At 31.1% G+C, this 72089-nt stretch overlaps 1 protein-coding gene across 3 annotated transcripts; it reads right to left on the bottom strand.

Annotated features, from left to right (window-relative positions):
* Positions 1–28274: 28274 nt before the first annotated feature.
* Positions 28275–64965, bottom strand: LOC134715639 (alpha-1,6-mannosyl-glycoprotein 2-beta-N-acetylglucosaminyltransferase-like). 3 transcript variants are annotated; one of them, XM_063577962.1, is made up of 9 exons: positions 64851–64965; positions 52058–52972; positions 46779–46876; positions 45338–45437; positions 41146–41276; positions 36472–36547; positions 34948–35037; positions 33945–34069; positions 28275–33403 (listed from the first exon to the last, which is right to left on the bottom strand). In XM_063577962.1, the coding sequence occupies exons 2-9, from the start codon at positions 52634–52636 to the stop codon at positions 33190–33192; spliced, it is 1413 nt and encodes a 470-aa protein (XP_063434032.1). In that variant the 5' UTR covers positions 52637–52972; positions 64851–64965; the 3' UTR covers positions 28275–33189. The 3 variants fall into 3 exon arrangements, with proteins under 3 accessions (XP_063434032.1, XP_063434030.1, XP_063434029.1); XM_063577960.1 differs by lacking the exon at positions 64851–64965 and adding an exon at positions 63253–63343; XM_063577959.1 differs by lacking the exon at positions 64851–64965 and adding an exon at positions 54740–54878.
* Between the last annotated feature and the right edge of the window lie 7124 nt (positions 64966–72089).

Raw genomic sequence — 72089 nt, 5'->3', positions numbered from 1 at the left:
TTAGCTTGTTGGTCATGAATGATTGTCTCTAATATTTAATTAACTGTGCATTTGTATTCAGATATCGCAGATCAAATTTATTCGTTCATTGTGTTATCATACGTTTTTTGATTGAGTTAAGTCTGCCAATTGATATTTTATCGTCTGTTTTTCTATGTTGTGATGTTATGCTATTGTTTCAGAAAAAAGGAGAAGGTTTGGATCCATTAAAACGTTTAATCCCGCTGCAAATGTTTGCACCTGTCCTAAGTCAGGAATCTGATGTACAGTAGTTTATGTAATATATACGTGTTTCTCGTTTCTCGTTTTGTTTATATAGATTAGACCGTTGGTTTTCCCGTTTGAATGGTTTCACACTAGTAATTTTGGGGCCCTTTATAGCTTGTTGTTCGGTGTGAGCAAAGGCTCCGTGTTGAAGGCCGTACTTTAACCTATAATGGTTTACTTTTTAAATTGTTACTTGGATGGAGAGTTGTCTCATTGGCACTCACACCACATCTTCCTATATCTACAAACCGAGAAACCAACACTAATACATATGGAAGAAATACAGGAGAAATAATAACCCAAAGAATAACTATTTTGAACAAAATCAAAAGAGATGAAATGAAACAAAATATAGAACAAACGATCGAAACAACAGATCTTACAATGAAAATTATCAACCTTATAATTAGGAGAAAAGAACACATTTTTTAGAGCGGGGCCATTGATATCAAGATACGAGATGGAACCCCCGGTCCAACCAATACCAACATTAACCAATATCAAAATTAATAAACTAAACGACGAATGAACACTCGTCAGATCAGATTTACATATTATCAAAGAGATTGAAATCTACTCCCACACCACAAAAATCGAACAACACAGAAATACAAGATGATATCTCTAATTTTTGTAGAAAACTACGCTAAACTAAAGAATTTTGTGATATAGACAATGAAGATGATGATTATTGTTGATATGAATAATATAAAAAGTTCTGTGAGCCTCATGTTTGATAGAAATTAATTTATAATTAATGGCAATAATTTATTTTGAATTTATTGAACCATAAAATTAATGTTTGACTCTTCACATTGTATGTACGGAATCCGCTTCGCGGGTTCAATTAATTCAAAAATATAATAGCCATTCATCAAATGGTCGACATGCTGAATTAACTTATAGTAACATTAAAATTAGAACACTGGGCGGACTCTGTATACTTGGAAAGTCATTTTGATGTTAAGCATTTGATAAGAGGCTTGACAATATAGCTGGTGTATTGGTATTCCTTAACGGAATAACTTCGGTAGAGGTCCATCGCAATCAATAATAGTTGGCTGTACGGTTCTTCCAAATGCTGTAAGACATAAATGCAAGTCTGGCTTTAACCTACGTGTCAAGCGTAAGGTATGTCATAAGAAAGACTAGTAAGTTCTTGTTTATAAACTTTATGCCAAAACTTAGTACACCTATCTTTTGTTTAGCATCAAGTTATCTCCATTTCCCCATTTAAAATGCCGACTTGATGGTAGTCACGTCGGTCACGTTGTCTGCTTCCTCCTGAGGTTGACCCCTCTTACAGAGCTGATAGCTTCGGGGTCCATATTTGGCTTTTCCATAAATGTTCTACTATTTGAAGAATGGGTACTCACGTCTGGCTATGGCATAATACATGTTTGTTAGTACTATTTTGTGAATGTAGCCTTTTCACAGCCCAAGGGACCATAAATGTCGACAAGGATATTATCTAGGTTATCAAACTAATCTTCTTGTAAATCTTTGTTTTGTTGTGTTCTACCCACTGAACTTACAACCACACAAAGTGGACACATATAAACATAGGGTTTAGCAAAGGTTATGAAGGGCGATTAACACAGCTTAGGATTTAATTCAGGTGCATGCTTTCATTAGAATTTGGGTTACCAATTGAAATATATGTAGATTTATTGAAGAACAATTATTGAAAATCTATTTCTTACGCATTATCTGTGTTACGATTTTCATAATTATATAACATATAAATGCATATAAATGCAAAATGAAAATACTTTATTTGACATATTTGTGAACACACATGCTGTAAGGGAAAGCTTTTGTATTGAACATGCATATTATTTTGCGAATATCAAACCCAGAACGGTTACATGTAATTATCAAAATTGCATTCCGTAATGGAGACAATCTTGTTTTATAAAATATAAATAATAAAATATAAAAATATAATAATATAAAACTCCATTTTTTAGTTTTTGAATCAAAAATCTTATCTCCTCAAGGTTTATCAAGAAACAAGTATCATACGCATAATTTGGTTTTAAACATTTACCCCATAAACATAGATAAACAATGCAAATCAATTCAAATTATTTTTTTTATATTCGACTATATCAATATTGGTTTAACTACTTACCTAGTTGTGTTTGTTGATTTTTCAGGATTTTTTCTTGAGCATTCATCCGCTGGAATAGAAAACGATACAGTATGGTATATATCTATAGTATTCCAATATGCCACGATTAAAAAAAATTTGGTGTTACACTTAAGAGTTTGGTCAGAAACCGAAACCAACCCTGTCATTAGTGTATGAACAAATTTTAAAAGTCAAAAGAAACTATAAAAACACTTATGTTAACATCCCATATGCCGTATAAGTATGTTTGGTTATCGCTATTTTACGAAATTTCCCTATGATCTTACTGTCTGATAATTTTCGTTCTCAGCGGAGTCGAGTGATCTTAATACGGAGACGGATGGTATGAAAATTATCGCTATAAACTAAAGCAGCACGTGCCAATCTTATGAAATTAAAATGAAATTAACAACGTGATCATAAATTGCGATAAACATATTATCATTGGTCATCTCTAGTCGATTGCTATTCCCACTTTCGCCGTACCGGCTCAAACTAGAAAATCAATCTTGTTGAGATCATCAACGATATTCTATAAGTATATAGATTCTAGAGAGGTTAACCAGTTGCCGTATATTGTTCAAAGGGAAATGTGTTCGAATATTACTAACTTGAAATTGTGTGGTTATACAACACTGACACCTTGTTTCTCTTCTGTGACAGTTTGACACCAATATGTTAAATTTGATATGATAGTTTTCTACCATTCCTTACCGACAATATTGCATAGTCCATTTGATTTGAAAATTTTCATGTGAGTTATGGTATTGATGAATATTGTACCACTATTACACTGGATCTCTATTCTACTTCTAAGAAGACCGATCTGCATACAACTCACTTATCTAATAGGAATGTTTGGCCCCGTATTTAATTTACCATTTCCGTGATTTTCTCCGATAACAGTATTTTTGTTATTTCACTTTTTTTAGGGGTTCATTTTTACGGTAATTATTAGTTTATGAATATTCTGAATGATAACAAATCATCAGTAAACACATTACGAACGTCCTGAAAGAGAGGGTTGACAGAGACTATTGACGGAAAAGTTAGGATACCAATGGCACATAAAAGTATATTTGATCCTATTTTGACAATTTTACCTATTATGTCTGTTTTGATCAAACATCATTGTCAACATAAGAAAATGCCAGTACCAAGCTTCAAGTCAGGAATAAGACAGTTGTTCTCCATTCGTTTAATGTGCTGTATCGTTTGAATTTGCCATTTAATTAGGGTCTTTCTGTTTTGAATTTTTCTCAGTATTTGTGGTTTATCTTTTGATTTTGAAAGGGCCGGAAATTAAGCCGCTTTCGAACCTTTCAAATAGTTGTTGTAAGGGCTCGTGAAATGCAGAAAAAGCGCACTGTCTTATCGATGCATCGGAGTTAACGTCCCATTATAACTGCACTTAGCTGTGATTTTATACATCTCGCACAGCAGAACGGACGATTTCCTTTTTCATTGATTTTACTGCCAGTCAGAGAAGAGAAGAGAAAGAGATGGCCATATTTCTTTACCCAAATTACATTTCATGTAATTTGGGTTCGTTTGCGCATTGCTGTCAATATGATGGAATAGTATTCGACTGTTATACAAGTTGAGATTTATTCAATTTGATACAGACTAACATTTGCTCATTTATCATCTAATCTAAAGTTTGGCAAAAGATACAGAAGCGACATTCAATCTCATAAATCTAAAATAAACTGATAACGCAATGGCCAAAAATACAACATTTCACAAAAAAAAAAAAAAACATTAACCTTAGACTAAGTAATACAAAACCCACCAAAGTTGGGGATGATCTCATATCTTTCGGAGTGATAAACAGATCCTGCAAATACATATGACAATTTTTTTGGGGTGATCGGTTAACTCTGGTTTGTATGCATATGTATAAATGCAGAAACTGATAAGTGGTAAGTTCACAATGTAGGAAGCTATAATGGTAAAAATAAAGCTACATTGGTTTGAAATAATTTGACTTTTGCTTAAATACTTAGTATGTGTTTATCTACACATTAATCTAAGCCTTGCACATACATCCAACAAAATTTAACAAATATGTAGCAAGTGAGTTCAAAGAACTTGACATCTCTATATTACACTATAATAGCTTATGGAGTATCATCTACTCCAACAATCACAGGGTAACAACTAAGAAAACATGAAAGTAAAACAAAGATCCCGATGAACATAATGAACAAATCAAAGAGGTTTTTCCGTATATCTTCCAATTTTCTTACATTGTATATTTCTTCTGTGTTTTTCTTTAACTGATCTATTTTATTAATCAGCAGAATTTCAATATTCTCAAGTTCATTAGTGATTGCATGCATCGTATCATCTGTTCTTGTTGCTATCTGTCTTGAATATTCACCTAACACACAGGTTTGTTGATGAATCTCATTGACTAATTCAAGACCAAGAGTTGTTCCGCTTAAAAATTGTTCACCTAAAGAAAAATAGCTTGAAATTTTAGTTAAACAAACATGAATATCTAATATAAGACTAAAGGACTATTTGAAAGTTAAACACGTTGAAACTGTATTGGAATGAAGCCTTATTTTTTGTTAGCAAGCATTTGAAACTATTGAAACCATTTGACTTTTCTAGTGTTTCTTATTGAATATAAACAAAAACATGAACTTCGTCCTTTTTTTTACCATAAACAGAACCTACTGGAGCAAAAAAAGACCACTCTTTGGTGTCACTTGATCGCAATCCAGTTTTTTTTAGAAGAATTTTATCTTGAGGTCAAAAGTCAGGCTTACACGAAGGCCAGTGTGATATGCATCACATAACCTTAAGTTGATTCATGTTCAAATCATAAATATTTCAATATTTTTTGTGAGTTTGCTACAAGTGGAAAATAAACTGGAAAAGAACATCCATGAACATGACGTTTTTTTTAATCTTTGTAAGTTTTGAAAATTTGAGAGACAGTTTCATACTTTTTTCTATCATATTGATATGTTTTGCACAACGTACAGTACAAGAATTTACAATGAATTATACTTAAAAGAGAGCAAACAAACTACAAAGAGAATGATCATTCAGTACCTAAATTCTCAAGTAAATGTCTTCAAATAAAATTAAACTAAGGGTTTCCCCTTTGCATTCGTATTTTAATCAACAACAAATCCCGAATACACGATATCTTTGAGTGTACGAACAAAAAAACTCTGCTCTATCTGTCATGTTTGTATCTGAAATATTCACATGGCGTTCATTTAATATACATAATATACGTTGCTTTGGTATGTAGCGATTAAAGCCCAGAATCAACTATACCGCGGTTATTCCCTGGGTATTGAACCTTTCAAAATGATTAATTAAAAAGCTATATTCAATGTATCCTTCCATTCTTACAATTACGTATTTGCTTATGTGTACTAACGTTTTATAAGATATTCAATCATAAGGTGACTCGATTGAAACTTGAACTTTATTTAGTGTTTGAATTATATACACATGGCAATCACTCAATAAGCGCAATAGTGAAATGAAGATCGTTTTTGCTTTTTGTTATCTAAAATACATCCATTAGTGATATTTCCCTAATGTTTGTTGTTTAAATATTTGTTTGATTTGTTTGTATAGATATTTGAATAGATATTTGATCAACTTTATTACATGAATGGGACCTACCGAATTAGACTATTTACCGGGTTTGTAATAACATGAGCAACTCTACGGATGCCACATGTAGAGCAGGGTCTGCTTACCCTTCTGGAACACCTGGGATCAACCCCAAATTTGTTGGTGGGGTTTGTGTTGCTAAGTCTTAGTTTCTATGTTTTGTCATGTATACTTTTAATTGTCTGTTTGTCCTTTTCATTTTTAGCCATGGCCTTAGCTTGTCAGTTTATTTTTGATATACGAGTTTGACTGTTCCTCTGGTATCTTTCGCCCCTCTGTTATCTCAATAAAATGTAGGATTGATAACCTATAACTATCAAGTTCAAAACAATATTTTTAGACCTATTTTCGTAAACAACCGTATGTGACGAACTATGACTTGATGGTATTCAACAGTGGTCTCGTTAACCCAAAGTAGAAGGGCGCCGCGCCGTGTTTGCCCTTAGCCGCGCCCTTCGGTCCTGACGATTTTGTCCCAAAAACCCGTGTGTCGATTTAGTAAAATTGCCTTTTTTTCATGATCTTTCATCGATTTCTTATCACGAAATTAAATTAAATATAATTAAATGCCCCCAGGTTAAACATGTCACCTGTAGATTTAGGTTTAGACCGAAACTGAGAATTTAGTGTTGTCGATGACGTGGATTGGCTTAACTGCTAATGATATTAATATTAGATTAAGGCTTGTCATTGGAAAGGATGAATGCTATCCTACATGAAGATCTAGATCTTTAAAAACTATTTGAGAAAATTGAATTATTGACAATATTAGCAATAGTTGGTATTTTTACGGAAATTATAGATATACTTCCTCACAAAGATGTAAGACTTAATATGATGAAAGTTGATTAATTTCTCCGAAAATACATCGCATGTACAATAATAAAAATGAATCTTCCATACAGTGAAAATAGAAATATATCATCATTATTTGACAGTGAAAATGATTCGAATAACAACGACAGCTTTGAGTGTAATTTGACTCAAATCAACATTAATAGTTTTGTTAAAATGCAATTTTTCTGCGAATGAGACTATACTGCAGCTTTTTTAACTCTTGCACGCTCTGATCGAAAACTAGTCTTAAAATGTATCAATTGTATATCAATTTTACACCAGAATGGCTCTAGTCGCGATGAAATTCTGTCTGCATGTCATACCTTAATCTCGAATTTGTAAAAACAGTACACATTATGTATTATTTCTTATTTTATTCAAAAATCATCATGTTTGTTGTCAATTCATTTATCATTCTGCATTAGAAATTGAGAACGGATACAGAAAACAAAGTATGTTAGGATTCGCATATTATATACACTGACTCGTGTATATAAAGTACATGATTAGAATAAAGTGCTGCTAAAAGCGAACTTTCATTTCATTTTTTTTCATTAATAATTGAACAAAAGTAATCCAATTTCAATTTTTTTACATCTCGAAGCTAATGCTCCTCCAATCATTCAACCTAATCATTTTCAAAATATAATGCAGCTCCCTTTTTTTTTTATCTATAAATTTTTGTTGCCATTCGTATTTATAAAATTATAAAGATTAATTTTCCTTTTTATAGCACTGGGTAGATACCGCTGTTGATACATAAGTCCTCGAGTAAAGTCAACAGAAGCCAAATTGCTTCGGAAATGACATTATTTGTGACATAACTTTCATAAATCTAAATACTTTATTTAGAATATAACCTACTAACGCATGTATCATTGTCATTAGATGGATTTGGCTGTTTTGTGTATGTCTTTTATCACTGTGTTTTGTACTCGTACATTATTTGCTTAACATATTTATCTTTCCAAATTTGTTATGCAAATAAAGAAAAACTCTTCGAACTGATACTATTAATGAATTGTTTGTTGATTTTTATGTGAGTTTACAAAAATTGTATCTTCCTAGTGCATAAAAGAGGGACGAAAGATACCAAAGGGATAGTCAAACTCATAAATCTGAAACAAACTGACAACGCCATGGCTAAAAATTAAAAAGACAAACAGAAAAACAATAGTACACAATGACACAACATAGAAAACTAAAGAATAAACAACACGAACCCCACCAAAAACTAGGGGTGATTTTAGGTGCTCCGGAACGGTAAGCAGATCCTGCTCCACATGCGGCACCCGTCGTGTTGCGTATGTGATTACAAATCCGGTAAATAGTCTAATTCGGTAGGTCAAATTCATGAAAGAGAAGTGGATTGTAGTTACGACGTAAGGAGCATAACCGATATCATTTGTGAAACGGTTATTCCATAACGGTCAACCAACTCGTGATGGCGTCCGTAAAATTAACGAAGAGATGATTTCAACTTCACCATTTGTAACTCTTGGTTTAATAGCTTCCTTGTGAGCAGTAACCCTCCATCAAGAAAATCATGATAGGAAATGCAAGCACGGGAATATCGTATCAATTGGGAGATACATACCCCGTATGCAGGTGCTGCTGGAATGTTGCTACTTAGAAATGAAAAGTTCACAATTGGAAAGCTGAAATCATCTCTTTTGTCGCAAAGTTTTGTATTCAACCGACCCTCATTGTCAATTTCTAGATGTAAGTCAAGATATGAAGCCGACTTAACTGTATCTGTAGTATCCTTATCTCCAATTCGATGGGATATATGCGTTCCAAATAGTCACCAAATTTTGAATTGTTTAGTGAAAGAACGTCATCTATATAGCGGAAAGTAAAGTTATATATATAATGTATAATAGTTTATTTTAGTGCAAACTTGTACATTACCATTTATTTCCCATATTTCCAGTTTCCCTGTGATTTGATTTTTATCTTTGGAACTCAGACTAAGATCTAGTATGAGTTTCTTCATCAGCTTGAATGCATTGGAATACTTTACATCATCCCATTTTGTAAAATCACAGTGAGCCCAAGGATTTCTCAAATCTCGTCGTACCTAACATAGAAAAAAAATATTACATGTAACGCTTGATAACAATTAGGAAGTTGTTGGAACATTTATAAGCAAGCTACAAAATTCTTTTTCCTGCCTGTCACTACATTTTGTGTACGGGATTCTTAAACAAATGGGTACATAAATAAAAACGTGATATATACCCAATCCGACGACATAGATTGCTTTACTAAGTAATATATTGATATATTTAAATTATTTCTTAACGTACAAGACATTGATTTGTCTTATGTTGACAATCTATCGCGATTATATATACTCAAATATGTTTTCCCGTAATGGGAATTCAGCTTCATCTCAAATAATTATAATAACCTCGACTAGATCATAAGTTCATATCATACATAAATCATTAAGCGCAGTTTGCATACTACTTAAATTATTTTACCATATCAACGAAAAGTGTTCATCTTTTGTCTATTTAATTTTCTCACATGAAATATACAATGATTTCGTGATTAAGACAGATGGTTTTACAAATAAAGATTATAACTATAAAAAATAACAATATCGATATATTTTTAACAATTAGTAAGATATCAGCGTACATAATTACTTTACGTACTTCAAGTGCATCAGACCTTACAGATGGGGCGAATTTGTCAATACTGATAACCAATTCCAGCAAAGCACTCGTATCACATGTTTCGTCTAGCCCTGTAAACTGTGCCATATGTGTCAGTAGAAAAAGCTTGGATAACTCAATAGCATTATTGATAGTGTAGTCGTACTTTTCCTTCTTGGAACGATACAGTGCTTTATTGTTATTGACAGCTTCATAGTTCAGGAAAAAATTTGTTGATGGATATTTTTCTAGATGTGTTGGATATATTTGCGTGTCAATCTTATGATAACTATTTAGCTCATTATAAAGGTCTGATAGAATTGGAACAATGTAGTTTCTTAATGCTGGTGCTATGATACTATGAAGACATATTCCAACAACCAACCATCTTTTTTTGTTATCATCTAAATCAGCTGGTATTGCTGTAAATAAGATAACAAAGAATGTTTTTTTTTATAATTGTTAGATCAGTTTCACTAGGGATTTTATTACATTGGTTGAAATTCACTTCTGGTGCAAGAAAATTGGTACCGTAAATTAATTTCATTAATCTTACTCTTTACAGACAGGATATGCTGTTGATTCAAACAAGAAATTTGACATGAATAAAGTTTGAATGGTTTTATAAGTGTTCTTTTTTGCCCTTTATAGCTTGCGGTTCAGTGTGAGCTAAGGCTCTGTGTCGAAGACTGTACTTTGAACTATAAGGATTTACTTTTAAAAATTGTTACTTAATTTGTCTCATTGGCAGTCATACCACACCTTCTTATATCTATCTCTGGGTTTTTTTTTGTAGCTGAAACTCTGTAGTATTTAAGAGCGCTATTAAGCATTATTAACCAAAACATGTTCCGTACTACAAACACGTCTTGATCTTTTAAATTTTATCTTATTTTTTAATATAGGTTAGGGTTTCGTACAAAGGTTCAACCACTTAAAATATGGACGTGCCCCTATAACGTGTGAACGTATGTAAAAATATCTTCCTGCTCAACCGATCATGGGTTGTGTTCTCGTAACAAATGTGTCGATCCATATATATACACATGGTACATATAACATGTAATGACTACCATCGCTGAAGGCTTAATTGGATAAGGAATACATACCTGTTACTGATGGAGAGTTTGATGCTATCTCATCAACTGCATCCCGTAACGGTTGTGGTATTGGAAATTTAAAGCGATCTGAATTCGAAGATTTTTTAGCCATGATCCTTTTGTGACAATGCTGTATGGTTTGAAACAGTATGTGAACTGTACTTCTTCTATTTCTGTAGCTGTGTTTTGTTGCTACTTCATTTGTAACTTTCTATTTATTGTTAAATCATTCTGCATAAAAATATTTAAAAGCATACAGTCGTTGGTAAGCAAAAGTTTTCAACACATTGTAACCCAGTATGACTTTTTACAATTATTGGCAGGATGACGTATACGATAGTATATACAATTAAGTTAACTTCAGCGTTTTGTTTTTCACACTTTTTTAAAGAAGTTTGGTATTGACAATGTTCTCTCTTATAACATTTTGCCAAAATAAAACAAATACTTAGTAATGAACTTAATTTTTCAATAGGCAACAACAAATGCAATTCAACTCAGTATTTTTTATCAATGTCAATTCAAAAAGTGAAAACACCCTTAAAAGGATGAAAACAATTAAAATGGCTTCAAGGAAAAGAAATCAATATACAAATTACTTCTTTTGTCTGTCTCAATTACGGAACTTCGCCGGTGTTTGTTAAAGCCATGACTTCTCTTTGTTTATTCTTCTTTTTTTTTCTTTTTTCAGTTGTGGTGAAAGTGTTAATGTCATTTGTTTCGTTTTAATGCCTTGATAAAATGAAAACACTATTGTGAATATACCTGACAAAGACTCTTTCTTATATTTTTGTTGTAGCATTACTGTTTTCTTTATAGATAGTCTCCATCTTCTTTATAATAAAAAAGAAACATATCATTACTTGATATTATATGTAAATATGTATATAATTTAATGATATGATATATTGAAAGATTATATATTAGTTATCAAAGATACCAGGATAACAGATGATGACTGGACAAAACGTATGACGAAAGACGATATTCCTTAATAGATATCACACAAGGACGCGGTGTGTCAGTGTAAGATCACCCTTATGGCCGGAGTGGGGTAACTATTTTACATCGCAGCTGTTTTAGATTAGACGAAAAACCATTTACAATTCATTACATCAAGTTTGGAACGCAGCAACCGTAATAATACATTTTAGATATTAATATAGAGGTCGATCATTTAAAACGTATCAACCGTATAGTAAACGTTGACGTATCCACACCTGCAGATATATGAAAAAATATTATGTGATCCCGAGCTTATCAATAAGACCATTTCAAATTTTGCTTTATTTAAAAAACTAATTGGAATCTTCGAGACAATCAAACATACACTTTCAATATTTGCGATAGTGGTATTTTGTATTAAAAAAAAAGGAGTTTCTATCAACTTCTTTTTCACGCCCTTAAAAAAGAGCCGATGAAGGGCAGGTTCACGAATATCGTACACAATCCTTTTATAATCTAGTTAAAAAATATTTCAAGATCTTACATAAATAAACACAACAACAACAAAATCAAATGTACTATTTATATACATGTAAGGAACTTTGAATATTGTTCATTTGCGATTTTGTCATAAAAGGTAATTGAAAAACAGGTTGTCTTAATTTTTCATATAAATGTAGTGAGTCAAATTATCAAATAACAATTTAGTTCTACGTGAGTACAAGTAACACACAAACAAACGATTTTACCATTTTCACTCCTATCATGTCTGTAAGATGTTCCAACTATCCGGAATATCTTAAAAGGTCGGGTTTCAGGTTCCACAACAATTCGATATTTCGTAATTGTTTCGGAAATTTCTGCTTTAGAAATTAATCAGTTGCCCATTTGCATTATTGAAAGTACATAGAATTAAAGCTCGGGATCACATGCAGGTTTTTTGGTATATCTGCAGATGCGGATACGTCAACGTATATGATACGATTGATATGTCTTTAAATGACCGACCTCTAATATGATATATACCCTTTATTACCCCCGAACACGATGAGTAGATATCACACAATGTAAACTCGCCCACTTGCCAATCGGCACATACTATATCGCCACTTTATAAAAAAAAAGAAATTCGCCCCACTCTTGTTGACTCGCCCCACTTTTGAAAAAGTGTAAAATCAAATTGAACAATCAGTCTGGCATCTCACTTATTAACGAAAAAGGTTTAAACCCACAGAATAAAGTTCTGCCAACTTGCCCAAACAATAAAGTATGTTAAATTACTGTACGTTCGTATCCAGTCGTCATGGTGTAGAAGTATGTGTCGTCGCCTGATTTGATAAATGTCTTGAGTTCGAACCCCAGCATATACACTGGATTTTTTCTACGGAAATTCTGATAGATAGTCTTTTCTGTATAATTAATTATAAGTGTTAATATGGATTTGACATTCCCGCCAAAATGTTACAGAACAAAGGAAAGTATGTATAACAAAGAAACTCAAAGTTGGGTGATCTAGTAGGGCTGATCCGGCTCAGATCACCCCTGTTAGAATAAAAGAGCTGGGATGTAAATTTTCAGGTACCCTGGTTTTTTAAATGGTTAACTTTTGTGATCTAACGAATTATACTGATTCTCGGGTTTGTCTATAGACATATTGATATTCTTTGAAACGTTCGGTACTTGGCGCAGAGCCGATCGATAGAATAAAGAGAAATCGTTGAAACATTGCTTCGTTCCTTTAAACTACATGTAGCGTCATATGGACCAGACACTTGTTATTTGACGTTTTTAATAGCAAGCGCTAAATTCAAGACATCTATTGTTGACGTGTTTTAATCACTATGTGTTTCTTACAAAACGCAAATTTAACCCTTTATTTTTATATAAGTCGGTTTAAAGCAACTAAGGTTTGTACAACTTTACATCATTCGAAAGATGTGTCATTGTTAAAATCATTTATACATTATCTATAGTCAAGATATTCCAAACATTGACGTTTGGTATAAAAAAAATCCCCATTGTTGACTAAGCTTCGAAAAGAGAAACAAAGGTACCAGAGGGACATTTAAACTGATGAGTCGTAGTATACATATGAAAAAAACCCACTAAATTGAAATTGAAATTTAAAAAAACCTCTTGATCTTTTTTTTATATAATTTGGTAAAATAGAACTAGTTAAACATTATTTAAGTATCACCTGAGTTTAATCAATAAATATCGAATCGATAAGTTCGTATCTGCACATGCAGCTACTGTACCCGTAAACAGCAAAACATATTATTTTTACCTTCATTGTTTTCATCACTTTAAATAACCAGGTTTTTAAAGTTATGTGATTGACACCTTCTAATTGGTCCTTGAAAACTCTAAACTGCAGCGAGATGGCAAATTATCAGCATAAAAGAAGCAGGGATGTCGCTGTAACAACTTCACGTATTGTTGGTCATTACCATTCCAATATAAGTCGTTTTGAGAATAAAAATCAGGCAATAAACGATGTTAAAGACCTTCTGAGATAAAGAAGACCCCCCTATACCAATGCAACATGAGGATTGGTCAGAAAAATACAATCCTAAAAAGAGAGTGGTGGGTATACAGGAGCCTTTAAACAAGAACTGTTTGAGATCGACTCATCGCTACTGCTGAAAGTGTGATAAGACCATTTCGGAGACCTTTGCCTACGAACAGAAACACAGTTTTCCTTATCGAATGTAGTGCAGAGCTCGCCAAAGTTGGAAATTCGCATTGTGGAGGAAGATCCAATGTTCAAATAGAATTCGGTTCAGCTTCGCTGGCCCGATCGTAGCCTGAATTTGAACCATATCGAGCATATATGATACACTATTGGGCGGAAAGTGCGCGATAAGACACCCCAGTTCAAACACATAATGAAATAAATAATGTCAGATATGGTTGTTTCTGCGCATAAAGTACTAATTATTTTGCATATAACGATCACCCATGATGTGAACAGTCATCTGAAGATAAATTTACAGTAAAAATTGTGAAATGCATTTTTTTTGTACAAAAAACACTTCACTTTGTTATTTAAATTGTGGTTATATAAATTTATTTTTTTCTAACATTGTTTGTTCATTTAAATGCCAATGTTAACATAAACTATGTTTCAAAAATATTCTACAAATATTTTATTAAATTTCATCCAAAAAAAAAGAGGCTGGTATATCAATTTTTTAAAAATCAAGGTCTTGCAATACTGTTTTCCATGTGTATATATTTAGACAAACAGATCAATAGACAATAATAGATAAAAGCACACAAAACACAACATATAAAACTAAGGACTAGTCAACACCAATCCACTTAAACCTTGGGTAAAACTTTATTTTTCAACTCACAAATTCTCTGTGTGCAAACTTACCTGCGCAGTTTGGAAAGTTTCAAGGTTTAGCATCAACTAAATATATTAAAATTAAATGTATTTTGCCTATTAAAAGGATAAAATCTTTTGGATTTTATTGTGCATTTTTTTCCCTTTCTATAGAAGGTGTAAAAATAATTTAAGTTGGGATATAACTTTGAGATGTTCCTTCTCAGGTAAGAACTGGTTGGTCTTGAATTGATTGTCATTGATTGGCATTGACAATAGATATCTACACATTTGTGGGTGATTTAAGAGTTTATATGAGTGGACAGTATCAAAGTAATTCATGGTGCTTGTTTATTTTTACATCTTCTGCAGGAAGGAAAAAACATGCCCATTAAAATCCAAAAACGATTTTCTCTTTTTGGAGCACAAAAAGCATTTAACTTTCATATATCTAGTGGATGCAAGGCCTTAGTCGTTCCAAACTTCACAGGTAAGTCTGTACACTGAGTAGTTTTAGAGATGAAAATACGGCCCCATTTGTTATGATGAACCTTAATAACAATTTTTTGTAAGGAGTGGTTAGATGATTTTAATTTAAAAACAAATGGATAGTATTGCATGTAAATATAAGCATTTAGAAAAAAAAACTTCCTTGACATTATTTTCTATCTACAGCGGTTTTCGAGAAATCACTTACTTTAAAACGTGCTCTTACTTCTATTCTGTAATGAGCAATTACGGCCATGTAAGTAACAGAAAGACATTATTGGGCGCATTTTCTTACTATACCTCAATTATGATATTGGTCATTTTTTATCCAATAGGTTCATTCGTGTCGGAGCAAAATAATTTATGTTTGCGAAAGTGAACGGACGATAGACAACGAATCCACAATAGTATCTCACTTCACAACTAGCAATCTGAGATCAATATTGAAAATTGGTATTAGAATTAGAGATTTTAATTGTAAATGAACGAAATCTTGAGTTTTCGTTTATGACACGGTTTCAAACGAAATAAATTGTCTGTAACATATTAGACTTTATACTTAAGACTAGATGAGAAAAAATAAAAAACATACTTACAAAACATTGGTCGGTAGTGAAAATATTAATTTTCTTCCATTGCAGCAACATCGTAATTTTAAGATATGATTAAGGATACCGGTAACCTTTATTTTGTCTTCCATTGTTGTTATATATTATGTATAACAAAAGCTTTTGTATATGAAAACAATTGGCAGAGGTTATATATACACATTGATGTTGCATAGTATAGTTGTTCTCACGGTGCGATGTTCACTATTGTCAGATCAAATTAAAATTAGATTGTATCGATTTACAATTGTAATGTTACATATGTTCAGTGGCCATATAAACACACATGCAATTTAATGATTATAAGATGAACAGATATGCCAAATAGAAAAAAAAACAATAACTTAAGTAATTAGTGTCCGAAACGTAATTGTACTTCGTCGAAGATTTTTACAATACAATAAATATGACACTAATGCTGTGATTTGTTTATGGTTTTATTTAATTTGTTATGTTTAGGCATGACGTACAACTTGTTTTTCTCAGTATCGACGCCCATCAATATGTACAAGTCGTGTGATGTGTTCACGTTTTTTCAACATCTGATTTATTTGTCTCCAAGTTATTAAAACATTCTTTTCAAATTGAAAATCGGTATTTTACCTTCTATTTTTCATAGTACATGTATATTCATATGACTTTTTATGCACTATCAAATGCTATATACGAATGACGTTTCATTGTAGATTGAATATGAAAGTGAACTTTTAAAATTGAAACCAACGAATTGAACAAACAACCCCCAAGGAAAGGTTCAACGGAAAAAGAAAAGCGAAAAAACCCTGAGTACTATTGTTTATCTAATTACCAGATATCAAAAACGAAATCAGATTAATAGAACTACAAAAGGCATTTGAAGTTGCGATTTCAACCCTGTAATTGTTAACTTATGATACATACATGCCCCCTAAAAAAAAAAGAGCGATTAAAAAAGTAGGTAAATTTCATGAAATATTAATCAAATGTTTATACCAGACCTCAAACATAATGTTTAAAGAAACAATGACTGTTGATAAAAAAGTCAAAGGGAAGATTTTGAGAAAAAAAAAACACGTCCATACATTCGTCTACAAAAGCAAGCATCTGATGCTGAGACGATTGTAGATTTGAAGATATTGATGATCAATTTAATGTTTCCTTATTTAAAAATTATATTCTGTAATGATCAATTACGGCCATGTTAGTAACAGGGCGGAATCATTCAACGCATTTTCGTACCATACCTCAATTATAATATTGGTCACTTTTTATCCAATAGGTTCATTCGTGTCGAAGGGGAAGTTTTGTTTTTGCGAAAGTGAACGAACGACAGACAACGAATCCAAAAGATGAAATTATCTCACTTCACACCTAGCAGTCTGAGATAAATATTGCATGTTGGTATTAGAATTAGAGATTTTAGTTGTAAATGAACAAAATCTTATTATATGATAATTTATTAATATATAACATATTAGACTATATACTTAAGACTAGATGAAATCGTTGAGAAAAAATAAAGAACGTACTTACAAAACATTGGTCGATAGTGTGTCATATCATGAAAATATTTCTTCCATTACTGCAATATCGTAATTTAAAGATATGATTAAGGATACCAGTAACCTTTATTTGGTCTTCCATTGCTGTTAGATATTATGTATAACAAAAGCTTTTGTATATGAAAACAATTGGCAGAGGTTATATATACACATTGATGTTGCATAGTATAGTTGTTCTCACGGTGCGATGTTCACTATTGTCAGATCAAATTAAAATTAGATTATATCGATTTACAATTGTAATGTTACATATGTTCAGTGGCCATATAAACACACATGCAATTTAATGATTATAAGATGAACAGATATGCCAAATAGAAAAAAAAACAATAACTTAAGTAATTAGTGTCCGAAACGTAAGATTTTTACAATACAATAAATATGACAATTATGCTGTAATTTGTTTATAGTTTTATTTAATTTGTTATGTGTATAAATGACGTACACATGAAAATCGGTATTTTACCTTCTATTTTTATTAAAATTGAAACCAACGATTTGAACAACCACCCAAGGAAAGGTTCAAGGTACTATAGTTTGTCTAATAACAAGGTATCACAAACGAAATCAGATTAATAGAACTACAAAAGGCATTTGAAGTTTTCAACCTTGTAATTGTTATTTAATCGAAGGCGAAGGGAATATAAGCCCTAAGCCGGGAATGTCACAGTATATGAGTTTTGTGGTTCAAATTGAGGATAAAACGTCGTATATACCCCGGCAGTTTCTTGAATATATACTGACATATCTGTGTTGTTATCCAATCACAAACCTCGACACATTTGTAATCCGTAATATTATATGATATCCAGGTCTCAGACAGGGTATATACTGTGACATTCCCGGCTTAGAGTTAATATCCCCTGAGCCGGTTGTCTAATCAGTGACAACTATACAACAGTTTTATCCATCGGATCACCATCAATGATGGTGATGCATTGCTGTGTACATTATGTTTATACAACTCGTCTAAACATCAACCCAACAATATAAGATCTGTAAATTTGCTTTCGCAAATTTTTTCCCCCTCGCCGGGATTCGAACCCATTCTACTGAGATATCGTGACACCAAATCGCCTGCACTGCAGCCGTCCCGTCAGACCGCACGACCACATGGGCTTCACAAAAATAAAGCTTTCGGTGCCCGTGTGTTACCTTTCTTCGTCAGTTTTAATCTAGCGGCGTACTACAGTACATGATATATAAGCCATGGAGATGTTATTTTTACAGATCAGCTCAATTATCTATAGTGAAGAATCCTACAAATTAATACAAGATACAGTCACAAAAAATAATTATATTTATAAGTACGTCTGAGTCAGTGACAACTCTACAAAAGCTGTATCAATCGGATCACCAGCAATGATGGTGATGCATGGCTAAGTACATCATGTATATACAACTCGTCTTAACATCAACCCAACAATGTTAGATCTGTAAATTTGCTTTCGCAATTTGTTTTTATTTTCCTCGCCGGAATTCGAACCCATGCTACTAAGATATCGTGACACCAAATTGTCTGCACTGCAGCTGGACCGCTGGACCGCACGACCACCGGAACTTCACAAAAATAAAGCTTCTGGTGGCCGTGTGTTACCTTTCCTCGTCAGTTTTAATCTAGCGGCGCACTACAGTACATGATAGAGATAGAGATGTTATTTTTACAGATCAGCTCAATTACCTAGAGTAAAGGATTCTACAAATTATTGCAAGATACAGTCACAGAAAATAATTATATTTATAAGTACGCTTGAGTCAGTGACAACTCAACAACAGATGTAGTGATCGGATCAAAGATGGTGATGCATGGCTGTGTACATTATGTATATAGATCATTGCTGGTGATCCGATGGATACATCTGTTGTAGAGTTGTCACTGACTCAGACGTAGTTATAAATTATTATTATTTTCTGTGCAGGGTTTCCCCTGGGCCAATTTTTTTTTCGCCACCTCTTTTGACAAAACAATATATTTTTCGCCATTTTATAATTTTTTTCGCCAAGTCACATAACTATATTTTTCGTTTAAAATTAACTTTTTTTTCTAACCCCCAACCCCTTTTCCCTTAAATAAGGTGATTTTGCACCATTGTGTCTATAATTATTCTCTCAAACTTATTTCAGAGTCTACATTTATTGAATATAAACTTAACATTAACTTAAAAGGGAAAAATATTCATTGTATTTTAAAAAACTTTTCTAAATGAGGGAGCCACTATACTTTAGTAATAAAGAAGATATAAGTCCTGGAATATTAATGGCCATGTTTTGATTATATAATTCCAGTATAGTTCGTAAGGAAAGTTTCTTTAAAAGACAAATACTGATGTGCCCTTATGTACTAAGACGTGGTTTTTACAACAAAAGAAAAGCTTTTATCGCATGAAATTGATCCCTCATTTCATGTGTAGTCATAACATTAAAGGCTACTCTCATTCGAGTGGTTGTTCCAAACTTTTTGGATAGATTTCTTCATAACGACAGTTTCTTTTCTTGACAATCGTTATGCCCGCGTCTCACTGTCCCGATTTTTATATACGATGGACATCCAAATGCGAAAATTGTAAGTTCGTACGAAGTTGGTCCCGATCTCGTTAAAATACCAAAAAGTGACCGAAGCAAGAACGATGAATAACGAAGTCTATACGATAGTGCCGAAATCATATACGATAGCAAAAGATGTACATACGAAGGTTAACCGAAGACGGGTATTTAAGCTTCATATCTCAGCCGAAGCCTACACGATGGATGACGAAGGCTACACAATGGATTACGAAGGCTACACGATGGATTACGATGATGACGCGATGCATTTAAATGGTATGGTGTTATTCGTTCAAAATATCTTAAGCACTATTGAATTTAAAGGTCAAAGGTCAAGGTCACAGTGGCAGTTGTAATACAAGACAATATCATCCTTGTGGACACTCTAAAACTTATATGCTTCAAAAGATTTTAACCACATTTGGTATATTGTTTTTCCTTGTAATGATCTGACATTTTTACGTTCAAGGCTAAAGGACAAGGTCATGCAGATGGACTTGTTTTTCTCCTTAAAATAGGGTCCGAGTACACTGTTGTCGTCCTTTGATTTCCATCGTCCTTTGATTTTCGTTGTTCACGAATATAGTCCTTACTGTGGACAGTGTGTTACCTGCCAATTTTTTGTTATACCCCTTCCAATTTTATTTCTCCATGTTTATGCCTCATATAGCAAGTTGGGGGTGAAATGACCCTGTTAAATAATTGGGTCATAAATATTAATGTAAAGTAGTGAATAGGTCCAGCTGAAAAAGGTCAAAAATTAGTACTTCGGAAGCTGTCAAAAGATTTCAAGACCCCCTAAACATAAAATTGTCCATATTTTGAGTTAGAGCTGATGAAGTTTTCTATAATTTTGAAATAATTTTTCCCAAAAAGTAGTATAACAGACTATAAAAATATTATTGAGAAAGCGCAGGTGGGATTTTTTTAAATTTTTATTTATTTTAAAAGAAATGCACTACGAAATAACTGTGTACTCGGACCATAGCATGATACACAGGAAATTGGTTGCTCAATTTTTTTTACCTGCTGGTTCTAAAGACAATATTAAAGGTATTTTCATTTACTGAATGTTTTGGTTGATTTCTAAAAAAATAGTTTATATATCAAATATGCATATTCAACTGACCATTTTCTACATGTGTCATATACAAATATAGTGTCCATATTTGTCCCCAATATGTCACATACGAGGGGATGCCACGCTCGGCATTGCCTTGTTTGAACTGTAACATGTGTGCACTAGTCTGAATAATCACCCGTAAGTATGCCATGTTTACTGATCTATCTTAAAGGTAAGGTAATGAGTTCGTTGATCACGTTTATTCAAAAAGAGCTCTTTCCAGGAGAATATCATAATAATATAGACAAAAGGAAGGATGTGAGGAAGGCAACAAATGCGGCAAAATATGACATATAGAAAACAAAATGGTTATGGAGTAAACATTCGTGTGACAACAACTCAGACGATACATAAAAAATCAGAATATTGAAGAAAAAGTTGGTTTCCCTATATACGTGTACATGTAGTGTTGGTGGCGAGGCGCGTTTATGATTTTCATTATGTTACTTGATATGAAAAATTGACAAAAATTAATATTTTACTTGTAAGAGTAAATCCTGATCCTGTAATAGCTGCTCTTCTTGTTCCATTTGAATTAATAGAAACAACGCTGTCGCCTTTCTTGCTCTCATAGAATCATATATGATATGAGCTCGGTATTTTGTGAACGTCTTTCTTAACTGTCGTATTAGACTGACCAATGCATATCGCGCATGGCACTTTAAATGTATTTTAGTGCGAAAATTAACTTACATTTAGCTGGATTTATTGCCGTCATAGTTCCATCTTTGTCGCCTTCGTACTTTTATTCGATGGCAACACGACGGGATTACGAAGTCGTGTTGCCATCGTGATACCTTCGGGTAGCTTCGTGATTCATTCGTGTAGACATCGTCATGTCAAAACTGCCCGATGGAAACACGATTGCAATACGATGTTGACATTACGATGGTGAGGATGGTGATACGAACTCAATACGAACCCTCAACATCGGACGCACCTTCGGGGATTTTTTAACATGTTAGAACCCTTCCCGAAGTTGTCCCCGAAGGCTAGAAAAAGCGGCCGATGGTTCTACGATGGTTAAAGATGGGACTACGAATAGCCCGATCTGGATACGATCAGTCCCGATTTTGAAAATTTCCATAATCGTGTTGCCATCGGCGAAAAATCGGGACATTGTGACGCGTGCATTATTGAAATATTTTAGACGTAAAACTATGCTTGAAACACGCGTGTCACTCAAACGACTTTAAAGAAGTCTCCCTGATGAATTACCTATATTAATGTCAAAGGATAATTAAAGTTTTAAATCGGAGATTTTTCTTGCTTTTGAACATTTTTCGTCACAACAACAGCTTTCTTGTCTAAACTATCTTTACAAGGAGAGGAGACGTCAAAAGAGTCCTTCAAACACGTGCCTAGCAAAGAGGTAAATAAATTATGTATGTGACTTTTAGCGGAAGCCATTTAACCATATCATTTTGTCAAACAATTCAATCAACACCTTAATTAATTAGTCCTTTGTTGTCGATAGCTATATAATGCAATCAGCTGATTATTGATTTTCTGTCCAAACCTTAATGAGGTCAAGGTGAATTCCGAGTTTTGTCTAATCGAGTAAAGTTCGAGAAACTCGAAAAAAAAATAAGTAAACAAGACGGCGGAAAATAAATCGTTCTATTTATTTATTTCGCCATATTCTTTCGCAAATGATGAATTTTTATCGCCACAATTATTATTTTTTCACAAAACCCTGTGTCTGTGACTGTATCTTGCATCAATTTGTAGGATCCTTTACTATAGATAATTGAGGTGATCTGTAAAAATAACATCTCCATGCCTTATATATCATGTACTGTAGTACGCCGCTAGATTAAAACTGACGAGGAAAGGTAACACACAATTTTATGTTTCCTTTTTTAAAAATCATACGATTTTAGGAAAGTTGATTGATGTTACATTTTGTGCTCTTGAAATGAACGAATTTTATGTGTATAAAATTAAACTGTATCTGAAGCAGAACTAATCTTAATCTTTAAATAACACTATCTCATTGCTGCTCTTTCGTACCATCAGTTGAAATGACCATTTAATGAATTGTTCCCCTTTAAACTCAAACATTTAATTTAAATGTGATTAAATGTCAAAGTTTGATTATAATAATCAGAGGCTATTTTTATATATCAATTGAAGGTGTTACTATGTTCTAAATTAGTCAGACAATACATCGTCATGTCTACGCCTCGGGCTTAAAATACTCCTAAAACATGACCAAGTATTATCTAACCTATAATAATTATCAAAGGTACCAGGATTATAATTTAGTACGCCAGACGCGCGTTTCGTCTACATAAGACTCATCAGTGACGCACAAATCAAAAATATTTATAATCCCAAACAAATACAAAGCACTATAAATATTTTTCTTTGGAGAAAAGATACTTTTGACATCATGGATTAATCAAATGTACCAGCAAATGGAATTACAGTGAAAACAGCTCAAGTTCAATTTCAAATGGTCTGATGAGTTGATCGGTGAAAAACAATCAAACTAAAAGATCAAATTGATTGATGTTATGCCAGAGCAATTCTAAACAAATAATTTAACAATCCTATAAAAACATCAACAATTTTAGCATTAATGGACAAATACACTATAAAATCCTGACCTTATGCACAGGAAAATGAGTAAAATTACACAATACAAAATCAAAATCATTCAATTAAGCACAAGTTAATTAATTGATAATACACATGCTGACATGTCGTGCTCACTTAAATCATTGCGACTGAATTTATGTTTTAAGTCTGTAATGGGACGGTTTTGATACACAAACTACATAAACTCAACACCATCAATGATACATGTAAATAAGGTCTGGATCAGATAAACCCTGTACACTTTACAATTATACCATACACTGAACATAATTTGCCTGTTGAGAAACTTTTATTTGAGTGTAGAGGAAAATACAGCTTTTCAATGAAATGTTGGCAAATGCTTGTTAGGTAGAATTACGGATAGCTATAGAAATGTCTTCATCGAACATCGGTTGTTTCTGTAGTGATTAACAAACTTGGATGGTACCATTCAAAGAAGTTGTATCAGTTCACTTTATATAATAGTATGGTCAATGATTAATTCATTTGTTCACAAAATCGAGTTCACAAGAATGTTTACAGAAAAAAAAAATAAGACAAGACTGCTTATACACGTACATGTAAATGGTGGTCTTCATTAGGTTTAAAATTTCTCGAAGTCAAATTTTAGCTATAATATTTACTAGAAGGAAAAATTAAAACTAGAACTTATTTATTGGTAATGGTTTAATAAAATATTTTTGAGGGGATTCTTTTTAACGAACTTAACGTTTCAAACATAAGTTCAATATTTACAAACTTAGAACATAGTACATAAAAATTACAAAATGGTATTGACAATTATGTATGATGTAGTACAAGCACATATTTTGTGGAGGTATGGTATTACAAACTTACTATGTTGATGTTTGGGTATAGAGTTGGATGCCTCTGACCACACCATGTTGGTGGATATATTTTGGAAACCAAATGAATATCAAAGCTGAAAAAGGACTACAGTTTTAGCTTGAATAATCACTGGATACATGGTTCATTTTGAATACAGGGACCCTTAACCGATCTTAACTCTAATATCCTTATTCTATAGACTATAATCCGAAGTTGAATAGTATTGAATTGAGAAGTTTTACTAAATCCCATCAATTTTTTAGTTTGTCTGAATGATTTTATTATTAAAAATTACAATATCAAAATTGAATAGTAATGATATGGTAAATGAAATGTATACATTATACTGAAACAAAATAAAACGATTAAAATAATATTATGTTGATAAAACAAGAGTGCACATGCTGAAATTTCTCGCCTTCTGAGACCAATGAACCATGAAAATGAGGTCAGGGTCAGATGAACCATGCCAGGCAGACATGTACAGCTAACAATGTCTACTCAAAACAAATATAGTTGACCTATTACTTAAAGTTTCAGAAAAATATACCAAAAACACAAAAACTAGACACTGAGCAATGAACCCTAAAAATGAGGTCAAAATCAAATAAAGCCTGCACGACTGTCATGTAGATCATAAAATATTTCCATACACCAAATGTAGTTGACCTCTGGCATATAGTATTAGATAAAAAGACAAAAACTCAAAAACTTAACTTTGACCACTGAACAATAAAAATGAGGTCAAGGACATTGTACATGTGACTTGACAGAAACTTTGTAACTCAAGGCTAGACATGTACACCTTACAATCATTCCATACAACAAATATACTAGACTTATTGCATAAAGTATTTAAAAAAAAGAGAGAATTCAGCATTACAAAAAATCTGATTTTTTTTTCAAGTGTTCACTGAACCATGACAATGAGGTCAAGGAGATTGTACATGTGACTTGACAGAAACTTTGTAACTCAAGGCATCTGTTTACAAAGTATGAAGCATCCAGGTCTTCCACCTTTTAAAATATAAAGCTTTTAAGAAGTTAGCTAACGCCGCCGCCGCCCCCGGATCACTATCCTTATGTCGAGCTTTCTGTAACAAAAGTTGCAGGCTCGACAAAAACTAATAAAAGTCCTAACAGTCCAATCATAATATAAATAATTGATGTTTCATATAACAAGCAAACACTTCTGGCATATTCTTCATAGGTTTAACATAACAACATGTAGAGATGTAATAATAAATCTGCTTATGAACCTGTTCGTGTACTTTTCATTTAAAGGACGATCCTAATTCATAAATAATCTCTTTGGTGTACCAATTAAATCCGGAACTTGTTCCTTAACGAGTACACTGTCTTATACGAAAATGCATGAATAAGAATAATAATGTTGCTCCATTATAATTGTTGCTCCATTATAAATGTTTGAGTACATAATACTAAAACCAATTTACCTTAGTCGTTGAAATAGACTTTAAATGGAATGACAATTGCATGATGGACTACTTCGTGTTCACAATTTATCTGTCCAAGAAAACTCTTGTTTTTATTTACAAACAACACAAAGATGTCAAAACAAAAATTGAACTCTTGTATTTACGTTTACAAACCATTGTACAACAAATTTTGAAAGCCTTTTTGAGTTCTTGTCCGAAGTGTTGACAAACCCCCCTTTTTTTTATGAATAAAGCCCCAAAAATCCAAAACTTAAAATCTGAAATTAAAAAAAAATGAAAGGGAGCTTACGTCAATAGATATAAACAATTCACCATAGTTTCATGGACAATGGTGAAAGCCTTTTTGAGTTATTGTCCGAAGTGTTGAAAATCCCCCTTTTTTATGAATAAAGCCCCATAAATCCAAAACTTAAAATCTGAAATTAAAAAAAACCCGAAAGGGAGCTTACGTCAATAGATATAAACAATTCACTTGAGTTTCATGGAAATTGGTGAAAGTGTTTTTGAGTTATTGTCCGAAGTGTGGACAACGGACGGACAAAGGTATACCATAATACGTCCCAACCCGGGCGTATAAAAATAAACTGAAAACGCTACAGAAAAGAGCATAAGACAAACAGACAAACAGTGGTGGACAAAACAAAACAATGAAAACCAAAGAACCAAAAACCTGTGCAACACAAACCAAACCAAAACAATTGGGTGATCTCAGGTGCTACAGAAGGGTAAGCAGATCTTGCTACATATGATGCACCCTTTGTATTGTTCATGATAGTACAAACCCGGTAATGTCTAATTGTAGTAACAGCATAAGGAACATATCCGCTATGCATAAGGGAGCTGCTGGAATGTTAAAACATAGAAATGTTAAGTTTACAATTGAGAACCTGAAATCATAAAATTTGTTTCCAACCGAACATCATTATCAATTTCTAGATGTCAGTCAAGATGAGTCAGCTGTACGTTTTGTATCCTTTATCTCAAGTTTGGTGCGTTCAACAAAGTCACCAAGTTTTGAATTATTCAGTTAGAGAAAATTATATATATAGGGGAAAGTATAGTCAAAGGATACTGCTAACTTCATTTATATCTGCCTCAGTAGTTTCAATATGATCAGACTCATGTAAATAAAGGACTGACATGTAACCCTTACAATCATATCCTACACTAACTATAACTGACATATTAGTACACAAAAAACAGACATAACAACATAAGATTATGTCATCCCATAATTTAATATTTTATTTCTGGGTATAAGAATAGACTTGATTTTTATTAAATTAAATTCACTTTTTAAATAATTAACAACAAAACAATACAAAAAGACAGTGACAAGGCATAAAATATAACAAGTTTACAATAATGTCTTATACAAACCCCAATGGATACTTAAATGAATAGTTCAAAATGTCATCATGTGAAATACTATAATTCCTACTTGGTAATTGTTTACAATAGATAATACCATTATTGCCTCTGCTGTAATCAGCTGATTCTGTTTTATATTGCACTATCAGATAGATAATATATCAGTTAGATCCTGTTATTTGGCATTACACAATTTTGTGACAAATGAAATCTCAATAGCTTAACCCACTTTGGTCAGCTCCTAAGCAATAAGCCTATTATCTTTGATGTGACTTCAAATAAAAGAAAAAGACCCACTAATCCCTATTTTTCTTAGTGCTCTATACACAAACAGAAATACACATCTAGTGAAAGTTAAAGTGTCTTGTTATATAAAGTATATTTCGAATACAAAGATGGTTATATATAGTATATTTTGAATACATTTAAGTTTTAATCATTTTATTAGAAGAATTCATTGACTCTTTACAATGCAAAAAATCAGTTCTTATTCAAATGAGCACTTTTTGGTGCCAAATACTCTTTATTTTTTTAAAAGCACAGAGACCCTTTTTACAATTTTACTCAATAATTATGATGTATACAAATTTTCTTTCTAATGGACATCATTTTTGTTAATTTCAATTTAAGTCTTTCAGAAGCAAACATCCTAAATTTGAAAATTCTACATCAAGTACATTAGTAACTTTAATTCTGTTTGACTTTGTTTTAAATTTATCATTACCTTGTTTTCAAAACAAAAAGAAAACATCATATTAAAGCTGTTATCTTGTTCGAAAAAAAATTAAAGAAAACATCATATTAAAGCTCACGTTAAACATTCTAAATTAAAATCGTCAATCTTTGGAACAAGACAAATAATCTTAATAAACTTTGAATAGACAGTGCATGATATGACATATGGCCTACAAAGAAACCACAGTAGTAAACTAAATCAATTTAACCCAGACAAAAAATAAATTTTCTTTGAAACACTTAATATCTAATACAATGTATGTACTCAAGAGAAAATAAATTATCACATTTCTTCTCTACCTACATATAAATTAAACAAAAAGCTCGCACAGAAAATTTGTTTTGTTTTGAACAAAATAAATATGAACAAAAGGAAAACAAAACGATAAATCCCATTTCTGAAACATGACCTGGAGTAATTCAACATTTTCTACATTTAGCCCTCAAAAATAAACAAAAGATAAGAATCTACTTTATTATAACTTGTAAAAATTATCCATTCCATGTTAAGAATATGTTACTTTATAAATCATATTTTTCTTAATATAAAATAATCTGCAGTTATTTCCCTTTGATCAAAAGTAACACAATTAAAAAATTTCTTATTTTCCTTCTCCTCTGAGGAACAAATGTGAATTTAAGACATAAAGCATTTTTCATTGTTATCAAATAACAGGATTTCATTTCTTGAAACTCTTAAAATTATAATTCTCTTTTTTTTTAAAGAGAAAGGATAAATTATTTTTTCTACCAAAAAAAAAATTATATATAAAACTTATCAGGATATTATTTTGTCTAACATTTAAACACTTTCAAACAAATATCTCATCACATTTAAAGATTCTCGCATATAAATATGTATTAAGTACAATATACACTTACATCTAATTCAATTGAATGTGTAGCAAGCATGTTAAATCTTAAGGTTGTTTTTTCCTCCAGTGAACACAAGTGTTGTTTTAGCAATTATAAAACAAAATGGTAAAATTGGTTGTTTCCAAATTTTGTATGCTGCAAATAATGAAATTACTGTAATGTGTGTATTAATGGGAATTATGCAAATTAGAGAGTATCCAACAATCAGATATCCCATACTTATCTCTGTAAGATTTCAAGGAAAAAGCAACTTGTTATCTTATACTTTTCTCTTTCATAAAATATCACAATGAATAAATTAATGGATGCAACTATTTCTGAATTGACATCAACCCTTTCCTCCATAATGACGCATAATGAGAACATCTGACTGGAATTTCATTGATGAAATATTCTTTTTATTCACAATGCATTAATACTTAAAACCTGATGATTTTTTTTTTATTGAAAAAATCCTATGCGAATCAAGTATGTGAGAGAAAAAAAATCCATGGAGGAAAGGGTTAACTAGTAATGACATAGTTTTCCATGGTTATTTTACATAGATTTTATTGACCAGGTTCATTGAACAAACAAACACCCTAAACATTCATTGGTCTTTGTACACATTCAAATAGATCATCTGTAACTATATCTATTATGCAATAGTTGTATTAAAGCTTTATGCTTGCTCAAGGCCACTCAAATGGTTGTATAGTAAAATTTTGTGTTGTGAGTTTATGATTGGAACCTATCTAAATATATATCTTCAAGCATATAAATCAAATAATACAGTAAATACAGGTTTAACTAATATTTTTTTCAAAATTTGATCCCTAACTATTAGCTCATCAATAACAAGGGACCAGTGAAATACTGAATTTAAATATACAATCGGATAATAATGGGGAAAATCTAGAATATACAAGTTAATATAAGTTCCATATAGAACATGTAGCAGTAGTGTTTTCGAACATAATTTTATATTGTGAACATCTTAATATTTCTATAATAATTCAATGTAATTCAATGTTTTATACTAATTACAGTGAAAATGAGATGTTAATAATAGGTTCATCTCAATTCACCAAAAGCTAGTCATGTATTTATTGTCTTAGTAATTTTACCTTGAAGTATATGTTTGTGACATTCTAGAGATTTCAGGTATTGATATGTTTAACATAGTGGTAATAAATGTAAAATCTAAAAAAAAAACCAGTGAAATAAAATATGAATGACATTTAAATGTGTAACTAATGATACAAAATGCCTCAATACTTTAAAAAAAAATATGTTATAACTCTCATTCTATTTATTGTTTTCCTCAATATATTGATTACTTTTTTATAATCAAAGTATGGTGATCTTGATCTCATTACTTAATTGGTCAAAGTTTAATTATGTTGTCAAATTTTCTTTCTTTCCACTATTTTCAATTAAAGCTCATCAAGCTTGATAACATCATATTTAAAAGAACTGTTACAGATCATTGAAAAGATTCATTTTTTGGGGCATAAAATATAAATGACCTCATTTAAAGGTTAGTTTCATAATCCTGTTTTAAAATATAATACAATTGTCCTTAAAAGAAGGGTTGTCTACCCTTTGAGAGGGACTTTTCAAAGGTTGCAAGTATATAGGATGTGACCAATCTTAAGGTCTAATTACCTTCACAAAAATAATCACAGACACATTTATAATTACAATACAACTAATACCGGTACTCATCATTTATATTTTAGGTAGGAAAATAATCAACAAAGTTTCCTTAAGTTGAACAGGAAAATAAACTTTATTGTTTTTGAACATGTAATCTTTATGCTGCAGACATTACCTTTAGAACTGATATCATTAAAAGATGAGAATTCCTGACTAGATTTTGGCACATCCAATACCCAGAATTAATAAATGCATGAGCTAAGGGGGACAACTCTGTTATAACTTCTAAAATAACATATTTTTTAAAGATACCTTATCATTAAAATTTTGACAACTTTTCACAGCTTATTAAAATGAGATTCAAACTCAGTGATAAAGAGTAAATGATCAGACAAAACTAATATCATTATTTATATTTATTTAATGAAGATACTAAGACTTTTTAATGAAAACTTCTAAAAGGGTAAATTAATGTCAATTTGATTTCAATTTTAAAGCTTTTAATTTTAACTTTTAAATCAGTATTGTAAAAAAGTGTAAAATAATTTAATTATTTACAAATATCTTTATCGAACATTATTTCTAATTTAAAGCCATTTCTAATTTAAGGCATCTATTAAGAAAGATTAAATAAAGCTATGCCTAATTAATACAGTTAACATTAATATTTATTTTTGCTCACATTTTCTAGCATAAAATTTCACTCAAATGTACTTTTTTTAACATGAAATTTAAAGCAGTAGCCAGTATCACCAAAAATAAACTATTTCTAGCAATGCAATGGCTAAATTAAAGTACACTAAAATTTAAACTATATAAAAACATTTCTTTTTGAACAATATTTTTAGACTAATAAAAGATAATTGAACATATATAAATGTTATTTTTTTCTGCGAAGTCATTAATGTAATTGCATATGGTCCAAACTTTGAAAACAAAAGATATGTTTTTTCTATAAGTACTGCAATTTTTGCATGAATCTAACTCTATTCCTCTTAAACCCCTTTTTTATTCTTGCTCCCGTTAAAGAAGAAATCTTATTGATTAAAAGGTAGATTTGATCTGACTTTGTTTTTTTTTGTTAAATTGATTAATTGCCTTTATCATCATCCATTTCTGTTGAAAAAAAATCAGTAGTAAATGAATGACAAGTGTTTCAGTGTCAATAAAAAAAAAAACAGAAATCTTAATGCTGAGTATCTTTTCTCATTATACAAAAAACTTTAAAATTAAGGGCTGGGCCAAACATCTTACAACATTTAAAACATAGTCCAATGCATTTGGAACACAAGGTTAAAATACCAAGAGTGAGAAAATAATTACATTCAATCTAAATAATCTATTTTCACATTGAAACAATGCAGAATTGACAATTCTTTGTGTTATCTTGTTTGGCACAACTTTATATATACCCTTAACATCCAATGTCATTTCCAAATAACTAGATTGAACTTAAAAAATATCAAAATTAACTGAAACATAGCAATCTTTAAATTCAAACTAATGCTTAAAGGACAGCATAGAAAGTTTTCTCTAAGACTTAAAATTAAAATCTGTTGTACAACCCTTTATTCGTGTTATCGGTGCTAATGTTAATATCATCTGTAAATCTCCTAGTTAGTCAAAGTGTGAACCTATTCACTATGATGTCTATAGCTTGAAAGAAAATTAATGTCTAACTACTGTTGGATCATATATTAAATGTTATATAATATAATTAACTTTTTCATTGCATCATTCTGCCAAAAACAATAGTATGAACTGTTACTATATTACTACATCTAAATGTGAACTTTTAAGAATAAAAATACATGTAACACATACACTGATTTACATATATATGAGACAATTCACGTCTTAAACCTTAACCTTCCCTATCACTAATGGACAAAAATAAATATTTGAGACACAAAAACAAGATTCTTCCTTTCATATTTGTTTAAAGTACAGTAAGAGAAAGGATTTTATAAATATGAAAATGCTTAATAACAAATAGTGCAATTTAAAACATGTGAAAAAAACTTGTTCTTATTTCGTTGTCATTGATGTTACAAATCTGTACACATACATTAAGAATAATATCATCAACTACACAAAACTGCTATGTTATGTAAATTCAATTTCTTTTTGGTATATTTTCCTATGGAAATAATTTATAAATATGATTTATTTTCAATTTTTCAATTGAGCCCCTTTCTTCTTTTTTTTTTTAAATTTCACCCTTTTTAAAAGAATATCAAGAAAATTAAACTCATCAACCAACCCAAAGAAAGTAGCATGGTGACCTGTGTTATAAGTGTCCTTTTCAAAGTATACACAGTTATTAAATGTCATCTAGCAAAATTTCTTTTTAAGCAATAAAATGAATAAATGATTTTGTACCCCAAATAATGTTACATGACGATGATAACAAAATATCCTTGTAAAATGAGTCTACAAATAATGATGTGTTAACCTTGACCTTTGGCAAAACTTAAACATAATTCTCTATCCCTCTTGTCACCCCAGCCACCATTAGGTTTGGGGTCACGTAATTTGAACTTTGATTGTCCTCCCACTGACAGAACGTTGGGAAATAAATGCTGTTTATTAGACTGTAACTGAGTTTCTATCTGTTTCTTTTTATTGTCTGGCTGACAATTCTTCCCTTTGTGATGAACACCACTGTAAAATAAACAACAGTTCTAGTAAAACAACTAAAACAAAACAAATTGTAACATTGGTCAGTATTAATCTTTATTTACAGAATCTGATATAAACAGAATATATTTGACTTTCTTCTCTATTGTTTTAAGGTTTGGTGATTTAAAAGTCTGTCATGTGTCTTGTGTAAGATAGTAAAGTGAACTTAAGATGTCTTTTTGTGACGACCTCAACATAACCATACGATGATGTTACCACAAATTAAAGTTTTATTTCTATATCCAATACACTACTTTAAGATAAAACCATATGTACAATCACCTAAAATATATATAGGTAACATGGTATATGTTTATGATACACTTAAGAATGTCTGTTGGTCAGTATACATAGTTGTCAAGTTGTCAAAAGAAACACATTTCTTCTTTTCCGTTCATGGAATTTTCTGTTGGCTAGAGCACTTCACATTTAACATATGTATACATATTAATGCTGTTCAGTTATCAAAATAATTTAAAACAAAACAATAATATTTGATCAATGATAATCCAGTTATAATTACCATTCCCCGATATGAAAGACTCTGGTGGCCTTCATCTTCATAACTTTGACTTTATCTGGGATACACTTCATACTTAAATGTTGTAATGTCCAGTCCCAATTATAATCATCAAAGTTACAAAACTCCTGAAAAATAATCAACACACCATCTATATACATATATATCTTTTTACATACTGTGGATTCATTTATTTTCGTAAGTACCAATTTTTTGTGGATTAAGGAAAAATTGCATATTTGTGGATACTCAATCTCCTGGTTTAGTCAAAGTCTACATACAAGCATATAAAATTTGTCAATTGTTAATCATTTAATTTCATGCTTTACTTAGCGCTGTACAAATAAAATCCACAAAAATTGTTATCCAGCAAATAGTAATGAATCCACAGTTGTCTGTAATTATTTAGTCATCAAAGTAACAATAAATAAAATATCACAACGGCTCATCCCCATCAGTATCTCATCTTCACTGTGATAATATTTGCATATATAAGAACTGCTCTAAATACAACTGCCTTATAACCTACACTGGATAAACTGAGCAATGAACATAAAAAATCACAAATGGAAATTGTATTTGCCCTGTTGACAAACCCAGATTACATCCTACTTATACCAGGGTGGTAAAGGGTGTACCTTCATGACGAATGACGGCAAAAGTTCTTGCCAAATGATGTTAACAGTAATTTTTGGTTCTTCACTATAAGATATTCACTTCCTGTTAGACGATAAAACAAATCGAATGATTTTGATGAATCACTTTAATTATTTCCCAAAAATAATGGAAATGATAATTATTTTCGAGATCTGACGAATCACAATACAGATATTCTGATGAATCACGGTAAAATTTTTAATCAATTTGACTCTAACGTTAGCTGAAAATGGCTGTTTGACGACTGACGATAAAGGGCATTACTACCTTCATCTACTGCTGACAATTCAAGTAGTGTATAAATATATCATCTTGTTCTAAAATCTTTTTTACAAGTTGAATGACTTACTGAAGTACATTTTTTAATATCCTTCCACAGATCTCTAGTAAATGCCATCCCCATATTATGTCTTGATGATATCCAATGTCCCAGTTCAACCTTCAAAATAAATGGTAGAAATTATATACATTTCTTTGATGTCCATCTCGGTTCATTAAAGTATTTCAGAGTTTAGTATTACTTCGTTATCACTGAACTAGTACTCATTTTTGACTTGTTAAGGGGCCAGCTGAAGCATGCCTCTGGGTGAGGGATTTTCTTGCTGTATTTAAGACCTTTGTGTGGCCTTTTGCTGTTTTCTACTCTAGATCTTTTGTAGGGTTGTTGTCTTTTTGACACATTCCCAATATCTTTTCTGAATTTTATCATTATCTAAGTTTTAATCTTTTTACTAAAGACAATATGTATAGCAGGTAGGTTGGCAGTTCAAAACGATTTTTTTTTAAATATTGTCCTGTAAAAATACCAATGTAACAACTTACAAGTAGTGGCCAAAAAATTATTCTTTATTAATTAAAAAAAATGTGCTCTTCATTTCCTGGTCTAGATATCAGACAAAAATTGTTTATTACTGGACTATCGTCTATGTAAAAATCTTGAAAGAAGTGAGTTTATGTAATTCTAATTGACTGTTTGTGTTTTCATCATTTCTGAAATATATTGTCTATGAACAAACCTGATGTTCAGTGGTTGTCATTTATTTGTGCGATTCATAAGTGTTTCTGGTTTCTTTTTTTTTCTTATATAGATTAGACTGTTGGTTATCCTGATTTAATGGTTTTACACTATTAATTTTGGGGACCCTTTATAGCTTACTTCTTGGTGTAAGCCAAGGCTCTGTGTTGAAGACAATACTACTGACCTACAATGGTTTTTCTTATACAAATTTTGACTTGGATGGAGGGTTGTCTCGTTGGGACTCATACCACATCTTCTTATATTTATTATGTATATTTCTGATCTTGATGCACCTCAGAATGCCCAAAATTAGTATCAAATTATCACCATCATGACATATCTTACAGATTTTTTAAATTAGAAAGCTGTTATTTCATTTATAGCTTAACAAGAAATAAATAAGTGAAGCAAAGACTTCAAATTACACACCAGCAGGCCATTTGACAGCCTTTTAAATTAAAAAAAATCCTATTTATAGATTAACTTTAAGTAAACTGGTGAAGCAAAAACTCAAAATTACACACAAGCTGGCAATTAACAGCCTGTTTTATGAAGGAAAAAATGAAAATAAAAACAAATCATTAAATTACAATATTTAGGGTTCATAGCATGAGTAATTAGGATCTCAACTTTCATGATGTCCTAGTAGTCTTTTGTTTGCTTTTGAGTGTTGTGGCTATCTTATTGATTTCTTACCCAAGATGCTTTATTCATATGTAATTGATTTTAAATTTTCTATGTAAGCAATTATAATCCCTTTTTTTCATTTCACACTTGTATTGAATGGTTTGTCTTCTGTTGAGTTCAAGGAAATTGTGTGTGTGAACCTCTTATATCTGTTCATGTAAATTTTACCTTTCCTGAATTTATTGAATAACTTTGTGTTTTATCGTAGTTCCCAGCAGTAAGCATTCTACAATCTTTACAATCTCTGAAATAGTAAACAACAATACATAAATTAATGGACATAATTAGAACCTAAAACAATGTAAAAGTTAAATTGAATCCCTCAGATTTGGGTTGAAAAATATGATGTTTTCATAAATTTTATTTTATCATCAACCCTCAGTTGTAAGTAATGTTTTGAATTTGATATGATAATGCAAGCTGTTATGTTGTTAACATTCATTTAAAAGAAAAGAAAAACACTGAAAACAATCTACCGGTATCAAAATATAATCACCACTCAAAAAAAGCCCCTTAAAAGATATCTGTAACCAACTTCAATAAAGGATTTCGAATTATGCAAATCAGTTAAGTACTGTAGATTCAGAAATTAGTTTGCATTTATTGTGAATTTTATCATTTTAAACTGAGATGTGATTTTAAATTTGGTGATATGGAGAAAAATCATGTTTAATACATATAAAAATTTCAAAATGCGATTTTAAACTATTGCGTTTACAATCCTGTCACATTTTTCTCAATAATAAAAACATCACAATAATTTCTGAATTTACAGTACTGTAAATTCATAAATTATTGTGTGCATTTTTTATTGCGATTTTTGAAGAATGAACAAAAACAAGAGATTGATTATTGCGATTTCAAGCAGATGTACATAAAGACATTTGTACAAGATATCAAAATGTGAGTTCTTATCATTGCAATTCTCACCATGTCACATTATTCGCAATAATAAAAACCTGGCAATAATTTTTGAATTTACAGTACATTATACTGTTGCATATATTTATGAAACACTGGACATTTAGCAAACAACAGTCAATCAATGTAAACAAACAACAATCGGACAGAGTAACAATATTAAATATGCTTAGTTGAAAAATAGTTCCTTATAAATATGCAGTTTACAATTTTAGATTTAAGGTTGGTATAAACAACATGAAAAAGCTTAAGGGGACTATCAGGAATGACAAGAACTACATAGAAACATTAGATGTTCTGTGTAAAACATTTCTTGATACTCATAATTATTCCATAGTTATATTATTATTCTCATGTCATTGGTAAATGTCATCATGGCAACCAATAAGTATAATTTTTTAATTGAGTTAAGCCATTTCAATTGATATTTTATACTGTGTCTTTCTATGTTGTGATGTTACACTATTGTTTCAGATAAGGGAGACGGTTTGGTACCATTAAAATGTTTAATGCCACTGTAATTGTTTGTACCAGTGTCCCAAAGTAATTAGGAATCTGATGTTCAGTAGTTGTTATTTGTTGATGTGGTTCATAAGTATTTCTCATTTCTTGGTTTTTTATATAGATTAGACCATTGCTTTTCCCACTTGAATGGTTTTTCACTTGTAATTTTTTCGGGCCCTTTACAGCTTGCTATAATAAGGCTCCATGTTGAAAACCATACAATGGTTTTTCTTTTATAAATTGTGACTTAGATCGAGAGTTGTTTCATTGGCACTGATACCACATTTTCCTATATCTATAAACCCATTTTACTATGTTATGATTAACATTTATTAAAAAGCCTAAATATTTCGGTTTAGTAAGTGTGCATTAATTTCAATATAAATGTTATAAAGGTTATGGTTGACAAACTTTATTGATAAAATGACTCAGGTTTAACTCAAAAAGGTAACTTTGGGTCAACATCGTCTTTCGAAAAAAAACTAGAGCCCCTTCCGGAAGCCCTCTTGACCAATCATATACATGTATTCCTTTATATGCAAATCATAAAAAACTATCATCCACTATCAACTAATTTTAATCCTAAAATAATTTATAATAAGTACCTTACTAAGCATGTTTCCCAACAACTTATACTGTGGTTTCATATTTTTTTGTGGGTTTCAATTTCTGTGGTAATGGAACGCTTTGCATACTGTAAATTTATTTATTTTAGATGGTTCAATTTTCGTGTTCTGAGGAAAAGAAAAAAAATTCTCGTGGATATTTGATTTCATGGTTTTCCAAAGGTCTGCATACAAGGCAATCGAAATTTTGAAATTCATGGTTTACATGTAACCACAAAATACACCAAAAATTGGTATCCCATGAATATTAATGAATCCACAGTAATCATTGATATTTAATGTAGTGGCTTTACCCAAGTCTCCATACAAGTTTATAGAACATTTTTTTAATTCATCGAACATTTAAATTTGTCATTAAGCTTAACCAACAAATTACAAGGAATAAGGTATTCAACAAATAGTAATGAACCCACAGTAAGCTAGACATATAGGAGAGACAAGAGAACCAAGTGAGAAATACATTTCAACCATGAAATGGAAACTCATATGCAGAGGAGTATGACTTCCAAATTATATAATGACCTATGTTTTGAGAAATTGTATTAACTAAATATCAGAGTTGAAATGCATTGATATAACACAATTATTTGATAAATGTGATTTGAAAATATTTACATATTAATTCATTTATGATCGTTCTATTTTCATATTAAACAAAAAGCTTAAAGATTATACCTGTTTCAAATCTCAAAGTGGTAAAAATAGTGATGTTAATATTTGTCCGGGATAATATGTTATTTCTTTAACTGAGAAGGAAATAATTCCTTTCCCTAGATTCTGTTGCTGTTAACCTGAACATTTAGAATTTTGCCAATTGAACTTGTCCATTGAAAATACAAAAGCTTTTGTTCTTTGAGAAATTCATTGATGGGAACTTCAAATCTCTTTTTTTTAAAACAATTATTGATAAATTTATTTGACAACAAAAAATACATGAAATAAACTCCTAGATATAAAAACACAATCGCCCATATTGTATTTATTTAATGGAGCAGTTCTCTATGCAACAAGAATGTGTCCAAAGAACACGGATGCCCCACTCCCACTATCATTTTCCATGTTCAATGGACCATGAAATTGGATAATAAATATAATTTGGCATTAAAATTAGAAAGATAATATCATAGGGAACATGTGTACTAAGTTTCAAGTTAATTAGACTTCAACTTCATCAAAAACTACCTTGACCAAAAACTTTAACCTTAAACATGCACTTTCATTTTCTATGTTCAGTAGATTGTGAAATTTGGGTCAAAAGTTTAATTTGGCTTTAAAATTAGAAAGCTCATATCATAAGGAACATGTGTACTAAGTTTCAAGTTGATTGGACTTCAACTTCATCAAAAACTACCTTGACCAAAAACTTTAACCTAAAGCGGGACAGACAGACGAACGAACAGATGGACGGACGAAAAAACAGACAGACGAACGAACAGACGGACGGACGAACGAACAGACAGAGGAACAGACGCACAGACCAGAAAACATAATGCCTCTCTACTATCATAGGTGGGGCATAAAAATGGCCAGGTAAACAGCAACTGATTCTGGGGAAAAGTTAAATTTCCTTCACAATAAAATAATAAGCTCAAACATTAAACCTATGGTTATTACCTTAACTTTATCATAATAGTGATGTTAGTTAGGAAAACTCTTATTATTACAAATTTGCATAAAATATATTAAGTGGATAAGAGAAAATCTTACTGAGATTCTGACCATGATATGATAAAACAGCAGAGAAATATGTATTTTTACATGTTTATATAACATATCCCTCTTACTGGTTCATGAATAATTATTTTAAAGGACAGACTTACTTTTTTTACATATTTTTTTTTCCTCTCTAAAAACAAGTTTATTGCACTATATACTGTTTTAGAAATCTTTAAAAAAAAAAAGGAGGAAATATTTATGCCTTAAGAATATACTTGCATTTAAAGATTTTTAAATAAAACAGCAGCTAATAAATAAATTCTCAACAGATGAGGAATAAGAAAATAAGTTTTTGTCAGGATTACACACATATTAAGCAACAATAGTCAGAAGATAGTCCAGGAGTTTTAAAGTTTTTGGAAAGAAGTGAACAAAAATATTACTGAGAATAGTATCATTTGAAATATGAATTTGTACAATAAAATACTCACTTATCTCTGTAAAAGTAATGGAAAAAATAACTCATAATAATTGTATGGAACGTTTGTAGTGTCCAAACAATGACAATTTTAAAATGTAACACATTTTTAATACTGTAAATTCGTGAAATGGCTTAAAATGGGATGTAGAAAGAAACTATGACTTGACCATAAGTAATATGTTGAATTCCTTTTTCCCTATGCAACAACCAATGCTGTTGGCTTATGAGTAGTTTGAACTAAAAAATTATCACACAAAAAGATTAAACAGAAATTTTGGAAAATAGCAATAAATTTGTGTGTATCAATTTATAGAATTCAAATCTCGAGTTGCCTTTTTCAGTCAGCATCTTTGGAGGTTTTTTTTGAATGCTTATTATATAGAATGACTAATGTCTTTGGTAAATAAAATTGAAATGGGGAACATGTCAAAAAGACAACAACCTAAACAAAGGGCTGATAACAGATGAAAAAGTCCTCTAGATGATTTCTTGGTTTTGTGGTTTTGAGTTTTCATGTGTTACCAATCTTTACCCTATATCTCTCTCTTTTCTTTCTCATTTCTACTCTACCATATGATATTTTTTTTTATTGAAAAATCCTATATCTCTTTTTTCTTTCTCATTTGTATTCGACCATATAATTCAGATTCTTACTTTTTCTTTAAATGATTCATCATCTGTAATATTGTTATTACATCTGGTGCTACATAATAATCTTCCTCCAATAATAACACCAGACCTGTGTAGTTCTTCATCACGGTCAGCTGGTCAAATACATGGAATAACTGGAAATAAACACATACAAATTTATAGCAATAAAATTGAGAAAGGAAATGGGGAATGTGTCAAAGAGTCAATGAAATAACTGGAAATATATGTATATGAACACATACAAATTATCAATAAATTGAGAAAGAAAATGGGGTCTGTGTCAAAGAGACAGTGTGATAACTGGAAATATATTCCTATAGACACATACAAATTGTCAATAAAATTGAGAGAAAAAATTGGGGGCTGTGTCAAAGAGACAACAATCTGACCACATCAAGCTTCTATAGTTTTCTATCATAGTAAGTTCAAATGGAAAAATTGATTATGTCTGATGGAAACCCTAAACCAGTTTATATCTTTTTAATTGGTTTGTCAATGACATGCAGGTGGATATCTGATATGTTCTCAATCTATCAACCTTCAAGTTTTTCAAGTACTAGTATTTTATTTTTTTAATTCATTACAAGAATGTGTCCATAGAACACAGATGTCCCACTCACAATATCATTTTTGATGTACAGTTGACCGTGAATTTGGGGTTAAAACTGTAATTTGGCATCAAAATTATATCATATGGAACATATGTATTTATTATCAAGTTGATTGAACTTCAATTTCAACAAAAACTACCTTGAACAAAAACTTTACCCTGAAGGGGAATAGAGGGACAAACAGACAGACGTACAAACAAATAGATTCCCTGACCAAAAAGCATTATGCCCTAAAGTGGGGCATAAAACATAATGCCTGAATGTAAAACATATTTGGAAAAAGAATGCTAGCTTAAGAAAATTGCATCCCCTCTAAGCCCTATTACACACTGTTGATACATTATTAAATTAACTACCCTTTACATGCAAAGTGAAATCTCAATGAAAAATATTGGTATAAAGTCTGGTGACTTATGGATATCTTGACTTACACATAGAAATCGACAGTTGTTTAAACTAAATCTTGGTATGCATCTACTTTCAGGCTAGGGATGATAAATTAAATACCTTGGATAATTTAGAATAGATTTTTTCCAGATACATGTATTACAGGACAGACAGACATTTTACAAGCCCAGGCTTACATTCCTTCTGACCAAGTTTGAAACAGTTGGAGACTACATGTTATCTTCTAGATATATATTCTTTGTCATTGAGTTTCTGTATTACTGACATTTATTTCACATCTTTCTTTATAAATACAGAGTATTCATTTTATTTCTGATTCACTGACAATATCATGGAAGGGTACTTCAATAGTTATATAAATATCTATAAAAGAATGACCTACACTTATATACAAATCAAGACAAATTTCAAGGTTCCATTGGGCATGTTGGGAGTTTATTTGAAAGGCAAACTGTGAAACGAATTGATTAAATTTGAAATCATAATTGACCTTTAAATAATTTAAGATTCTGAATGGCATATTTATAACATATGATATATAGATCAAATAAACATAAATTATCAAACTTAAATGCATTTTAATAAAGGTAGCTATAAAAACAAGAGGCTCTCAAGAGCCTGAATCGCTCACCTGAATTTTTTTGGTTTAATCTCTCATCAATGATTATTTTGGCTTTTCAATTTATTTAAATGTTCTTTAAATCGTCCTATTCTCTTCAAAAGCCAAAAAAAAATCATGTTCTCCTATGTTCTATTTTAGCCATAGGAGCTATGTTTCTTGACATACAAGGAAATGAAATATAAAATTTATACTAGATACTCTGAAACTCTGAAACTCATTTAGCCTAAGTTTGGCTGAAATTGATACAGCAGTTTCAAAGGCGAAGATTTTTTAAAGTAAGTCAACATGATGAACAAATTGTGAAAAAAGTCTTTAAAGGGCAATAACTCCTTAAGAGGTCAATTGACAATTTTGGTCAAATTGACTTATTTGTAGATCTTACTTTGCTGATAATTTTTGCTGTTTACAGTTTATCTTTATCTATAATAATATTCAAGATAATGACCAAAAACTGCAAAATTTCCTTAAAATTACCAATTAAGTGGCAGCAACCCAACAATGGTTTGTTTGATTCATCTGAAAATTTCTGGGCTGATAGATCTTGACCTAATGAACATTTTACCCCATGTCAGATTTGCTCTAAATGCTTTCGTTTTTGAGATATAAGCCAAAAACTGCATTTGACCCCTATGTTCTATTTTAAGTAACGGCGGCCATGTTTTTTAACGGATCAAAAATCGAAGCGCACACTTTGTGCAGGATAATCTAAGGAACAATCATGCTAAGTTTCATCCAAATCCATTAAGTAGTTTCAGAGGAGAAGATGTTTGAAAAATTGTTAACGACGACAGACGACCACGACGACGACGACGGACGCCAAGTGATAAGAAAAGCTCATATGGCCTTTTAGGCCAGGTGAGCTAAAAAGGGTCATTTTTAAATAAGTTCTGAAAAAATTATAACCAAAATATTTGCCACATCCCCTTTACACCTAATAATTGGAAGTGACCATCTTCCCCAAGCCCCACCCCTGTGGTCAATATCACACCAATGCCACATGGTCATGTACTGAGACTTAAAATTTTTATTAATAAAGTTTTGAGCAATCTTATAAAACTGATTGAAAGAGAAAGACAACAATCCTCAATCTGGTAAATTGTTTAAAGTTGAAGCAAGTTACATTGTGAACAGCTGTTCTAAAAAGTACAAAAATCACTAATTGAAGAAAATATTAACATAACATGTGATTTTTTTATAACCTAACATGTCAAGCTGTTATATAACATGTTTTACTAGTCCAATTTTTAAACAAGAAAAGGGACTTTAAAAGCAACATCTTGAACTATTACAGTATACAAATGTATTAGTTTTTGATCTAATGATTAAGACACTCCTTTTTTTCTATCTGTATTTGTATGCATAAAACAAGATATTTCATTTAAAAATGTCATAATATTAATCATATTTTCAATGAATTTTATAACTATAAAATTTGAGTTGTTAAAGAAAGTGTCTGAGCTAGCCTTGAAAATGTGGCTATAGAGCCCCTTTCTATTCTTCCCGCTGTCCCTTATTACTTTTCTGAAGAAATACATTCTTTCAATTATTGGAGAAATATCAAATAAAATCAAAATTAAGAATGGAAATGGGGAATGTGTCAAAGAGACAACAACCTGACCAAATAGCAGATAAAATCTAGTAAAAATGATCAAGTTAATTCTTTTTTTAAGGTAGATAGAGTGTCTTCCTTCATCTTGGATTTTGAAATACCAGGAAACAATCGGTCTAGATCTTTAATAAAATATGCAAAATTTGAAGGTAGTAGATAATTCATGTGTAAGAATTTTCATTTCAATATAGAAAATTACTTTTTTTTATCATATTTGTAGTTGTATATTACAACAAACAGAATACTTGATTTTTGCCACATAAGGGGAGACAACTCAAATGTAGAGGAAGATATTTCAGTTAAGTTACTTTTACAATAGAATGTTTTAGGAATTTACCTATTTTATTGTGTAGCAAAACATGCGTCCTGTAACAAAGACATAGCACCTCTTTTGCAAAAAACACTCGGACAATATATATATAAAACCAACTGAACTTGGTAACCATTTTCTTCATTATAACAATAATAACCATGAATGACAAATATTGTGGGACCAATGATGTTTTGTTTGGCAGTGTATAAATGATGAAATTACTTTTCAGAACCAATGATGTTTTATTTGGCAGTGTATGAACTATGAACTTGCTTTCTAGAACCAATGATGTTTTATTTGGTAGTGTATGAACTATGAACTTACTATCCAGAACCAATGATGTTTTGTTTGGCAGTGTATGAACTTACTATCCAGAACCAATGATGTTTTGTTTGGAAGTGTATGAACTTACTTTCCAGAACCAATGATGTTTTGCTTGGCAGTGTATGAACTTACTTTCCAGAACCAATGATGTTTTGTTTTGCAGTGTATGAACTTACTTTCCAGAACAAATGATGTTTTGTTTGGAAGTGTATGAACTTACTTTCAAGAACCAATGATGTTTTGTCTGGCAATGTATGAACTTACTTTCCAGAACCAATCATGTTTTGTTTGGCAGTGTATGAACTTACTTTCCAGAACCAATGATGTTTTGTTTGGCAGTATTTGGCTTCTCTATAATGACCATACTTGTCTGGATGGTTTGCGTTGTTACATTTTATTTTTAAAGCTCTGAAATAAAAAATAAAAGCAATTATCATCAAAAAGTTATACCCACAATATAAATAAATAACAAATGATGAACATTCTAACAATATAACTTTATTTAAACTGAATAAAAATCATGATTTATATTAAGGACAGCATTATCAAGAACCTGCTGTTTTAGTATACAAGTTCCACTTAATATTGTGCTTAATTATCATAGCTGAAATCAACATATCGTTACCACAATTGTATTCATTTATCAAAGCCACAATCCTATTCACTTATCAAAGCCACAATCCTATCCACTTATCAAAGCCACAATCCTATTCACTTATCAAAGCCACAATCCTATCAACTTATCAAAGCCACAATCCTATTCACTTATCAAAGCCACAATCCTATCCACTTATCAAAGCCACAATCCTATTCACTTATCAAAGCCACAATCCTATCCACTTATCAAAGCCACAATCCTATCCACTTATCAAAGCCACAATCCTATCCACTTATCAAAGCCACAATCCTATTCACTTATCAAAGCCACAATCCTATTCACTTATCAAAGCCACAATTCTATCCACTTATCAAAGCCACAATCCTATCCACTTATCAAAGCCACAATCCTATCCACTTATCAAAGCCACAATCCTATCCACTTATCAAAGCCACAATCCTATCCACTTATCAAAGCCACAATCTATCCACTTATCAAAGCCACAATCCTATCCACTTATCAAAGCCACAATCATATCCACTTATCAAAGCCACAATCCTATCAACTTTTTCTTGACTATGACAACAATGAATGCAATGTTTAACCAAGCAACAGAACTGGTACCTCTACTAAGCTCTGCATTATTAAAGCACCAGAATTGACTGTTATAGTTTCTGTGTTTTTCTTAAGCTTTGACTTGTAGTTTTTACGTGCACAAGTTTGGCGTTTGTAACTTCTTTTTAATAGTACAAAATGTATTTAACACTTCAGTTGCTAGGAACATTAATAAAACATAATGTATCCAGGGTGTTAAAATCTAAAATAAATTTTTGTTCAAAACTCTAATATTTCACAAATTACTTTTTTTATTAGTTACAAACACTTAATATCTACTTATTTTACTATTACATACAAATTTCAGTGTAAACTATTTGAAAAGTAACACACCTCCATCGATTATAATGGATTTTGAAGCTACACTTCACTTTCATTAGTCAATGACTACTCATTTTGAAATAAAGCTTCATGTGCAATAAGTAATAAGTTTTCTACATAATATCTTACTGATCTTTTTTGACATTACGTGGACAATCCCAATGAAGTGAAGCTTCATGTGCAATAAGTAATAAGTTTTCTAAGCAATATCTTACTGATCTTTTTTGACATTTCGGGGACAATCATTAGGGTGTTCACCAGGGAACTCTTTGGGATGAAGTTGAGCTGAGACAGGGAAAAATATCTGCATTACCTGTAAAAAGATAAAAACTTGTTAAGTTCCTGTTCACAAACATAAATATTACAAATTGTAGAAATAATCATTGTAATTATACATGTTATACAAGATAGAAAAATAGTTGCGGACATTTTTGTCCAACACTATAAGTATTAAAACTTCTATCATTTAGCCTTAGAAAACTTCTTGACACTCATACTGAATAAAATATCAACCAGGACCCCTACGTATATATAGCTTTGGGTTACAGACATGTATTAATAAGGATATTTTAAACTAAATCCATATATTTACATCTGATAATAATCAATTATCTTCCACATCAAGTATTAACCATTAAAATGACAGGATTTCAGTACAAAATCTATGATTTTATCAGCAAATATCTGAAAAAGTATAAGCTTTCCTGTTCCTATTACTTATCATATCATCTGCAGAAAAAAATATTTTAATGATGGCATTATAATTTTGAAAGGCTTGAATAAATTTACATTTTTTTCAAATCCAGGGGCCAAATATTAATATTTAAACATGTACACTTCACATAGACAAAATTATAAATAAACTTTTTTATAAACTGCAAAACCACGAAAACAATGGATACAAATCTGCTGTTTCTGTAGTCAAGACAGTAATACAAAAAAAATAATGAAACTGTAAAATTTCATTCTGATGATGATCTTTTTCATTTTAATATACATATATACTGGCCATGGGCATTTAAGCTTTTTTTTTTAATTCTATATTAAATTGTCCACAGCATACTACATGTATCTTTACTTCAACATGTTAAATACTAGATTACTAAAGTCTTTCCAGGAGAATCTAAAGATAATAAATATATATTAATTATTATTTTATTAATTGTACTTCATATTCTATTTATATATATCTACATATAACATATGTAGAATACTTGCCACTGGTCATAATACAACCAACAATTAGTATAATTACTATCATGACTAAATACAAGTGGATCTTAAATTTAAACAGGATGCTGGCTTACACATATATACATGTATGCATAAGAAGTTGAAGACATCTTTTTGAAATATATAAGGTCCCTTTAAAATCCAGTGATGGATTCAGGGGAGGGGAACAGAGGGTGGGTGACTGTACTCCCAACCGCACCTGCCTTTTTGATTGAAAAAATATAATATTTAAACAAGATGAAAAATGTGAACAACTGTGTGAAGTTCAGAACAACATCAAAATTTGTAATTTATAATGCTCATACATCAATATAACCCAAAATTAAACTTAAAACATTATCAAATATTACTATACCAATTGAATATTGTACTTTAATGTAACACAGCTGTCATCAATCATTTGCAATTAATAATCCATTTGGATGTAAATAACACTGTCAAAATGACTGTAATGATTATTATTAAAAACAGATATTAATAGTACTTTTTTCATTTTTCTGATTATTTAATTATCATTTGCAATGCAATTGTTCCAATTCAAGAGATAAACCCCCTGAACATGCTGAACAATATATAATGTTACTTCGTTGTTCAATGTTGTAATATGCAGCTCTCAAGATCTGATCCCAATAAATTAAAGAACAAGGTCCCTCAAAATCATGTATTGATCAACTTAACATGAGCACTGTAACCATGGTAACTACAATGTGTAGTAGGTCAACAATAATAACACTTAAATTAAGATTTTTTTTAAATAGTCACCTGTAACTTTACTAAGGATGTTTGAAGGAGAGTCCAGGGACTTGTCATTGTCCATCCAACATCAAAAGTCAAGAGGAAAGTTCAGTATACATGACACAATTGAGCCATAAAATGACATTAAATTTAGATAATATATAATAATGATGATATCTCATACAACACTCGTGCATCTTTGGACGCATCCATTTTTAGAATAATTAGTCCAGACGTACAGATTTTCATGAATCCCGGCCAATTTTGTCTAAAAGAGAACCCCCTGGACTCAATGACATACCTTCAGTGAGAGCCCCAGGACTCATGGACTCCCCTTGATAATAATGAGTCCAGGACACATGATATAGGCTTAGTGAGAACCCCTAAACTTGCCTTACTTATAATGAGTCCAAGATTCATGATCTTGCCTTAATGAGAACCCTGTCATATGCAAGATGTGCAAACTACACATGTCTTTAGTTGAAGACTTAAGCTGATCCAAAATTGCTCAATATGTATTTAGCTTGGTGTTTTTGCATGCAGGCTATGTTTTCTCAGTTTGAAGTACACTTTATCTCAGTTTACTTATAAAACCTCTATTAGCTATTGAAGCAGGGCAAAAAGTGACTATATTAAAGGCTATATATATATATTTAGGTCAAGTTTAAATTAAGTCAATTGGAACAAAATCATATAAAATACAACTTATATTTTCTTATTAAATTTGCACTATTATATCATGCATGTCATGTGTATACCCAGTGTATACATGTACATGTATGATAAATATATTCATGTAATAGTGTAATAAAAAAAATTAAATCTTGTAAATATATGGTAATTTTGCTTGTAGTTTAACATGTTTAATATATCAAACATGTTAAATTACAAGTTTTTGTTACATTATCAGTTGCAAAGAATAACATGTACATGCAATGATTTCCCAGTGAAATTAAAACTGACAATTTCACATGTGAAATAAATGTTATAAACTCACTCCTCTGATGTCATACAACTACAAATGTATAGGCTTTTTCAATAACACCAGATCAAAACAAAAGTGAGTAGAAAAAGACAGAGTTCCTTACGTTTTCTACTTTTAAAAAAAAGGGGGGGGGTTCAGGGGGTTGGAACTTTTTTTTGGATTATCAATGCATTTGAATGGGGACATGTAATTGGAACCCCCTTTGTCCTGGGTTAGGACCCCCCCCCCCCCCCCTTTTAAAATGGCTGGATCCGCCCCTGATGGTACATACATGTATATATATACAGATGCCCATCTGCACTATCATTTTAAATGTTCAATGGACCATGAAATTGGGGTCAAAACTCTAATTTGGTATATTAATATAGACATGATAGAAAAAAGATCATACCATAGGGAACATGTGTGCTAAGTTTCAAGTTATTAAGACTTCAACTTCATCAAAAACTACTTTGACCAAAAACTTTAAACTGAAGCGCAACGGAACAGACAGACAGTCGAAATGGATAAACAGACAAATGAACAGATGCAAAGACCGAAAACATAATGCCCCTCAGTCACTTAGTCTCTTAATCTTTAAAAATAACCACACATTTTAACTTGAGTTAAATATGAGGTTAACCATTTAATAAATTTAAATATTTGTGGTCGATGATCAAGGCAGATATCTTGCCTGTATGTTTCAAGTGTGTATACATTCAGTTTACAAATCATCTTTATTTCTATTTCTTTAAAAGTGTATGAAATACTCATCATACATAAATATATTATGTTTTATTTTAAAGTAGATTAAATTTATCAAAATATAAAATTGAGAATGGAAATGGGGAATGTGTCAAAGAGACAACAACACGACCAAATAAAAAAACAACAGCAGAAGGTCACCAACTTAACCTCTTAAAAATAAAAAGAAAGATACATGTAGTTTGAATTGTCAGGAAAAAAATAAATATTACTTATGGTTCATGGTCATGACAGTTGATTACATCAAAACAATATATTTTAAATGACATTAATATTGTATAACAAAGGCCTGAAGCTACAAACACTAGTAATTATATTTATGTATATTTAAAAATCATCTGTAAGAACTAAAACATTTCAAGTCAGAAAAAACATATGTTCTTTTATAGCTGACTATGCAGTATGGGCTTTGCTCATTTTTGAAGGCTGAACTGTAACTTTTAATACTGTAAACCAACTTATTTTTGCTGATAGTGATACTTTATTTTGCATTAAGCCCTTTCTATTCTAATTTATGGTGATTTCTTAATTTTCAATTTTACTTGATGCAGTAAAATGTGGAAAGATCTAAATTATATTTAGACTACATGTATTTATAATTGCTATATTTTTCGACTGGCAAAAGTCTCAAAAATAAATCACTTGTGAAAATAAGTTTGTTTACAGTAGTTTATATTAATTTCTGTGTCATTAATTTGGTCTTTGTAAGGAGTTGTCTCATTGGCAATCTCATAACACATCTTCTTTCTCATGTTTCTTTTATCTACAAATTTATTTATTTTTCAGAATTTTTTAACTAAAATTGAAATCAAATTAATTTTGCTATAAACAAACATTACAGATAACCCAACAAGTCTTAAAGTGCACAGTTTGTGATTAAAAGTGAATAAAAATAAGATATGAGATCATGAAAATATTATAAATTAGAGTAACCAAATATATATTCCTTATTATGCCATTTTTGATAAGCAGTGTTATAAATTATGATATCAATTTTTCACTTTCATCAGAAGTCTCTTTATCTGAAAATTCCCAACAAAAGACAAACTGTTTTGGAAGAAGGTTGAAATATGGCACAGTTCTGTTAATTCACAATCAATAATTTCACACATCTTTGGGAAGTCTTGTTTAAAATGGTGCGAAAACTTCTACTTTATATTGCAGGATCCCAGGATAATAAAGATTTATTACTGCTGACATTTAATGAAGTTAGTGCCTTTAAAATCAAATGTCTTTGGCATTAATCCTCTTTACAGCTATGCCCTTTCTAAAGCATACGGCTGTAAAACTATCTCTGACTGTTAAAGTACATGACTAACATCAATGTGGTGGCATCAATATCTTTTAATTGGATTTTTTATTTCAGCATGTTCAGTAAAGTGATGAGTGAACACTGCCAAAAGACAATCATACAAAGAAAAATGCATTTTAAATGTTCAGTGCCAATAAAATGTTTTAAAAAAATGTGTCATACATGTATCATTTCATGCATTTAATTCATTAAAATGGTTACCTTCAGTTATTCAAAGCCTGTTTTTGAAGGGAATCAACTCAAATATTCTTTTAAAACATAGCAATTTTCTCCACCTTTTCTTAAAAATATTTTTGCATTTCATTTTTAATTGCGAGGGACTATGCTAACATTATAAAACACAAAGTTCAATAGGCTTATCGTCAAGCCAAACCAGTCATACAGTAGGGATTTCTATGCATCATCATTTACTTAACTATACTTCACAATCCCCTTATACATATTATAATAATGGATACATGTAACACAGGGTAACCAATACTTACTGGACAAAAGTCAATTGTTTCTACAATGGAATTCAGCTGCTCGGAAAAAACATCATGACTGAAGATTAGTAACGTCTTCTCAATTCCTTTCACTTTCCGTAAAGAGTCTAATAAAATTTTTAAATAGTTTGCTCTATCATGTACTTGTACAACTATCACAACACTTTCTGGTCCTAAGCTCAGACCATATTTTTGAAGATTGTGGACATATTGTTCCGCATTTCGACGGTCAATTTCTAATTTTATTTGAGTTAAGTTATGTTCTGGTATATTGTGTCGTGAAACGAATGTTTGATTGTACTGATTGGGCAGTATTAATACTTCTACTTTAGAACTGTTCTCAGGACCGTCTGAGTCCTGCAGCTGAGATCGGTCAGTTTGGACATGAGCCTTTAAATTGTTACTGTGACGCAACTTATATAATAAAGTTCGATCATAGGCATCGGAATTGTTAGGTTCAAAGTTCATCAACACGTGAAGATTTAGAAACACAAATAGTATTAAAACTATCATAAACAGAGATCTAATAAGTCTCACAGGACGAAATCTCATGTCTAAAGGTGATGTTAATGTTGGCATTACGTCGAAGATTTGATATGTGTATAAGCAAAATATCACAGTGCCCTTTATACTGATGTCTATATCTCGAAACAGATATCTCCACAAATATACCTCCAATCTGATATCTCAACACAGATATCTCTATATCACAGATTTATTTAATATTTCAACATTTCCTGATGTTAAGGAAAATGATCACAGTTAATTTTCTGGGACTGTCTTTGATACATTACACCATCATCATGTCTTGAAAGTTACGTATTAAAACTGTCATTTTATCTTCAAGTGATATATATCCTACATGCTACAATAGCTGCTGCCATCTCTTTTTTAATTTTCATGGCCAATAATTATCTGTAATAGAACAAAATCAATTATTTACACATACATATATAGGTATATCAATTTTACACTGTATCAAATGGCATGTAATTCACTAAGAATATGATATACTAGTAAGCATTAATGTCTATAAACTATTAGGAATATCAATTGTTCATTAATAATTAATCTCATATATATATACATACATAAAAGTATAAGTATTTTTACAGTACATAACTCTAAAATACATGTACATGTACTGTATAACATATATTTATATATATGTTGCAAAATTTTAAAAAAAAACTGTAAAAGAAAACATTGCAATTTAAACTGATTTATAAAGATAAAAGACTTATGTTTAGCAAAAAGCTCAGAGCTTATGTTTATACCATATGCTGAATTTTAATGAAGATTTCTATGTCTTTCTACTGATACTGCCCTCAGACATTGTATTTAATATCAGAGTTTTTAGGTGCATTATCAATGTCAATTTATTTTTGTTACCAACACTGAATCATGAACACTTGTTTTATACATTTAATAAATGAAGGCTTATATACATTTATATAGCTACCAGTATTACATCAAGCTACATGAACATTTGGTGAGATATTGAACAATAACATTGAATTGAATTTAAACCTACCATACGGCAACATTAATTTCTGAACATTTTTGAAACCGGCAACAATGCCTAAAGTTAAAAGTTAATTGCAGAAATGATCAAAATAATCAGAAATAGATTAGGAATCTGTCCATGGGACACAGATCCATGTACATATAAAAACATACAAACAGACAGAGATGAACAAGGGTAAAACTTATTGTTCCCTCCACTATTGGGCGAGGGGTACTTAAAAGACTTCAAATGATTGATGGTAAACATGATCAGGTAAAGAGGTTGTTGTATTTTCATTACGGCCACATAGTCTACCAAAATCTAACACCTCTTGATAATTCTAAAAGTTACAGGTCATGTAGACCTGCCAGAAAGTGTGCTAATACATTTTGTACTATTCCTTGATATGCAAATGCAGAACTACAGTATACATAATATCATTAGGAAGCTTACCAAGTCTGTATGTGTATCTTTAAAGAAACATCTTCACATGTATTACATTCGTTATTTTATTTTATTTTATTTGACATAACTGCACCATACATATAAAATAAAAAAAACTTTGAACAAAAATAGTTTATTTAGTTACACATGTTACAGTATGTTGTGTCACAGGCTATAAATATAATGTGTAAAGGCAATAAAGATCCAATAAAATTTTTAATTGAATTGAATAAATCTAGCATGAAGTATGACCTCCCATATTAGGTTTGAGATATGTGGTGTCATGTTGAAACAGAAATAATAAGTGTCTCATATTTTTAAACACAAGATCAAATGTGTAAATCTGCTAACTTAAACATGATGGCCATGCAGGTACATATACATGTATTCTCATGCATTGTCATGTGCAACTCAAATTTTGATATTTTTGGAAGATTCAATGATCTGTTAGATCTGAAATATTTCAAGTACCAAATAAAATGTGATTTTCTTATTTGTCGAACCTAATTCAATTTTCCCACTTGTTTGGCGCAAGACTCTTCTGGTTTTAAAGAAGAGTCTTGCGCCAAACAACAATATGTAGGATAAATTATCTACAACTGTCAAATTCAAGGGAATATTTTTTTTCAACCTATTTTCGTATACAACCGGATGTGACATACCATGATTTGTTGGTATAACACCTTAATAGCTAGGTATATAATAAAATTTAAAAAAACAATATGACCTACCCATGGTACAAAACTTTATAATTTCTCTTTTTCCATCAGGTTTTGTGAATAAATATACAAAATGCAATTTCAATCCTGACAATTTGAACAGTAACCTCCAGCAAAAAACCACCTGTATACAGGGACTAACACCCACTACTGTAAATAATGTCATTTATTCCTTATAGAACAATTGTTATTATGTATTTTATAAGGTGTCAATCATAATAAGCTAGTAATTCACAGGTAACAGGTCATTACAATGTAACTCTTTGTCGTTTTACTACAGATTTATAATGAAGGTCTATCAAATTCTCATAACTTTCACTAGAAGCAATTCTTCTTGTTTATTTTATATATATCCAAGTAGCATACAGATGTATGTACATTCATTATTATTATTATATCAATCCAATTCTTTCAGTCCATCATTTCACCAGATTTAATACAAAAATAAATGATATTTTCAACTAAATAGTTTAAGTTTTCCAAATAATTATAAGTACACGTAAATGATGTACATGTAGGTCAAGTGTAACTTCATTTTTAGTATTTTCTGTCAAAATTTTAAATTAAAATAATTTATGTTAGGTTGCTTTTTCTTAAGCATAAATAAGCAACATCTTATGTTATTGTTGACTGTATTTGGATGATCCTCTACTGTGCTCTTTCCAATAAAATATTGAATTGAATTAAATATATTATAGATAAGAATACCACGTTAATGTAGTTTTAATTCTGAGAAAAAAACATTATGAATAGAACAACTTAAGTTTATATTCTATTTATGAAATTTAAATAAGGTTTGTTGAGGGAGATATGTGTACCAATAACAAGAGGGCAAAGTTTATGATGAAGGAAAAATGAAGTTATAGCTTATATAAATAGATTTTTTTACCAATTTGCATGAATAATACACTTGGGATACCAAAAAATAGCATACATTAGCATAAAAACACATTTAAAATTTTTTTGAAGTCACATTTATCAATTACTCATATTTCACTCTTTTGCCATCACCCTAAATGCCCTACAGAAACAGAACACATTTTGAAAAACTTATATTATATATATGGCATTTTCATATAGAAAGATTTCGATGTCCCAAAAAACAAGAATGTGTCCATAGTACACAGATGCCCCACTCGCACTATCATTTTCTATGTTCAGTAGACTGTGAAATTGGGGTCAAAACTTAAATTTTGAATTAAAATTAGAAAGATCATATCATAGGAAACATGTGTACTAAGTTTTAAGTTGATTGGACTTTAACTTCATCAAAAACTACCTTGACCAAAAACTTGAACCTGAACTTCACAGTATCATTTTCTATGTTCAGTGGACCATAAAATTGGGGTCAAAACTATAATTTGGCATTAAAATTAGAAAGATCATATCATGGGGAAAATGTGTACTAAGTTTCAAGTTGATTGGACTACAACTTCTTTAAAAACTACCTTGACCAAAAACTTTAACCTGAAGCGAACAACGCACAGACAGACGAACGGAGGCACAGGCCAGAAAACATAATGCCCCTCTACTATCGTAGGTGGGGCATTACTATCGTAGGTGGGGCATTACTATCGTAGGTGGGGCATAAAAATAAAAAATGGAAAAAGATTGATTTGTCTATGTTTTTTATAAAAGTGCATTTGTTTCATTTCAATTTTTAGTCTTTTGAAATTGCAGAATTTTTTTTACGTTTTCTGTCTTTGTGTCAGATTTAATTCCATTTTCTCATCAAATATTTACTCTGTAATATTGATTTTTATAACCATATTTTATTTTTAAAAGGACTCTGACCCATTAATGAAGGCACACATATTAATTTGTTTTAATTAAAATCCATTTCTATGTGTGAAATATGTATACAATAAATATATGTACATGCACATTGTAGTTTGAAAAAGAAAATAATCAAATCAAAACATTACACTTTGCCACAAACTATATATAGAACAAAGTTTTATAATTTTAATTTTAATTATGTACATGTGCATATATAAGTAGGTTATTATTCAAATTTGTGGTTAAAGAATTAATTTGTATATTTTATCCATCGAATCCGATGCTTGTAAAGGAAACATTGGGAGATGAGATATATGCATTATATATGCATTTTTTGTTGCACAGTGTTCAGCCATCAGATTTGAATTCAAAACATTACCAATGGTTTATTCTATTTATATAGAAATGGAATGAAGGTCGAATAGTATACTCTAGATACATTACAATTTTTAATATTTACCACATCATTATAAATTAAAAACATCATTACTGAGTCAGCTGTTTTCTAGTCTTTCATGTCATAAAAGAAGATGCTCAAGTATATTTTGTCATTAGTCATTTTTTTAGTAGACAATGAATGCCAAATAACACACAAAAACTTAAAAGACAAATAATAGACAAAGTTAAATTTGAAATGATGCCTTTCTATTTTAATGGTTATATTTTTCTAAATTTTATTAAATGTATAAAGAATGAAAATAGATTGAGAAAATGACCACAGGTCAGTATTGGTCATTAATGACATGGTCAACTATTATCTATATACATGTACATGTATAGACGAGATGTATGTTGTCAATTTTTACAACTCTTTTAAATTAGAAATTAAGTTAAAAATTTAATAAAACCAAAAATTGTTTCAATATTTTATAACAATAGTCTCGCTAGGTATTATTAAAAAATATTTATCTTATGTTGTCACACCATTATATTATCATTTAAATCCTGTACTTACCGGAGATCAATGAACACAAGTGATCAATGTTTGAATGAATATCCCAATGTAGCTTATTAACCATTCTAGGTCAATGAAATTCATGTTTATAATTAGATAGATATGACAGCCTGGAGTTAATAAGCTTCAAGTTAATTTTCATTTAATTTTATCTACAAAACATGAACCAAGGTTATAATATAACAATAACATGGACATGCAGATAAACTTGATCTGGATATAAAATGAAGATACCAATTTGTTAATCACACTTGTCTTGATAATATTTGTCCTACAGACTCTACCTATAGACTCCTATTCCAGCCATCCAGGAGTCAAAATTAGCACAGGACTGATGGGACATGTAATGTAAAAATATTTTCTGTACTATCTTTCGCTAACGCTCAGTGTAAAATATCGACAAATATTATGCCTACCCATGTTAAAATGAGCATAGAGCATGACACGAAGGAATTATTCCTTGAATCATCAATTTGGTCCTGTAAATGCCAAACCCTAATTTCTATATCTTATACCCCTTAATTGATGACAAAGGAGAAGGATAAAAAATGCCTTGATTTTATTTTTAAGCAAATATTTGTGAATAGAAAAATACATTCTACTGAACCATAGCAACAACTATATAAAAAAGAAGATGTGGTATGATTGCCAATGAGACAACTATCCACTAAAGACCAAAATGACACAAACATTAACAACTATAGGTCACTGTTCCGCCTTCAACAATGAGCAAAGCCCATACTGCATAGTCAGCTATAAAAGGCCCCTATAAGACAATGTAAAACAATGCAAACGAGAAAACTAACAGCCTTATTTATGTAAAAAACATGTTTAAAATAAAAAATGGCTATAAAATTTCTCAATTTATCTTGTTTTACATACCATACGTATACATGACATACTTGATACACTTTTTCGTTTAGAAATACATGTAAATATTCAACCTTTTCTAACATTATTCTATCAATTTTTGAAGAGCTGGGCCCACTCTTTCAAAACATTAAATAGCTATATATTTACATGAAAACCTCCTTTCAGTGTCTTAAAATGTCTGATGTTAAAGATATGCATTTATGGCATAGTGGTGATTGTAGGTGCAAAAGACAAGTAGTCACTCTGCTACAAACTCAATTTGTGACATTAAAATCTATGTAATACTTATTATACATTGTACTTCAGACAATCTTAAAATACATTACAGATACATTGTATATATATCCTAAATTAAACATGTACACATGTAGCTTATTACTAAATGCAGTTTCAGCACAAAAATGAATGTGATTTTTAAAAGCACCAATAAAGTAGTGATGCCATCCATCAACAATACAAACTAGAGGCTCTAAAGAGCCTGTGTTGCTCACCTTGGTCTTTGGGCATTTTAAACAAAGGACACAGATGGATTCATGACAAAACAAGATACATGTAACCACCAAAAATGGAAAAATTCCCAATTATGGGGTAGCAACTCAAAACAATGGGTTGTCCCATTCATCTAAAAATTTCACGTCAGATAGACCTTGACCTGATAAACAATTTTACTTATTGTCAGATTTTCCTTTAATGCTTTAAATTTTGTTTCAGAGATATAAGCCAAAATCTAAATTTTAAACCTATGTTCTATTTTCGCCATGGTGGCCATCTTGGTTAGTTGGTGAGGTCACCAGACACATTTGTAAAACTAGATACCCCAATGATGATTGGCCCAGTGGTTTCAGAGGAAAAGATTTTTTTTTAAGTTAACGGAAGACAGACGCAGGACGCCAAGTGATAAGAAAACCTCACTTTTAGCCATGTTGGCCGGTGAGCCATAAATGTGCTGCATGAAAAGTGAAAAAAATCTGTGGCATCAGATGATCCTTTAAGTCTGTATAGCTTTAGATTTCAGACTTTTATTATTGGCCACAAACTACTGACTCAAGACAATTTAATCTTCCTACCTGCTGGGTTAATTAACAAGTTGTCATGCAGGTGTGAATTACACTATCATCAGTTGACAGTTTTGCTTATATTAGTACCTGCAAAGCTACTTTACAGCACAGTGTGACTTGAGCATGTTGAATAAAATTGCTCAAAGTAGAACATTAAAATATACCAAAACATATGAATCTTGGATTCTTTGTTTTAAAGGTGACATTTGGATAAGAAAAATCAGTATACATGTTACAACCAGATGCTCCGCAGGGCGTAGCTTTATACGACCGCAGAGGTTGAACCCTGAACGGTTGGGGCAAGTATGGACACAACATTCAAGCTGGATTCCGCTCTAAATTTGGATTGTGATTAAATAGTTGACACAGCATAGGTTTCTGACACAGAATGAATGTATTCAAATGAACTTAATTTTTTTGTTTTCTCTTAGAGCAATTCACTATGCTGTTGAATATTAATCCTCTCAAAAAAATGTTTGAAGAAATCTTCTTTTTATTTATGAAATTTCAAATGAGAAAAATTGAACCCAATTTTTTAATCACATCCCCCTTTTCCTTATTCCAAAACTAATTTCAATTAAAATATTCTAATGGAGTTTGCAACAATTACTACTCATTTAAATACATCATAAAATATTAAGATGTAAAAAAACTGCTTGTTATCACTGAATGGTAAAGATTATTTAAATTTATCAGTTGGTAGTAAAAAGTGAATATACATTGTATATTGTATATAACAAAGATTTAAGTTGATTCTGGACAAAGAAAGAGAACTCCAATTAAAAAAAATTATTGCAGATATTTCTTGCTTACTATACTGGACAAAGAAAGATAACTCTTAATTAAAAAAAAATTTGCTATTTCACAATATTGTGAAATTAGATATTTCTTGCCATTGCACAATACTGTGCAATTGAAAAGACTTGCTATTGCACAATACTTAATATAATAATTTTAGATCCTGATTTGGACCAACTTGAAAACTGGGCCCATAATCAAAAATCTAAGTACATGTTTAGATTCAGCATATCAAAGAGGCCCAAGAATTTAATTTTTAATAAAATCAAACTTAATTTAATTTTGGACCCTTTGCACTTTAATTAAGACCAATTTTAAAACTGGACCAAAAATTAAGAATCTACATACACAGTTTGATTTGGCATATCAAAGAACCCCAATTATTCAATTTTTGATGAAATCAAACAATGTTTAATTTTGGACCTCGATTTGGGCCAACTTGAAAACTGGGCCAATAATCAAAAATCTAAGTACATTTTTAGATTCAGCATATCAAAGAACCCAAAGGTTTCAATTTTTGTTAAAATCAAACTAAGTTTAATTTTGGACCCTTTGGACCTTAATGTAGACCAATTTAAAAAGGGGACCAAACATTAAGAATCTACATACACAGTTAGATTCGGCATATTAAAGAACCCCAATTATTCAATTTTGATGAAATCAAACAAAGTTTAATTTTGGACCCTTTGGGCCCCTTTTTCCTTAACTGTTGGGACCAAAACTCCCAAAATCAATACCAACCTTCCTTTAATAGTCATAAACCTTGTGTTTAAATTTCATAGATTTCTATTTACTTATACTAACGCTATGGTGCGAAAACCAAGAAAAATGCTTATTTGGGTCCCTTTTTGGCCCCTTATTCCTAAACTGTTGGGACCGAAACCCCCAAAATCAATACCAACCTTCCTTTTGTGGTCATAAACATTGTGTTTAAATTTCATTCATTTCTATTTACTTTAACTAAAGTTATTGTGCAAAAAACCAAGAATAATGCTTATTGGGGCCCTTTTTTGGCCCCTAATTCCTAAACTGTTGAAACCAATACTCCCAAAATCAATCCCAACCTTTCTTTTGTGGTCATAAACCTTGTGTCAAAATTTCATAGATTTCTATTGACTTAAACTAAAGTTATAGTGCGAAAACCAAGAAAATGCTTATTTGGGCCCTTTTTGGCCCCTTATTCCTAAAATGTTGGGACCAAAACTCCCAAAATCAATACCAGCCTTCCTTTTATGGTCATAAACCTTGTGTTAAAATTTCATAGATTTCTATTCACTTTTACTAAAGTTAGAGTGCGAAAACTAAAAGTATTCGGACGACGACGACGACGACGACGACGACGACGACGACGACGACAACGTGATAGCAATATACGACGAAATTTTTTTCAAAATTTGCGGTCGTATAAAAATTAAAGAAAATCACAAATATAAATAATCATACATGTATACATCCATGATTATATTTATTTAGCATAAAAAGCTTGAGGGTAAAATGAAAGGCAAAATGCAGAAATCATGGGTCTCTGTGAAAAATGTTAAAATATAGAGAAAAAAAAAGTTTGGCAGGTAGGTGAAACTTACATAAATGAAGAGATAAACGAAAAATGAAGAGATTGAAGCCCGATTTATATAATTCCAAGGCCCTCAGTCGGCTCCAGAAGTGAAGAAGCAGCGCATCTATTTTAGGTGGGCAAATATCCACTTTTTGATATGGGGCGAGCTCTGACATCCCACGGCTCCAGTTTGTCTGGCAAAACAGCCGTTGGACGTCAGAGTAATCTCGGACTACTCACTGCCAGGCAATATTCTATATACAATTTTTGTACCAGTAGCATATGCTCGCAGCGCCATTATTGTGAAAATCCATGGATGGTACCAGCGGGAACCCTCAATTTCGGGATCTAAAGGCCCAGCGCTCTAACCAATTGAGCCAAAAAAGATCTTCCCTAACTCAACTAGTTAGACTCATACCTGCCAACTGTCACTATTTGCGGGGGATAAGCCCCATGGAGGCTTCCAAATTAAAAATTTGAAAGAGCAATTTTTGTCCACAATTTTAACAAAATAATTAATTTTACAATGACTTTCGGCTTATAAAAGTATGAAGAAGCCAAAAAACAACATCAAAATGTATTTGCAGGCGCCCTTGAAGTTTTTTAGGACTATGACAGCCATCTTGCATGCAAAACCCCCATGGGCATTTTGAAAAGTTGGCAATCCGGTATGTAGACTACCTTTATATGGGGACGAAGTCCCCAATTACGGTAGAAAAATCAATAATAAAAAAAAAAAAAAAAATCGGGGAAAATTTCCTGAATTTTTCATTGTACTAATGAACTCAAAATTGTTAACTTTTTTTTTCAGATCTAGTTCCTGTTCCGGTTTTCCCGCATTTGTGCAGAAATCTGTCTTGTTTACATCAGACTTTTTTTTAATATTTATCAGTCAAGTAAAATATAAGATTGGATTTCAATACAAATTCAATTTTAATAATTGTTTAATATGAAAAAACGTTACCTGATCAAAGCGTTTCTTTTGTTTACATCAAATATGACGTCATAACTGAAAGAACGTCACAGCTAATTCCCTAACAACAGAACCAAAATCGGGAACATCACGTACAGTATTTCGGTTTCTTTTATCAACATGATTGAATTTTAAAAAAAATACATACAGACTTCGTCCCCATTCACAGGTTATGCCTGCCTCATATTATCTCCAGGTCTACAACACTAACAACGTCAACAATGAGAAATTATAGCCTTCCAGTCAACAGGTCATGACAACGGTTCAATTTAAAGGGTTGGTTGAGGATTTACTTTCAATGACGGTCGTTTTTCTATATAGGATATCACTTGTGTAGGATTATGGATAGCGACTTCCACTGGAAGTAAAACATCTGCAGGAGCCCCTGAGACTTGTAGTTCCAGATTACTCCGGTCTGATATATAGATTATGGTTAGTCAGAAGCAGAAGCATACCGAGAGTATCTGAATGGTGCAAAGAAAAAACTGATGATTTTCTAAACGAAAACATATCAAGTGAGTGTATCATACTTACAGTACCAGTTTACGTTCTTTACTAAGCCACAACATTTTGGTAAATTTTTAGTATGAAACCGGATGTCAATGTCACGTGACTACAATTTTGGGTGAAACTAATGACCTGAACGGATTTTGTTTTTACTTTCTTTAAAAATTGGTCTATGTAAATATAGGAAAGGTTAGAATTATTTTCTGAAATTAACCTCTAAAAAAAATTTAAAATCAAATAATCAAATAATAATTTAAGAGCTTAGATTTTTAATTTTGAAAGAAGAAAAAAATATGGTTTTACAGTTCTATTGATCTGAGATGAGATCGTCCCGAATATGCATGAAATATTTGCCACTGCCACTGGACGTTAAGCAACCAACAATCAATCAATCTGAGATGAGAATCTGATATCATTATGTGTAATCTCTGGGACTATTATATAGTCTATATAGTATAATAGTCCTAGGTATGATCATGTGTGAGGGGAATAGGACCTTTATCGGGACTTCGGGATCGGGTGTTTTTAAGCTCAGGATTTCGGGATTGACCCTTTTAAGAACCGAGAGTTTCTTTTTTTTTATATTTCGGGATTTAAAGATTTATAAAATTTATTTAAATTCAGAACCTCGAGATTTGAATATCAGGACCCCTCCTACACCTCCTCATGTCAAAGTCGTTGTCGCTTGGATTCAAGTTTTAGGACAGTTTATTTAATAAAAAAATAAAAATATAAAAAAAAGCAGAAACATATATACACATATATGTCTCTGAAAAAAGGCAGTGGTTATTTTTCCGGCACCTACCGTTTTGTCTGATTTACTGAATATCTTCTTTCAAGACGACATTCACAACGAGCATATATTTTAATATTTCCATACAAATGTACATTGACCGACTCCAGCAAAATGTGAGGTGAATATTTTGCTCACGATTGAAATATAAAAAAATATGCTTATGTTTCCGGCTCTAGGTAAGTAATTGAAAGCAAAGTCATATTTAAACTGGTCCGCCGTTCTATCGCACCGCAAACATTCAGTTGTATTTGTTTTCTTATTTCACTTTTAATATCAGTAACTCATTTGATTCTTTTATGCTAGTTGGCACACATGCATGGGACAATCTTGGTATACTCAGTTTCCTTGAGAAGTTATAAATATCCGCCCTCTTTACAAGGAACCGGCAAAATACAAATTAACTTTATATTGCCGATGCTGGTAAAATAGTCATTTCTATAGGTATGCTATTTTCTGGCTTAGATATTTTAATCAGAGCTGGCAAATTAGCAATTTTTCGGCGGCCTTTTAAAGCCATTAAAGAAATTAGAAAAGCCTAACATGGATGATTTTTTTTATTGTGCAACTGAATGCAATACTATTAATATCTATCTGATAATCTGTTTACGCGCAATTAAAGATTAGTAGACTTTATATCTTGTAAGAATAATATAAAAGTTCCTTATATAGAAGACCATAGTATTACAAACTATACTAATTAATAATGAAAAACGAGTATTAAAATGTCAACAATACAATATACAATAATAATTTATTAACGTGGTGAGAAACAAATTTAAACTAAATAAATTTTTTTAAACTATTCAATAAAACTGAAAAATGTACTTACTCTTCAATTAAACTGAAATGTAAAAAAGTTTTGCAGTTGTCTCAGAACAAACTTACAATATATAGATTTTATCCGTCAAACTATTTTTACGTATTATGTAAGAATTACTTATTTGGTTGAACATGTTTTTAATCCGTCACCCATTATCCGTTCTAAGTTGTTATTCCGCATTTAAGATCTAATTATTCATTTTTGTTAAATGGTCATTCAATTTCTGTAATCCCATTTCTATTGTGAAATTGTAACCAGGTAAACTTGAGGGCGCAGGACATTTGAGCGAAACAAAATCTCAACATTAAAATGTAAACACATAGAAACGAACTAAGCATTAGACAAAATCTGAAACAAAATAAACATTATTCAAACTAATGATCATAGACCTTTTTTTTATTTTACAGGATGGGTTACAATTCTATCGAGATGGATATCATCATCTGACTTAACCTTGTCTCTCCATGCAGCCAGAACATTAGCTAATCTAGACACAGATTTTGTTTCTTGCACTTATGACGATGGAGTCTACCTCATTCACCCTATATATAGGGAAAAGTAAGTTTAATTTTCCAAAGTAAAGGAAAAAGATTCATTTACCATTTTAAACACACTGTAAATTCAGAAATTATTGCGTGCATTTATTATTGCGATTTTGTCATTTTAAACTTAAATTTTATTTTTTACGATTTTGAGGAAAGTCGTTCTTAATTCAGTTAAAATATTACAAAATGCAAGTTTTAATTATTGCGTTTACAACTCTGTCACATTATTTGCATTTATAAAAACCTCGCAATAGTTTCTGAATTTACAGTAGTTAATCGTATACATTGATTCAAGGAAAGGAATTAGGTATAAATTACTTTATAGCTGGAGGTGTATTTGGTATCCAGTATGTGGACTTCTTTGCAAAGTGGGCCTCACTGGCCTAGTGTCTAAGTAGTTACTGTAATCACTAGCCAGTCAACATTGATGTTGTGAGTTCGAACCCCGCTTGTGCAGGTCACTTGACTCCAAACTTAATTGACTAGGATGGTCAGTTTTCCTATTGAAGGTCAATGGTTTTCTATGGGCACTCAAGCTTCCGCCACTAAAAAAACTGGCCACAGGAAACAGCCTAATGTGGCACTTAAAAACAGTGTTCCTATATCTATTAAAACACTAAAAAATCAAAAATCAAAATCTTTGAAAATAGAAATGTTCAAATGACAGAAATGGTATGGCCTTGACCTAAATTTTATGCTTCTTTGATTTTATTAGTTTTTCAGGATGAGTAGATTTTTAACATTAAAATGTAAAATAAAAGCTTATAAAGATGATTTTCTACAATCTATTTTATTTGCTATCGTTTTAGTTTCTGTTGCTGCTTAAAAAATTTCCCAAACTTATAGCCCTCAGTATTTTCTTTGTTTTATAAGTACTTGCTCTCCTATGAAGCTATCTTTGATTGATACAGACCATTATCAATTTTGAAAAAGTGAGTTGCAACTTTACTTGTTATAGAACTTTATACACCTTTGTCTGAATTATGGTCAGTCTGTTTGTCCATCCTTGTGTCCATCTATTCATCTAAAATTAAAAGCCTTCCATTTCAATATCAAACAACTAGATAATGTTTGAATACGTATCAAGGTAGAAGTACACAAAGTTTATATAAAGGTTATGTGTACTTGTTTGTTCATGTTTTCTTAAAGATGTTACCTTCACATAAGGTTAAATTTGAAAGGTATTTTGTTCAGCTTTTTTAAAGGCATTTTCTGACTTAATTTTGTCTTCGTTTACAATTATTTATCATTAACTGATGTATTACAATCTTTACAGAAGCGCTATAAAACCAGGTTTAATCCTCCATTTCCTACATTTGAAAATGCCTGTATCAAGTCAGGAATATGACAGTTCTTGTCCATTCGTTTTTGATGCATATTATTATATGATTTTGCCATGTTATTATGGACTTTCCGAATTGATTTTCCTCTAAGTTTAGTATTGTTTTGATTTAACTTTTTACAATCTTTACAAATTGTTATCATAAAGGTTTGTCTTAGTAAGTAAGAGCTTTCAAATAAATCAGACTGCAATTTATTAATGCATGTCCCTCTGTTATCGTTCACCCCTTATTTCATCTTTCAGGCCTTACAAAAAAAGTTGAAATCATTAGCAGAGAGTATTTTCAAAAGACATTTTGCAACATATTATTTTCTTTACATGAACAAGTGTGGACACAGATGAGTGTGGATAGTATGTTTGGATGTTTGACAGTGTCTAATGACAATAAAGTTTTTCCAATATGGTGTTAATAACTGACTGTGTTGCACGGTGACAACCGATCTGAGCATTAGGAGTGTTATTTATTTTATATTTTTTTATGTTCAATACAGACATGGGGAGACAGTTATTACATTAGTTACCAAATGATTATGATAGAACATGTTCTACATCTTTGGTTTTGGATACATTTTGTAGCTGGGAGAGCAATTGTTAATTTCTGTGTCGATTTGGTCTCTTGTGGAGAATTGTCTCATTGGCAATCATACCTCATCTTTTTTATATGTATTTGCTTACTATTGGTATGGTTCTATTTACATTACTTTGTGGTGGATCGTCAGTATCATTAGTAAATTTTTTTGTTAAAATGTCGAATTTCTTCCTCATATTAGAATACATTTATTGGTTTAAAGTAATGACAATGGCTTATGTCTGACATGATTATTGGGGCTAAATAAGATAGGAAGTAAACCTCTGTGCTGATTTATATCAATTCTTTATATCTCCTCCAAAGCTGGTCGAAGCAAAGACAAATTTTGAACAATATAAAAATGATTTCACCAAAATAACCTTTTTGAGCATGTTTCAAAGACTCATAACTGCTCCAAAAGTAATCTGATTGAATTTGAAGCATGTCAAGCAGATATCATCAACATCTACTTAATAAGTCTTAATATGTCTAAATACCTAAAAAGCTATTAGTACTCAAAAGGTATTGCAAAATTATTCCTTTTCATTTTTTGTTTTGTTATATGGATACAAATATAAGTGATACATGTACCAATACAGTATTTGTTGTGGTATGCAAGTGTAGTAATTAACATTTACTGTAACAATGTTAATTCACACAAATTAAGAAATAACAAATGAATGGAACAGATACTCCGCAGGGTGCTGCTTTATACGACTGCAGAGGTGGAAACCTGAACGGTTGGGGCTAGTATGGACACAACATTCAACTGTATACAGCTCTGAATTTGGATTGTGGTTAAATAGTTGACACAACATAGGTTTCTGACACAGATTGAATGTGGTCTTTAAGGGCATACGATGCAGTTACAGGGAAGGTAATGACGTTGCTAACGTAATTTGTTATTTTCGCGACGTCAAACTGTGACATATCGGGAAAAGATGCATTTTTCGACTGATTTTTATCATTCAAACTTATTTAATTTGAAAACGAGTTCATGGACCCCTATCTTTCAAAACGGCATTTGGTTTCATTTTGCAGGGAGATTATGAGACCCAAATTTAATAAAACTGTAAATAGAGGATTTTTTTTAATTGTGATAAACATGCAGTAAAAAATTACGTTTTTTCCTCAATTCATGAACATTTGATAAATATGAGTAATTTCTGATTAAAAAAATGCATATTTTTTAAAGATATTTATAAAATACAGAAATTACCGATTATTTAACAAAAAAACAAATTGTTTTTATCTTTTATAACAAAAAAGTTATGCCTTTCTTTCGGAAAAGAAATTACGGCCACAAATCAAAATTTCGAGCAAATATACAAAATTTCGACCTCATTTTACTCAAAAAGTAGCACATGAAGGTATATTTTTTATTACATATTTGATTTAATCAGGTAAAAAATAGCCTATATGCAAATTTTCACGAACTTGTAAATACAGGATCAAAACTGTATCGTATGCCCTTAAAGAACTTCCAACTTAAAAATTTATTAAATTGGACATTTACCTATTTTGGTCCAATATCCAAAATCTAAATACATGGTTAAATTCAGAATATCATAGAACCCGAATAATTCAATTTTTGATGAAATCAAATAATGTTTAATTTTTGACCCTTTAGACCTCCATGTGGACCAATTTGATAACCGGGCCCAAATATTAAAAATCTAAATACACGGTTAGATTCGGCATATTGAAGAACCCCATATATTCAATTTTTGTTGAAATGAAACAAAGTTCAATTTTTTACCCTTTGAATCTTAATGTAGACCAATTTGAAAACGGGACAATACTGTGCAATTGAATATTCCTGGCTATTGGCAATACTGTGCAATTGAAAATTTCTTGCTATTGTGCAATATTGTGCAATTAGATATTTCTTGCTATTGTGCAATACAGTGCAATTAAAAATTTCTTGCTATTGCACAATACTGTGCAATTGGAGATTTCATGCTATTGTGCAATACTGTGCAATTGAACATTTCTTGCTATTGAACAATACTGTGCAATTAAAGATTTCTTGCTATTGCAGAATACTGTGCAATTAAAAATTTCTTGCTATTGCACAATATTTAGTATAATAATTTTTGACCCCGATTGGGACCAACATGAAAACTGGGCCCATATTCAAAAATCTAAGTACATGTTAAGACTCGCCATATCAAAGAACCTCAAAAATTCAATTTTTGTTAAAATCAAGCTTATTTTAATTTTGAACCCTTTTAAATGTAGATCAATTTAAAAACAGGACCAAAAATTAAGAATCTTAACATTGTTAGATTTGGCATATCAAAGAAGCACGATAATTCATTTTTTGATGAAAGCAAACAAAGTTTAATTTTGGCCCCTTAATCATTGGGACCAAAACTCCCAAAAATAATCCAAACCTTCCTTTTGTGGTCATAAACCTATATAGAGTTCTATTAACTTATATGCTAAAGGTATTGTTAAAAAAAACCAAGAAAAATGCTTATTTGAGACCTGTTTTTGGTTCCTAAATCCTACACTGTTGGGACTAAAACTACCAAAATATATTCCAACCCTCCTTGTGTGGCCATAGACCTTATGTTTAAATATCATAGATTTCTGTGTACTAATACTTGAGTTATAGAGCAAAACCCAAGAACAATGCTAATTTGGACCCTTATTCCTAAACTGTTGAGACCAAAATACCCCAAATCAATCCCATGATAAGCCTTCTTTTCATGGTAATAAACCTTGTGTCTAAATTTCATATATTTCTATTGACTTTTACTTAAGTTAGAGTTCGAAAACCAAATGTCTTTGGATGAAGACGATGACGCCAACGTGATACCAATGTACAACCAAAAATCGTATAAAAATGATCTCAAATCAAATTTCTAATGAGGTTTGCAACAATAATTATTCAACTACTCATTTTAATAAAACAAAGTATTAAAATATAAATGTCATACAGTCATGGTGATGATGCCCCCTCTAGCATATAACGTTAAAAAGGTACATAAAGTGAAGCTGCCAAAAATTGAACCTAAACTGAGTTTAGAGGTAATAAGCATTATATACACATTTCACTAAATTTAGTTGAGACAAAGTTCGAGAAATTTTTCCATTTGTGAAAGGGCATAACCCTAGAATGATAATCAAAGTGCTTGTAATCACCGAATGGCTATTAAAGACTGCTTAAATTTATCAGTTGGTAGTAAAGTGAATTTTGCATTGTATATTGTATATACATGTATAGCATTATTTTAAGTTGATTCAACTACTATTCTGGACAGAGAAAACTAAACTCCAATTTTTAAAGAAGATTTCATAAAGCATTGGTTTTAGGTAATTCAAAAACCATTCTGGACAAAGAAATAACTCCAATATATTGTCTGGAATCTACAAAAATGTTTGTTTATGGCCCTTAATTCCTAGACTGTTTGCCCCATAACCCACAAAATAGACCTCAACCTTCTACTTATGGTATTCAATATTATGGTACAATTTCAGAACAATTGAAATACTTATACACGACTTTTTGTAAAAATGCTTGTTTTGGTCACCTTTGGAACCCTTATTCCTAAACCTTAGGGACTATATATATACCCCCCCCCAAAAAAAAAACAATTCCAAGCTTCCTTTTATGATTATAAATATTACTGTGGATTCATAATTATTCTTTGGATACCAATTTTTGTGGCTTTCTTGGGTAGAGTCTAACCACGAAATTAAATGTTCAACGATTAACAAATTTTCTATAGGCTTGTATGCAGACTTCGGCAAAACCACAAAATTAAATATCCACGAAAATGCAAATTTTCTTTAATTCACAGAAATTGGTACCCACGAAAATAAATGAATCCATTATGAATATGTTATAATTTTAAGGCTTCCTAAGAATCCTTTTTACTTATACTGAAGTTATTATCTGGAAACCATCCATCTTGGGAAGACGAAGACAGGATACCTACATGTATTTCAACTGCAAAAATTTCTGTGGTTGTTTAAAAATTTCAAACATGTACAATGAAATATTGTTTTAGAAATTGATAATCCTAGATATGCCTTATAATTTTTCCCCGCATAGTTGAAGGACCATTTACACTCAGAACCAAGTCATCAGTAGGCAGCTAGTACAGATGTATTAAAACAACCTAGCATCATATTGCTAGTAGTGGTAGTAGCATTCTCGGGTAAATTTGTTCCTTTTTTTATAATATGTTTGGTTCAAATCAAAATAGAATGCTTTTATCTCCCTAATACTTACATTGTAAATAGAGGTGATAAATCCTTGTACATGAGAGTTTTCTGTCAAATCTTTATTTCACAAAGAATGATTTGCATAACAATGAACTGAGCTCAAAGCAAAGTATTCAATAATACACTTAGACAAAGAGCTAAATTCAGTGATATACTTTGTACTACAGGTCCTTCATTAAAATCCATCGACCAAAACCACATCTCAAAAACATTCCATACTACATGGTTGGATTCAGAAGTCCTGAAAAAGACATGATTTTTTTTATCATATTTTTTTTAAGTATAGATACACAGGTTAAAACTTTCTTGTGGTACAATCATTCCGTACCTAGCAACTATCAATTTGCTTCATGCACATATTGATATGTGTTGAGTTTATTACCTCTGTTGGAAATAACAACACACAAACCATCACCTAATTTTAGTCAACGGACAAAAGATTCAAAAATATAAAATATTATCTAAGACTTGTCAGTGTCTATTTACCATTGTCACTGAATATATGTACACATGATTATATACATGCAAGACTAAAATTATAAAGTACATATATAAGA

The sequence above is a fragment of the Mytilus trossulus genome, chromosome 4, assembly GCF_036588685.1.
Source record: "Mytilus trossulus isolate FHL-02 chromosome 4, PNRI_Mtr1.1.1.hap1, whole genome shotgun sequence".
NCBI classification, from domain to species: domain Eukaryota; kingdom Metazoa; phylum Mollusca; class Bivalvia; order Mytilida; family Mytilidae; genus Mytilus; species Mytilus trossulus.
This window is presented reverse-complemented; position numbering and strand designations above follow the sequence as displayed.

Bases quoted from the DNA above. Each gene is read 5' to 3' on its own strand.
- LOC134715639 (XM_063577962.1), bottom strand. From the start codon at position 52,636: ATGCCAACATTAACATCACCTTTAGACATGAGATTTCGTCCTGTGAGA. The intron at 46,877-52,057 runs GTAAGTATTGGT...ATCTTTTTACAG, and splicing joins AAACAATTGACTTTTGTCCA to GTAATGCAGATATTTTTCCC. The intron at 41,277-45,337 runs GTAAGTTCATAC...GTTTATTTCCAG, and splicing joins AACATCATTGGTTCTGGAAA to TTATTCCATGTATTTGACCA.